The sequence below is a fragment of the Nicotiana tabacum genome, chromosome 8 (assembly GCF_000715075.1).
Source record: "Nicotiana tabacum cultivar K326 chromosome 8, ASM71507v2, whole genome shotgun sequence".
Classification (NCBI taxonomy): Eukaryota; Viridiplantae; Streptophyta; class Magnoliopsida; order Solanales; family Solanaceae; genus Nicotiana; species Nicotiana tabacum.
In genome coordinates this window covers 65112194-65183662 of record NC_134087.1, presented here as the reverse complement: position 1 = coordinate 65183662, position 71469 = coordinate 65112194, and the positions used below count along the sequence as shown (strand labels likewise).

The following is a 71469-nucleotide window of genomic DNA, read 5'->3' as shown; positions in this document are numbered from 1 at the left end:
ACTGTCAAATATAGTGCACGGCATCACTCTTCATACTTTTCCTCACATAACTCTCACATCAAGGCACGGAATAACCCTTCGTGCTCAAATAATTAGAGACATGGCACGGAAAGACCCTTCGTGCATAATTATCAAAACATGGCACGGAAAGACCCTTCATGCATAATTATCAAAACATGGCGCGGAAAGACCCTTCGTGCATAATTATCAAAACATGGCACGGAAAGACCCTTCGTGCATAATCGCTCTTCATCACCCAATCAACAGTCACAACCAATCGAGGAAGGGAATATACAACAAGATTAAACATCCCGGCAAGGGAGAACAAATCAACAATAAGTCCCGGCAAGGAAAAGAAATACCACACTTCCTTCTTTAACTCATCTGCTTATCAACTATCACTTCATAATCATATTAGCAAGTAATTAGCTCAACTGTTTCACATCTTTCGAATTTAAAAGCAACTACGACTCACGGTCATGCTAGACTCCGGTGCATAGATAACCGTCACCATGCCTATACACCGTACTCCACAGTTAACACGTAGCAAATAACATCCAAATCCTAATCCCTCAAGCCAAAGTTAGAACAAACACTTACCTCGAGTGCTCCAAACTCAACTCACGCTTCTAGTATAGCTTTACCTTTTGATTCCACCACCAATCCGCTCAAATCTAGTCATAAGTTACTTAATCACATTAATAATTACTAAATGAATCACTCCCCCTGCATGAAAATAAATTTTACAAGGTTTTTCCCAAAATGGTCAAAAATACCCCCGGACCCACGTGGTCGAAACTCGAGGTTCGGACCAAAACCCGGTTACCCATTCCCCCATGAATCCAAATATATGAGTTGTATTGAAATCAGACCCCAAATTGAGGTCCAACTCCTCAATTTGTAGAAAACCTAGGTTCTACCCAAAACACCCAATTTCACCCATGAAAATCTTTGATTTGACGTTGAAATCATGTTAAAAGATGTTAAGAAATGAAGAAAATGAGTTAGAAATCACTTACCAATCATTTTGAAGAAGAAAGGTTGTTTGGAAAATCGCCTCTTAGGTTTTGGGTTTTTGAAAAGTGAAAAATGACTGAGATTTTCCGGACTTGTATACCTTTCTGAGGACCTGGCGCGGACCGCACAAGAATGTGTTGCGGCCGCGCCGAGTGGGAGAAAAATTGGGGCTTCTCTGAACCCTTCCATCGCGGACCGCACTGTTTTGGTGCGCGGCCGCGCTGGTTAACCTGAACCCTAGCCCTCAGACTCAGCCACGCGGACCGCACAGAAAGGCACCGCAGCCGCGCGGTACCAGCGCGGACCGCACGGAAATGACCACGGCCGCGCTGGTGTCTGCAACACCTGAACCTACATTTTCTTAAGTCCAAGACCTCCCGGGCCCCATTCAAAACTCACCCGAGCCCTCGGGACTCCAAACCAAACATGCACACAACCTTAAAAACATCTTACAGCCTTACTCGTGCGATCAAATCGCCAAAATAACATCATATACATAGGATCAAGCCTCAAACACATGATTTTCTTTCAACTTTCATAAAAACTCAAATTCCCCATTTTAAGTCCGAAACACGTCATATGATGTCCGTTTTTAGCCAAACTTTACAGATAGTGCTTAAAACATATTTAAGACTCGTACCGGGCGTTGGAACCAATACGAGACCGATACTACAGTTTTCTGATCAATTTTCTTCTTCATTTTCATTAATTAATTTCAGAAAATAATTTCACACAAAAATTCATTTCTCGGGCTTGAGACCTCGGAATTTAATTCCGGGTACACGCCCAAGTCCCATATTTTTCTACGGACCCTCCGGGACCGTCGAATCACAGGTCCGGGTCCGTTTACCCAAAATGTTGACCGATGTCAATATTATGCGTATTAAATATCAAAATTCATCAAATTTCTCGCAACATTCGCATATTTCAACATAAAAGCTTTCCGGCTTCGCGCCCGGACTGCGCACGCAATATCGAGGCAACTAAAAGCGAGGTTTTCAAGGCCTCGGAAGCACGGAACAAAGAAGAATTTCGGTGATAACCCTTTGGGTCGTCACAATGAATCTCCTTCTATTATAAAATATCTAGAGCTGATGACTGGAGATTTATTTACATCAGCCAATACTAAAAACACGAATCACCCTCCAATCCAAACTTAATGAACTTGAAACTTCAAATTTCTACAACTGATGCTGAACCCTATCAAACCGCGTCCGATTGACCTCAAATTTTGCACATAAGTCGTATTCAATATTACAGACCTACTCTAACTTCCGAAATTGAAATCTGACCCCGATATAAAAAAGTCCACTACCTGTTAAAATCTCCAAAAATTCAACTTTCGCCATTTCAAGCCTAAATCAACTACAAACCTCCAAAACACAATCCGGACACGCCCCTAAGTCCAAAATCACCCAACAAAGCTAATGGAACCGACAAAAATCCATCCCCAGGTCGACTTCATATAGTTCCAACTACGGTCAAAATCCTAAGGCTTAAGCTTTTGTTTAGAGGCTAAGTGTCCCAAAACACTCCGAAACCAAAAATAAAACCTCCCGGCAAGTCACATAAGCATAAAAAGAAACAGAAAAAGCAGTAAATAGGGGATCGGGTCTATAACTCTCAAAACAACCAGACGGATCATTACAATGGGTGTTCGTATTTTGTGACTTTTACTCGATTTCGAGACATGGGCTCGGGTCGACTTTTTGGGGCGAATTTCTAATTTCTTGATAAAGTCTTCATTAATTTAATTAGATTAGTTTCTTATAGTTGTATTTATGGTATGTAGTTGGTTTTGGATAGATTTGAGCCATTCGGAGACAAAAAATCATGGAAAGGCATTCTTACTAATGGATTGAGCTTGGTTCGAGGTAAGTGGCTTGCCTAACCTTGTATGGGGGAAATCCCCTTAGGATTTGGTATCGTTGTGATACTTCTGTGATATGTGAGCGCCATGTACGCAAGGTGACGAGCGTGTACACAGGCTAATTATTGTAAAATTCATTTTTTTTACTGAGTAGTAACCTGTTACATCTTAATTGAGTTATACCAACATGTGTAGTTATCATGTCTTAGCCTAACATCACATGTCTACGTGTATTAAATACTTATTTGAAATATGTGCAACATGCTTAGTTGATTTCCTATTTTTCCTTGATCTGTATTAGTCTTAACTATAGAATTCTTGTTGTTAATTGTTGTACTCATCGGTTCGAATTGTATGTTTACTTTTGGGACTACAAGGTGGTACCTCGGGAGATCCCCCTACATATTTACTTTTGGGACTACGAGGTGGTACCTTGAGAAATTTCCCTGCACATTTACTTTTGAGACTATGAGGCGGCACCTCGAAAGATCTTCTTGCATATTTACTTTTGGGACTACGAGACGGTATCTCGGGAGATCCCATAGTGTTTAGCCCTATGTGTTGTGCTGCTATTTTTCTGTGGGTTTTCTCTTGTTAATTTCTAGTCTCTTATTACATCGCTATATTCTTTTGCCTTATTTATTATATACCAGTGAGGACTGACCTGACCTCGTCACTACTCGACCGAGGTTAGGCTTGGCACTTGCTAGGTACCGTTGTGGTGTACTAATGCTACTCTTCTGCACATGTTTTGTGTGCAGATCCAGGTACTTCCTATCAGCCTTGATATCAGTAAATAGTGAGATTTCAGAGACTTCAAGGTATATCTGCCCGCGTCCGCAGACCTCGGAGTCCCCCTCCATTCCCTCATATGTTGCTTTCTTTCTCGTACTTTCTTAGACTCTGGTGTATAGAGATTGTTACACCCCGTATTTTAATATTAGGATAAGTCATAGTAATCCATATAAGGTTGAAGGGAATAAGACCTCAAAAGTTTAACAACCTTAAAACCGTTAGATATTATGTTAGTGTGGTATTTTCTTTTAAGTAAAGAATTTTAGTAAAAGTTTTATAAGTATAATTTTGGATAGTTACCATTATTACTATTTTCGGATATGGTAAATTGAGAAAGGCTATGAGATTTTGTTTATTGTAAAGAAAGAAATTATTTTCTCACAAGAAAAGAAGGTTATAATTTTACTATTTTAAGAATTAAGCATACGAAACTTTTTACTCTTTATATGAGCTTAGAAAAATTAAAAGTTGAGAAAATATATGTATTTTTACATGAGTTTTAATAAAATAATAGTGTATATATTTATTTTGTATGGTAATCTATGACCATAAAAGTATGATATATGAAGTGTATTAAAACGTGAGTAATATTTTAAGTAATTTGAGATAATTTTTAATTACGTGGGTAATTGGTTAATTATCGGGTAACGAGACATTACTTAATTAACTAATAAATTGGATAGGGTTAAAATTTCCCTACCCCACGTGGCAACCACAAGCAAATGCCTTAGTCATATACATACACTAGTGACTCGTATGCATTAAATAGTATAACAACACTAAGACAGTGTGTTAAAAATTAAAAATAAAAAGTGTGTAATGCCTCATCCTACTTTAACATGGAATCTACATGGACTTAAAAAGCCACGTTGCACCAAAAACCAAAAAAATAACATAAGTTTTCACTTTTCAGTAGAGTGAGCAGATATGGGTGGAGATACTACAATCCTTGATTCCCCTCTCATCTATTCCACTGAAGAATCATCTCTTGATCGAAATTCCCTAAAAATTCACTAGGCTTGAGTACTTTTCTCAGTGGTGGTGATCATTTTGGCTCAAAGGTGGAGAATGGAAAAGCTGGATTAGATTTTATGGATTTTGAGGAATTCGTTCGAGCTTCTTCAGTTTCCTTGGATGAGGTCATTCGAAAGCGGGAAAGGAATGTGTATATGGATGTTCTCAAAAGCTATGATGAACTGCACCTTCATAAAGACCGTTTGAAGGAAGCCAAAAGTAAAATCTTGAGGAGGCATGCAGCGGTCACTACCTTATGGCACTAAGATGAAATACAGAACTAGTATATCATTTTAATTGTTGAAGAATGACCATCTGATTGGATTCACCAAAGGTTGAGATTTTAATGTGGATACATCTTATTAGTAAGCATAGCTTATTAAGTGAATCGATTCATGTATGTTAAGGCTAAGCCTTTATTTCATTTTGGCATGATCTCGTAATTATGTACGTTTGATAACGAAGCATAAAGAAAAATCCATATCCCATAATTTACGTATATTTTTCTTATTTTGTAAGTTACACTATTCTCCTTATCGGGACTTCATATTTCTTTGAGCATTTCCTTTTTTCTAGTCAAGAAAGCGTAGAGTCTATATAAACAGTATTATAGTATTTTCATTACCATCGAGCTATAATCGATGGGCAGGCCCCTATTGGGCAACCTCTGATCAGATGGTAAGTTATATACCAAACCTACTATGGCCGAGCGCCTATGAGCGAGCCCAGTTGGTCGAGATACAGAGCCTAGTATGGCCGAACACCTATGAGCGAGCCTACTACGGCAGAGCAGTTATATAGCTATATATATATTTACCGAGCCTTATAGGGTCAGACGACTATTTTACTTATTATATTGAGAGAATTGAGTCAGTATCAGCAGGTAAGCATACCATCAGATTATGTTTGACTTCCATCTACCTGCAGTTGCTATATTATCAGTTTAGTTTCAACTTTCAGTATATTGCCTTACATACTCGATACATTATTCGTACTGACGTTCTTTTGTTGTGGATGCTGCATTCATGCCTGCAGGTATAGATAATCAGTTTGACGAGCCCTCATAGGAAACGAGATTGGCATTCAACAAAGGATCGGTAAGACTCCACCTCATTCGAAGTGCAGCCGAGTCTATGAGTCATCGTGTCAGAGTTTTACTACAGACTTATGGGCAGGCTGGTACCCTATCCCATTTGATGTCAAATAATCTTAGAGGCTTTGTAGAAAAAGGTTCATTTTGTACAGTATGTCAGAGGCCTTGATGGCCCATATGTATTCATGTTTTAAGAAAAATGATTCATTAATGCAATATTTTCTCACTTATAGTTATACATTACGAGTTGTGGCTAAGTAGGCCCATGATAGTTGCAGAAGGAAAAATGAGTTATAGAGTGGTTCACTCGGGCCAGTTCAGCACCAGGTGCCAGCCACGCCTCCCTAGGTTTTGGGCGTGACAAAGTGGTATCAGAGCGGGCCGTGCCCTACGGAGTCTACAAAGTCGTGCCCAGTAGAGTCTCACTTATGGGTGTGTTGCGCGCCATATTTATAATTGAGAGGCTATAGGGCATTTAGGAAATGTTACCCTTCTTTTGTTTCCAGTTCGTGCCATAGAGCTGAATCGTAAGAAGTCAGTATGAAGCTTTCGTCAGATTTTATAAGCATCAGAGGTGCAGGTATCACACTAGAGCTTTAAGGCGTAATTTTTGCCTATGTTAATGGAGGTAATGAAAGAAACAGAAGATACGATGCGAGATTGAAGGGTAAGTAAGGTAAAGGTGAAAAAGATACGACATACTCAAGTGCAAGAAGTTGTAAATAGTCCAGAATTCAGATAGAGGTTGGGTTAATTTATAGAAGAGACCCTAGTGAAAATTTGTAAATCTCTAAGAGTTAACATACGAGGACGAATGTTCTAAAGGGAGAAGGATGTTACACCCCATATTTTAATATTAGGATAAGTCATAGTAATCCATATAAGGTTGAAGAGAATAAGACCTCGAAAGTGTAACAACCTTAAAACCGTTAGATATTATGTTAGTGTGGTATTTTCTTTTAAGTAAAGTATTTTAGTAAAAGTTTTATAAGTATAATTTTGGATAGTTACCATTATTACTATTTTCGGATATGGTAAATTGAGAAAGATTATGAGATTTTGTTTATTGTAAAGAAAGAAATTATTTTCTCACAAGAAAAGAAGGTTATATTTTTACTATTTTAAGAATTAAGCATACGAAATTTTTTACTCTTTATATGAGCTTAGGAAAATTAAAAGTTGAGAAAATATATGTATTTTTACATGAGTGTTTTAATGAAATAATAGTGTATATATTTATTTTGTATGGTACCACATGACTATAAAAGTATGATATATGAAGTGTATTAAAAGTGAGTAGTATTTTAAGTAATTTGAGAGAATTTTTGTGGGTAATTGGTTAATTACCGGGTAACGGGACATTACCTAATTAACTAATAAATTGGATAGGGTTAAAATTACCCTACCCCACGTGGCAGCCACAAGCAAATGCCTTAAGTGACTCATATACATACACTAGTGACTTATATACATACACTAGTGACTCATATGCATTAAATAGTATAACAACACTAAGACAGTGTGTTAAAAATAAAAATAAAAAGTGTGCAATGCCTCATCCTACTTTAACATGGAACTTACATGGTTTTAAAAAAAAGCCACGTTGCACCAAAACCAAAAAAAAAATAACTTAAGTTTTCACTTTTCAGTAGAGTGAGCAGTTGTGGGTGGAGATACTATAACCCTTGATTCCCCTCTCATCTATTCCACTGAAGAATCATCTCTTGATCGAAATTTCCCTACAAAATTCACTAGGCTTGCATACTTTTCTCAGTGATGGTGATCATTTTGGCTCAAAGGTGGAGAATGGAAAAGCTGGACTAGGTTTTATGGATTCTGAGGAATTCGTTCGAGCTTCTTCAGTTTCCTTGGATGAGGTCAATCGAAAGAGGGAAAGGAATGTGTATATGGATGTTCTCAAGAGCTATGATGAACTGCACCTTCATAAAGACCGTTTGAAGGAAGCCAAAAGTAAAATCTTGAGGAGGCATGCAACGGTCACTTCCTTATGGCACTAAGATGAAATACGGAACTAGTATATCATTTTAATTGATGAAGAATGACCATCTGATTGGATTCACCAAAAGTTGAGATTTTAATGTGGATGCATCTTATTAGTAAGCATAGCTTATTAAGTGAATTGACTCAGGTATGTTAAGGCTAAGCCTTTATTTTATTTTGGCATGATCTCGTAATTACACGCGTTTGATAACGAAACATAAATAAAAATCCATATCCCATAATTTACGTATACTTTTCTAGTTTTGTAAGTTACACTATTCTCTTTATCGGGACTTCATATTCATTTGAGCATTTCCTTTTTTCCAGTCAAGAGAGCGTAGAGTCTATATATACAGTATTATAGTATTTTCATTACCATCGAGCTATAATCGATGGGCAGGCCCCTATTGGGTAACCTCTGATCAGATGGTAAGTTATATACCGAACCTACTGTGACCGAGCGCCTATGAGCGAGCCCAGTTGGTCGAGATACAGAGCCTAGTATGGCCGAGCGCCTATGAGCGAGCCTACTATGGCAGAGCAGTTAGCTATATTTATATATATACCGAGACTTATAGGGTCGGACAGCTATTTTACTTATTATATTGAGAGAATTGAGTCAGTATCAGCAGATAAGCATACCATCAGATTATCTTTGACTTCCAGCTACCTGCAGTTGCTATATTATTAGTTTAGTTTCAGCTTTCAATATATTGTCTTACATACTCGGTACATTATTCGTACTGATGTTCTTTTGTTGGGGATGCTGCATTCATGCCTGCAGGTATAGATAATCAGTTTGACGAGCCCTCATAGTAGACGGGATTGGCATTCAGTGAAGGATCAGTAAGACTCCACCTTATTCGGAGTGCAGCCGAGTCTATGAGTCATCGTGTCAGAGTTTTGCTACAGACTTATGTCACGGCCCAAATCCCGACCCTGGTCGTGATGGCGCCTCTCGTGAAGACAAGGCCAGCCAGTCTAACCCAACTCGTCCTTTAAAACAGTAATTTAACACAAATATAGTATAAACATGGTTTAATAGTACCAAATAACGGAAAGTATGAATAAGAAATGTAGAAATCCAGCCCGACACAGCCCTAACCGGGGTGTCACAAGTCACGAGCATCTACTAGGGTATAAATACAACTGAAAGCCTGGAGTGTACAAATACAGACTAATGAAATGAGGAGAGAGAAAATCAGTGTTGCGAACGTCGGCAGCTACCTTGCTAAACTCTGATGACTTTGGCTCTGATCAGCCAAAACATACCTGAATCTGCACACAAGGTGCAGGGAGTAATGTGAGTACTCCAACTCAGTGAGTAATAATAATAAATAAAAGACTGAAGGCAAGAAATCACGCAAAAACACAAGGCATTCCATGCTGAAGCAGTAAAATCACTTTAAATAGTAAAGCAGTGAGAAATCAAGTGAAAATCCCTTTTTCCAACAAGTAAGGCAAATAGTTTACAAGTGAGTAACAAAAATGATAGAAATGTAAAATCCCCTCGGGCAAAACATGTATAACAAACCGCCCCTCGGGCATAATATCAATAGAACCAGCCCCTCGGGCTCAATATCAGAACAGTGTCAGCCCCTCGGGCTTAATATCAGAACAGTAACAGCCCCTCGGGCTACCTCACAATCACTCATATCAGCCCCTCGGGCTCAATCACTCAAAACAATGGGTACCCGCGCTCACTGTGGGTGTACAGACTCCGCAGGGGCCCCTTACGGCCCAAGCGCTATATCAAGTCACCTCGTGGCATCATCACTCAGCATATCTTCACATCACTCAAGCCACTGCGTGGCATATAAAGTATCTCAGGCCCTCGGCCTCATATCACTCGGCCTCACATCACTCAAGCCACCTCGTGGCATAAATAGTATCTCAGGCCCTCGGCCTCATATCACTCGGCCTCACATCACTCAAGCCACCTCGTGGCATAAATAGTATCTCAGGCCCTCGGTCTCATATCACTCGGCCTCACATCACTCAATCCACCTTGTGGCATAAATAGTATCTCAGGCCCTCAGACTCATATCACTCAGCATATCCTCACATATGGCCCTCGGCCTCACTCAGTCCAGAAATCATCATAATCCCCTCGGACATTTGTAAAACAGTAGTTCTCAGCCCAAAATACCATTTAGAAATATCATTTAAGTTTTCAAATCTGCATAAAAGCGGTTGAGTTTGTAAAACAATAATTATCAACAAGACTGAGTTTAAATATAAGTCAAAACAGTGAGGAAATAGTGATAAAAATTCCCAAAGGATTCAAATAATTAGCACGAAGCCCAAGTATGGCATTCAGGCCAAATCATGATGATAACAAATAAGTTTCAATCAAATATACGGTAAAATCATCAATCGGGATGGACCAAGTCACAATCCCCGGTAGTAAAAGACCCCGCGCTCATCATCCAGTGCGTGTCTCACCTCAATATAGCACTACGATATGCAAATCCGGGGTTTCAAACCCTCAGGACATCATTTACAATCATTACTCACCTCGAACCGGCTAATCCTCTAGCTCGCGATGCCTTTGTCTCTCAAATCGACCTCCGAATGCCTCGAATCTAGCCACAATAAATCAATTCAGTTAATAAAAATTATAGGAATTAATTCCATATGAAATTCTACATTTTCCATTAAAAAACCGAAATTGCACTCAAAATTCGCTCGTAGGGCTCACGTCTCGGAACCCAACAAAAATTACGGAATATGAAACCCCATCCAACCACGAGTCCAACCATACCAATTTTACTAAAATCCAACATCAACTCGACCCTCAAATCTTCAAATTAAACCAAGAGGTTTTTCAAGATTTTCTCAACTAAAATCACCAATTAAATGCCAAAACTAGCAATAGATTCGGGTAATCTAACCAAAAATAAGTTAAGAACACTTACCCCATTGTTTTCTCTGAAAATCTCCCGAAAATCGCCTCTCCCCGAGCTCCAATTTGGTAAAAATGGCCCATTTTCAAAACTCAACATTCTGTCCAGAATTTCCGTGGTTACTGTTCACACATTTTACGGTTCATGGGTACTGTTCACGGTACTGCATATGAGGGTATTGTTCATATGTATTGCACATGGGTACTATACACAGATACTATTCATGTTTACTGTGCATGGTACTGTACATGGATACTGTTCACGCAGGTGCGGTTACTGTTCACACGTGCGAAAATGCAGAAACTGCCCAGAAAATTGCAACAGCTTTTCTTTTCACTAAAAAGGCTCTAACTTCATCATTCGAACTTGGAATTCAATGATTCTTGTTCCTATGAGTCATAAATAATAATACGAACATAGCCCTTCAGTCGAAACTCAATTCAGAGCTCATTTGCTCAGTTCAATACCCATTTTGCTCGTTAAACAAATAACTCATGTTTCGTGTCAAAAACCCAATCGCGACTTGATGAAATTAGACCAAACTTTCCAGATCAGTCCTATAATTCATTATCAAAATTCTGGAAGTCTCGAAATCAAATTTCGATCTCTAGAACTAAAAATGGACCTTTGGATCATTACATGCTTATGCTCAAAACGGCAAAATCTTCCAAAAACTCTTCCAAAACATATCTGAGCCTCACGGGACCCCGACCAAACATGCCAACACACCCCATAACATAATTCAAACTTGTTCCAACTTTTGAAATGCTCAAAAAAATATCAAAACATCAAATCACCCTCGGATTCAAGCCTAAGAATTTCAAAACTTCCGAAATCCGAATTCGATCAAAAAGTCGACCAAACGACGTCCAAATGACTTGAAATTTTGTACACACATCACAAATGACATAGAGAAGCTACAACAACTCTCGAAATTCCATTCCGACCCTCGGATCAAAATCTCGCCTATCAACCGGAATTCGCCAAAATATTAACTTTGCCAATTCAAGCCAAATCCTTCCACGGACTTCCAAAATGCATTCTGATCTCGCTCCTAAGTCATAAATAACCCAACGAAGCTATCCAAATCATAAAATTTCCGATTCGAGCTCATATATAAATAAGTCAACTCTTAGTCAAACCTTTCAAATTCAAAGCTTTCAATTGAGACTGTTCCTTCAAATTCATTCCGATTTTTCTTGAAAACCAAAACCAACGATCTACATCAGTCATAATACGTTACACAGGGCAAGTCATGCTTGGGAACAGGCGATCAAAGTGCAAAAGTTCAAAACGACTGGTCAAGTCGTTACAACTTATGGGTAGGTCGGTACCCTGTCCCATTTGATGTCAAATCATCTTAGAGGCTTTGTAGATAGAGGTTCATTTTGTACAGTATGCCATAGGCCTTGACGGCCCATATGTATTCATGTTTTAAGAAAAATGATTCATTAATATAACATTTTCCCGCTTATAGTTATACATTACGAGTTGTGGCCAAGTTGGCCCATAATAGTTGTAGAATGAAAAAATGAGTTATAGAGTGGTTCGCTCGGGCCAGTTCGGCACCGGGTGCCAACCACACCTCCCTAGGTTTGGGACGTGACAGAGATACTTAGTTTCTCTTTCTTCTATAGCTTGTGACTTATGACTACCGAATTTTGGGAATATTGTTTAGACCCGAGCGTTGGTTACTGTACATGCCAAGCGACATTTTATCATTATATAGTTATCTGTTGCAGTCTAGTTGTTAAATTCTATTTTCATTTCTGTTATTCTCACAATTGTTAGGCTTACCTAGTCATAGAGACTAGGTGCCGTCACAACATCGTACGGAGGGAGATTTGGCTCGTGACATAAGGAATACAACTATTATGTTAATGAAGACATTACTGCAAAGATTGAGGAAGTAGATGTGCCTTCTAGTATTCCTTTAGAAATGTATGTGCAAGTATTATACTAATATGGAGGCGTTGTGTGATAGAATTAGAGATGAAATAATTTAGAAATATTATCATGTGTGAGTAACTTTGCTTATTATTTCATAGTGTGTATTTATCAATATATAGTAATTTGTAGAATAGACTTCTAATTTATAGTGAATGATAATAAATAAGTGTCACGACCCTGGTTCGCCCTCTGTTAACCATCGTGACGGCATCTAGTCTCTACGACTAGGTAAGACGTGGAAGATAAACCAATTTGCGGAAGAATACAATTTAAAACAGAAATAATGCAATAAAACAGCGTTTCAAAAGTGTCACTTGGAATACAAAATATAACTCTCAAATCCAATATATATATCTCCCCAAACCCGGAAACCCATGAATCACAAGCTAAGGATATTACATAGTGCTCTAACTCCAGAATATTCTAAAACAAGTAAATATAGAAGGGATGTAACTACAAGAGAGAATAGAGAGAGACTCCTCGGTTTGCGGATGCGGCAGATATACCTCGAAGTCTCTGAAGGGTTGCCTCGCCTCAAGGATGGTAAGTATGAGTCAAGGTACCTGGATCTACACATGAAAAACATACGCAGAAAAGGCATGAGTACACCACAGCGGTACTCAGTAAGTGCCAAGCCTAACCTCGTTCGGGTAGTAACGAGGAAGGTCAGAGCCCTACTGAGATAAAATAAAAATATAAGATATGACAGTATACGATAAACAGTACAGTCGAAAACTAACACTAAGAATTTAATACATAAAAATAAGAAATTTAATAACTAGAATAGAGGCAAAAACAATCACAAGGAAATAACTGGGGATCTCTCAGTATCCCGAGGATCTCTTAGTACCCACAATATATGCCAGGGATCTCTTGGTATCCCGAGGATCTCTCGGTATCCTCAATATATGCTAGGGATCTCTTGGTATCACGAGAATCTCTTGGTATCCTCAATATACGTTCCAGGGATCTCTCAATATCCCGCACCTCAGTTCAAATCATAAATACGTACATGGGATCTCCCGGGATGCCGTCCCGTAGTCCCAAAGTAAAACATACATCAGCAACACAAGAATACTCAATTAAGCTCAATTTCATATCAAGTAAACAGGTACTTCTAATCTAACATGCTTCACATGATTCAATTAAGCCAGTGTAAGCAAATAACAGTTAAGTCAATTAGACATGCTTTTTCTAAGTTAACAGCATGTTTAAGTTTCAAGTAAAATGAAACAGGAAAAGGAACACAATTGAAATTACTTAAAGAAAACCTTAATTTCTAACAATTAGCTCAAGTACGCACTCGTCACCTCACGTACAAGGCATTTCAACCATCAAATATACCAAATCCTAAGGGGAAAGTCCCCCACACAAGGTTAGACAAGCCATTTACCTCGAACCGGCTCAATAATCAACCTGAGACCACGTTCTTGCCATGAGTACTCAACTCCAAATGGACCAAATCTATTCAATTTAATTGATAATGTAAACAACACTTCAAGTAACTGATTCTACAATTAAATTTTAAGCTAATACGCGAAATTAAGTAAAATGACAAAAACACCCCTCGGGCTCACATCTCGGAATCAGGTAAAATTTATATTTTCAGAATCCTCATACTCTTACGAGTTCGTGCATACCAAAATTATCCAAATCTAAGGTCAAATTCTCAGTCAAAAGTCGAATTCTAGGTCTAAGAACTTCCTTCCAACTTTTCCCCAATTTTCATCTCCAATCCAAAATTAAATGATGAAACTAACTATACATTGATGGAATATAACTAAAAAGGGTTAAAGAATTGTTACCCACTGATCTCCTCTTCAATTTCCTCCCAATATTGCCCTCTCCCGAGCTCCAAATCGAATTTCCAACTTTTGAAACTAAAGCCTCGAAATTTCATATTTCTACCCAGGTGTTACCGCATCTGCGGTCCCGCTTTTGCGGAACACTGGTCGCATCTGCGACTCCTCACTTAAAACCAGATTCCGCATCTGCGACTCACTATCCGCAGATACGGTATCGCTCTTGCGGAAAGCCTACCGCTTCTGCAGCTCCTACTGAACCTCCCCATTTTCGCTTCTGCGATTGATCCACCGCTTCTGCGGCTCCGCACCTGCGGTCCCACACTCGCAGGTGCAGTTATGATAGTAAAATAGCTGAAGCTGCAACTCCAAATCCCAAAAATCTTTCCGCCAACCATCCGAAATAATCCTAAGGCCCCCGGGATCTCAACCAAACCTACCAACATATCTCATAACTTCATTCAAACTTGTTCCAGCCTTCGGAATGCTCAAAACAACATCAAAACATCTATTTTTCATCGGATTCAAGCCTAAGAATCCCAAAAACTCTAAAAATACGCTTTCGATCAAAAAGTCTATCAAACCTCGTCCGAATGACCTGAAATTTTGCACACACGTCACATTCAACACTACGGAGCTACTCCAACTTCAAAAATTCCATTCCGACCCCCGGATCAGCATCTCACTATCGAACCGAAAACTTCAAAATTCGGCATTTCGGCATTTCAAGCCTAAATTAGCTATGGACCTCCAAAACACAATCTGAACACGCCCCTAAGCCCGAAATCACCCAACGGAGCTAACGGAACCATCAAATTTCCATTCCGAGGCCGTCTTCACAATGTTCCGACTACGGTCAACTTTCCAATACTTAAGCTCTCATTTAGGGACTAAGTGTCCCAAAACTCTCGGAAATTCAAAACCAAACATCCTGGCAAATCAAAATAGCAGAAATAAACTCGGGGAAAACAGTTAATAGGGGATCGGGGCGTAAATTCTTAAGACAACCGGTCGGGTCATCACATCCTCCTACACTTAAACATTCCTTCATCCTCGAACGAGCATAGAGACATACCTGAAGTAGTAAAAAGATGAGGGTAAGGGCTGCGCATATCCTGTTAGGTTTCCCAAGTCGCCTCGTCGACCGGCTGACCCCGCCACTAAATTTTTATCGATGTAATGTTCTTTGACCTCAGCTTTCTAACCTGCCTATCCAATATCGCCACTAGCTCCATAAGATAGATCCTTGTCCAACTGGACCGAACAAAAATCCAACACGTGCGACAGATCGCCGTGATACCTCCGGAGCATCGAGACATGAAATACTAGATGAACTCCTGCCAAGCTGGGAGGTAAGGCAAGCTCATAAACAACCTCCCCACCACGCCTCAATATCTCAAAAGGTCTAATAAACCTCGAACTCAACTTTCCCTTCTTCCCAAATCTCATAACACCCTTCATAGGCGAAACCCGAAGCAGAACCCGCTCTCCAACCATATAGGAAACATCACAAACCTTCTGGTCTGCGTAACTCTTCTATCTGGACTGGGCTGTACGGAGTCTATCCTAAATCACCTTGACCTTCTCCAAAGCATCCTGAACCAAGTCTGTGCCCAATAATCTGGCCTCACCCGGCTCAACCAACCTACCAGGGATCTACACCGTCTACCATATAAAGCCTCATACAGTGCCATCTGAATGCTGGACTGATAGCTGTTGTTGTAAGCAAACTTCGCCAATGGTAAGAACTAATCCCAATACCCTCCAAACTCGATCACACATGCATGGAGCATATCCTAAAGAATCTGAATAGTGCACTCAGACTGTCCGTCCATCTGAGAGTGAAATGTTATACTCAACTCTACCCAAGTACCCAACTCATGTTGAACGGCTCTCCAGAACTGTGATGTGAATTGAGTACCCCTATCTGAAATGATGGACACCGGAATACCATGCAGACGTACAATCTCCCGGATGTAAATCTCCGTCAATCGCTTCAAAGAATAAGTAGTACACACATGAATAAAGTGAGTAGATTTGGTCAGTCAATCCACAATCACCCAAATAGCGTCAAACTTTCTCAAAGTCCGTGGGAGCCCAATTACAAAGTCCATGGTGATCCGCTCCCATTTCCACTCCGAAATCTCTATCTGCTAAAGCAATCCACCCGATCTCTAGTGCTCATACTTCACCTGCTGACAGCTGAGGCACCGAGCTACAAATCTAACTATGTCCTTCATCCACCTCCACCAATAGTGCTGCCTCAAATCCTAATACATCTTCGCGGCACCTGGATAAATGGAATACCGCGAGCTATGCGCCTCCTCCAGAATCAACTCCCGAAGCCCATCAACATTGGGTACACAAATCTGACCATACATCCTCAATACACCGTCATCGCCAATAGTCACATCTCTAGCATCATTGTGCTGAACCTTGTCCTTGAGGACAAGCAAATGAGGGTCATCATACTGACGCTCCCTAATATGATCAAATAAGGAAGACCGAGAAACCACGTAAGCTAGAACCCAAATGGGCTCCGAAAGATCCAATCTCACAAATTGACTGGCTAAGGCCTGAACATCCATCGCCATAGGTCTCTCCGATGCTGGTAAATAAGCCAAACTCCCAAACTCTCTACCCGGTGACTCAAAGCATCGGCCACCATATTGGCCTTGCCCGGGTGATACAAAATAGTGATATCATAGTCCTTCAGCAACTCTAACCACCTCCTCTGGCGCAAATTTAGATCCTTTTGCTTGAATAGGTGTTGCAAGCTCCGATGGTCAGTATAAATCTCACAAGGAACCCCATATAAGTAATGGCGCCAGATCTTCAGGGCGTGAACAATGGCAGCTAACTCAAGGTCATAGACAGGGTAATTCTTCTCATGTACCTTCAACTATTTGGATGTGTAGGAAATCACCCTACCGTCCTGCATCAACACCACTCCGAGGCTAATCCTTGAGGCATCACAGTAGACCATATAAGACCCCGAACCTGTAGGCAGTATCAAAATTGGGACTATAGTCAAAACTGTCTTTAGCTTCTGAAAGCTTGCCTCACACTCCTCCGTCTACTAGAACGGAGCACCCTTCTAGGTCAGTCTGGTCATAGGGGCTGCAATCGATGAAAAGCCCTCAACAAAACGGTAGTAGTAACCCACCAAGCTAAGGAAATTGCAGATCTCTATAGCTAAGAATGGTCTGGGCCAACTCTGCACGACCTCTATTTTCTTCGGATCCAACTGAATACCCTCACTCGACACTACGTGGCCTAGGAATGCCACTGAATCTAACCAAAACTCACATTTCGAGAACTTAGCATATAACTTCTTCTCTCTCAAAGTCTGAAGCACAGTCCTCAGGTGCTGCTCATGATCTTCTCGACTCCGGGAATACACCAGAATATCATCAACAAAGACAATGATGAAGGAGTCAATATATGGCTGGAACACACCGTGCATCATATGCATAAAGGTTGCTGGGGCATTGGTCAGCCCAAATGACATAACAAGAAACTCGTAATGACCATACCGAGTCCTGAAAGTAATCTTCGAGATATCTGGCTCCCGAATCTTCAACTGATGGTAACCTGAGCGCAAGTCAATCTTAGAAAACACCAGTGCACCCTGAAGCTGGTCAAATAAATCATCAATACAAGGCAAAGGATAACGGTTCTTAACTGTAACTTTGTTCAACTGGCGATAATTAATACACATACACATGAACCATCCTTTTTCTTCACAAACAAGATATGAGCACCCCAAGGTGATATACTGGGCCGAATAAAACCCTTATCAAGCAATTCCTGTAACTGATCTTTCAACTCCTTCAACTCAGGAGGAGCCATACGATACGGAGGAATAGAAATGGGCTGAGTGCCCGGCAACAGATCAATGCTAAAATTAATATCTCTATCAGGCGACATGCTTGGAAGATCAACTGGAAACACATCAGGAAAATCCCGTACTACTAGAACTGAATCAACCAAAGGGGTATCAATACTAACATCTCTCACATAGGCTAAATACGTGTCACACCCCTTCTCAACCATACGATGAGCTTTAAGAAAAGAAATAACTCTATTGGGAGTGTGATCTAAAGTACCCCTCCACTCAACACGCGGTACACCTAGCGTAGCCAACATCACGGTTTTGGCGTGACAGTTAAGAATAGCATAATGAGGCGACAACCAGTCCATGCCCAAGATAATATCAAAATCTACCATGCTAAGCAACAATAAATCGGCTCTGGTCTCAAAACCACTAAGAGCAACCAAACACGACCGATAAATGCAGTCCACAATAAGAGAATCTCCCACAGGAGTAGAAACATAAATAGGGGAACTCAAAGAATCCCGAGATACACCCAAATGCAGAGCAAAATAAGAAGACACATAATAGTAAGTGGAGCATGGATCAAATAGAACCGATGCATCTCTGTGACAGACCATTTTAATACATGTGATGATAGAATCGGAGGCAACAACCTCGGTACGGGCAGGAAGGGCATAGTATCTGGTCTGGCCTCCCCCTATAGGGAGACCTCTACCTCCCTAACATCCACCTCTGGCTGGATGAGCATGTGGGGTAGCAACTAGAGATGTAACTATAGCCTAAGAACTCTGCGGGGTGCGCTGTGGCTGAGAAGTCTGTGGAGGCGCACTCCTCCCAAGTCTAGGGCAATCCCTCACCACATGGCGTATGCCACCACACTCAAAGCAAGCTCTGGGAGGACGTGGTGGTTGTGACTGGCTCAGGCCAGGTCTGCTGGACTGACCTCTGAAAGCACCCCGCGCAGGAGGCACGCTAGATACCGGAGGTGCATAATAACCCCTACCATGATGACCTGCTGCTGGGGCACGGGCACCAGAGAAATGGCCCGACTCTCGAGACCTCTTGGCCTCCCTATCCTCTCTCTCTCTAGCATGCATACCCTCAATCCTCCTAGCAATGCTCACCACCTGCTGATAAGAAATATCCATCTCCAACTCACGAGCCATGCTAGACCCGATGTTGGGAATAAAGCCCTCAATAAACCGGCGAACCCTCTCGCGAACAGTAGAAACCAACGCTGGGGCATGTCTAGCCAAACTAGTGTAACAGACAGCATACTTTGAGACAGTCATAGCACCCTAGCGCAAATGCTCAAACTCTGCGCGTCATGCGTCCCTGAGGCTCTAAGGAACATACTCTTTCAGGAACAGATTTGAAAACTAAGTCCAAGTCAGTGAAGCAACCTCATACGGACTGTCTAACTCATAGGTGCGCCACCACTCATAGGCAGCCCCTCGAAGCTGGAAAGTAGTGAAGGAAACCCCGCTCGATATATACCCATGGTACGGAGAATGCGGTAACACTCATCTAGAAATCCCAGAGCATCATCCGATGCTAGACCACTGAATATAGGAGGTTTGTACTTCTTGAACCTCTCAAGCCTCAGCTGCTCATCCTCGGAAGCCGCTGCCCTGTACTCGGGCTGATATCGGACTGCAAGCTGTACAAGAATAATCTCAAGAAACTGCTCAACATGCACTCACTGCTCAGGAGTGCAGGCAGCGGGAGTCTGTGCTCCTCCCCCGGCCTGAGACGTAGCTGCAGCAAGGGAAAGCAACCCTGCCTGAGCCAAAGTGGTATACATGCTCATGAACTGTGCTAGTATCTCCTGAAGAGCTGGTGTAATGGTAGCAGTAGGCGTATCAGGTGCCTGGACTCCGGCTAGAACTGCTGGTGGTACCTCGACGGCAGCTCGCGCATGTGCTCTAGCTGCACCATGTACGCGTCCTCGGCCTCTGACGATTGCAGAAGGGGGCGCGGGTGCCTGATCATCTCGGGTAGCGCGTGTCCTCACCATCTATGAGAGAATAGAAGATAGAAGTTTAGAATTATGATATCAAAATCTCACACGACAAAGAAATCAAATGAAGTGGAATTTTCCTAACGGTTACATAGCCTCTCATAGATAAGTACAGACATCTCCGTACAGATCAACAAGACTCTAATAAACCGGCTTGTGATCCATGACTCCAATGAACCTAGAGCTTTGATACCAACTTGTCACGACTCCTGTTCGTCCTCCGTAAACCATCGTGACGACACCTAGTCTCTACGACTAGGTAAGCCTAAACGCGGAAGATAAACCAATTTGCACAAGAATACAATTTAAAACAGAAATAATGTAATAAAACAACATTTTAAAAGTGTCGCTCGACATACAAAATATAACTCTCAAATCCAATATATATATCTCCCAAACCCGAAAACCCATAAATCACAAGCTAAGGATATTACATAGTGCTCTAACTCCAGAATAGTCTAAAACAAGTAAATACAGAAGGGTTTTAAATACAAGAAAGAATAGAAAGAGACTCCCCGGTCTGCGTACGCGGCAGATATACCTCGAAGTCTCAGAAAGGTCGCCTCGCCTCAAGGATGGTAAGTCTGAGTTAAGGTACCTAGATCTGCACATAAAAAACATGCGCAGAAAGGGCATGAGTACACCACAACGGTACTCAGTAAGTGCCAAGCCTAACCTCGGTCGGGTAGTGACGAGGAAGGTCAGGCCCCTACTGAGATAAAATAAAAATATAAGATATGACAATATACGATAAGCAGTACAGTCGGAAACTAACACTAAGAATTTAATACAGGAAAATAGGAAATTCAATAACTGGAACAGAGGCAAAAACAATCACAAGGAAATAAACGGGGATCTCTCCGTATCCCGGGGATCTCTTAATACCCTCAATATATGCCAGGGATCTCTTGGTATCCCGAGGATCTCTCGGTATCCTCAATATATGTTAGGGATCTCTTGGTATCCCGAGGATCTCTTGGTATTCTTAATATACGTGCCAGGGATCTCTCGATATCCCGCACCTCAGTTCAAATCATAAATACGTACAGGAGATCTCTCGGGATGCCGTCCCGTAGTTCCAAAGTAAAACACACAGCAGCAACACAAGAATACTCAATTAAGCTCAATTTCGTATCAAGTAAACAGGTACTTCCAATCTAACATGCTTCACATAATTAAATTAAGCCAGTTTAAGTAAATAACAGTTAAGTCAATTAGACATGCTTTTTCTAAGTTAACAACAAGTTTAAATTTCAAGTAAAATGAAACAGGAAAAGGAACACAATTGAAATTACTTAAAGAAAATCGGATTTCCAACAATTAGCTCAAGTACGCACTCGTCACCTCACGTACAAGGCATTTCAAACATTAAATATACCAAATCCTAAGGGGAAGGTCCTCACACAAGGTTAGACAAGCCACTTACCTCGAACCGGCTCAATAATCAACCCGAGACCACGTTCTTGCCACGAGTGCTCGACTCCAAATGACCCAAATCTATTCAATTCAATTGCATAGTGTAAATAACACTTCAAGTAACTGATTCTACAATTAAATTCTAAGCTAATATGCGAAATTAGGTAAAATGACCAAAACACCCTTCGGACTCACATCTCGGAATCGGGTAAAATTTATATTTTCAGAATCCTCATACTCTCACGAGTTCGTGCATACCAAAGTTATCCAAATCTAAGGTCAAATTCCCAATCAAAAGTTGAATTTTAGGTCTAAGAACTTCCTTCCAACTTTTCCCCAATTTTCATCTCCAATCCGAAATTAAATGATGAAACTAACTATAGATTAATGGAATATAACTAGAAAGTATTAAAGAATTGTTACCCACTGATCTCCTCTTCAATTTTCTCCCAAGATCGCCCTCTCCCGAGCTCCAAATCGAATTTCCAACTTTTGAAACTAAACCCTCAAAATTTCATATTTCTGCCCAGCTGTTACCGCATCTAAGATCCTAGGATAGCTTTTGCAGTCTCGCTTTTGCGGAACACTGGTCGCATCTGCGACTCCTCACTTAAAACCAGATTCCGCATCTGCGACTCACCATCCGCAGATGCGGTACCGCTTCTGCGGAAAGCCTACAGCTTCTGCAGCTCCTGCTGAACCTCCCTATTTTCGCTTCTGCGATTGATCCGCCGTTTCTGCGGCTCCGCACCTGCGGTCCCACACTCGCAGGTGCAGTTATGACAGTAAAACAGCTGAAGCTGCAACTCCAAATCCCAAAAATCTTTCCGTCAATCATCCGAAATGATCCCGAGGCCCCCGGGACCTCAACCAAACCTACCAACATATCCCATAACTTCATTCAAATTTGTTTCAACCTTCAGAACGCTCAAAACAACATCAAAACATCTATTTTTAATCGGATTCAAGCCTAAGAATCCAAAAAACTCTAAAAATACACTTTCGATAAAAAAGGCTATCAAACCTTGTCCGAATGACCTGAAATTTTGCACACACGTCACATTCAACACTACGGAGCTACTCCAACTTCCGAAATTTCATTCCGACCCTCGGATCAGCATGTCACTATCGAACTGAAAACTTCAAAATTCGACCTTTCGTCATTTCAAGCCTAAATTAGCTATAGATCTCCAAAACACAATCCGAACACGCCCCTAATCCCGAAATCACTCAATGGAGCTAACGAAACCATCAGATTTTCATTCTGAGGCCGTCTTCACACTGTTCCGACTACGGTCAACTTTCCAACACTTAAGCTCTCATTTAGGGACTAAGTATCCCAAAACTCTCTGAAATTCAAAACCGAACATCCCGACAAATCAAAATAGCAGAAATAAACTCAGGGATAGCAGTTAATAGGGGGCGTAAATTTTTAAGACGACTGGCCGAGTCGTCACAATAAGTAACTATACTATAGACTACTATATGCTTTGGTATAACTATATATGTTATATTGATTTAAATCATTAATATATATATTTGCTTTATGTTTTATATTTTAATTAAATAAAATAAAAAATAATAAAAGTGTCTTATGATAAATTTTTAAATTCATTTTTCTCTTTAAAATAATTATAAGACTTTGGACTATCCTTTTTGGTAATTTGATACTCAAAAGTACTTTTTAGAAAAATTGGCCAAACACAATTTGTTTATCAAATGTTACAAAAAGTTTTTCTTAAATGAATTGGCCAAACACAAATTTTTAATTTTTTGCAGCTTGGCCAAACACAAATTTTTATTTTTTTGCAGCTTGGCCAAACGGGCTCTATGTATTGTCGTACCGTGCATTTTCTCTTAATTTTTTTGTTTCTCAATTGGACTAAAGCCCATTCTAAGTTGGCACACGTGGCTCAGCCCATAAACCTATCGGCTTTCGTCCAAGACCCAACGGCGCTAAATTGCAGATCCCCCACAAGTGGCGGGAAGTTTCATTTCCTAATGTAATGTGCTCAACAGTCAGCAACATTACATCAAATTATCAAAAAGGAAAAAATCTGCTGATTTGGTTCCTTCACCAAGCCGCTACTTATATATTCCGAACCTAGAAAACTCTCTAGTTAGACGGCGAGTTCCCTTTTAGATTCAGGTTAGAAACCCTCGAATTGGAGCCATGGGTAAACACTCGAGATCCAAATCCTCGTCGTCGGAGCCTCCATCGGATAGTTCGGAGGAGGAACAAGTCCAGGATCAGGTCAATGAAGAAGAAGATGAAGAGGAGCTTGAGGCCGTCGCGAGGACCGCTGAGGACTCCGACGAGGAGGACAATGACGCCGCCACCGACGTGGCAGACCAAGACGATGAGGATAATGAGGTATGTTAATTAATTGTTGTGTTAGGGTTTTTTTTCTTAGGTTTTGGTCGGTCTGCCGAATTAATGCCTGATAACATGTCTCATTCCACTAATGAGTGGGCATGCTAGGGTTTTTAGACTGAAGTTGTTTTTTCAAGCATAAATGCACATTCTTCAAATGATGTATAAGTTTGAGCAGCTTTCATGTTTTGATAAGCTTTAAGGCTATTTATTTTTTAAGTCACCCGGTTATGCTATGCTACCTGTAGGAAGAGGTTGCAGCCAATGAAATCTCCAAGCGCGAAAAGGCCAGGTTGAAAGAGATGGAGAGGATCAAGAAGAAGAAAATACAAGAAATGTTGGATTCACAGAATGCTGCCATTGATGCTGACATGGTATCTCATTCAGAATATTTGTTGCTGGACCTTTTTGTGTTCTGTTTTAGTTAAGAGTGTGCTCAATGCTGACATATCTGTGGCAGGACAACAAGGGAAAGGGGCGACTGAAGTATCTCTTGCAGCAAACTGAGCTATTTGCACATTTTGCCAAAAGCGAGCAGTCCACCTCTCAAAAGAAGACCAAAGGAAGGTATGGGTAACTTCCTATGAGTAACTTAGTTTGATCCTTTCTTTGTTGTTAGCTTTGCTGAGTTTGCAGCTGATCCCAGAGACTTATAGAGCTTGATTGCTCCGAGCAATGCATTTTGGCTAATCCGCTAGAATTTCTTTGTTATTTGATGGTTTATGTTAAGGTGCATGGAGTGAGCAATATGGAACTGAGGTTCAAGCAAGAAGAAAAAGATATTACTAATTCTTTTATGTTTAGCTATTTGATACTTATTTACAACAGAATGATATCTTCGTTGCCTATTAGTGGGAGTTAATGTGCAAGTGTTTTCGCAGCATGAAATCAACATTGCATACATAGACATAGCTATTTTGGTGTCTTCCTAAGGACTTTCATTTTGTTTGCTTGTTTGTTAAGTTGCTTGCTTTATGTTACCTTTTCAAAAAAAAAAAGTTGCTTGCTTTTCTTGATGTAAAACGATGCTGATACATTGACGGACTTCATTGACTCCTTATGTAAATAAACAGGCTTGATTCCTTTTCTGCATGTTCTGCACCTTCCTGGTGTTTTATGTCGAAAAATACAGCTTGGTTTTAGATTTGGCTGCTACCATGTGGTTTCAGATGGTTATTTGTGTGGATGTGATTCACGCAATATGCATTATGTTGTGTCAAATAAAGGGGAAAGTTTATGCATTAAACGGAGGTACTTCTGCATGTGGATTCTTTATGAGCCAATTTGATGATCTTTTCTTTCTCCAGGGGCCGTCATGCATCAAAAGTAACTGAAGAGGAAGAAGATGAAGAGTATCTCAAAGATGAAGAAGACGGACTTTCTGGGAATACACGATTGGTGGCACAACCCTCCTGTAAGATATAGGGGTGCTTGGATGGGCTTTTAAGCTCGTCAAACCAGCTTTTAAGTTATTTTTAGCTTGTTTTAGTGTTTGGCAAACTTAAAAAGTGCTTAAAAGGACTTGGCTTTTAGGCTAAAACAAGCTAAAAACAAGTTGGGTTTTGCTCAACTCATCACTTTTTAGCTTTACAACTATCTATGTTTGACCAAGTGTTTTACTGTTCTGTCCCTTATAATGTTCTATAATTCCTAAAATAAACTTCAGAACAAAAGGCCTAATTTAGACATTTCTTTTCCCTTGTTTCTTTCGTCCACCTTTCTTCCATCTCCGCGCTCTTCCATCTCTACCATTTCGCCAATCTTGAGGTTTGGTATGTAGGAAAATACTTTTTTTTGTGTGTTGGATTTTGCGCGGTTTCTTTGATTTTATATTGTTCCTTAGGATTTAGGATTAAAAAATCAAATACCAAAAAGGTCCAAAAGCTCTAACCCACTTTTGTGCCAACTCGAACAATATGGTTCTGCTCTTCATATCTCCGAACTTTGCTGTGTAATTTTTCACTTTTGCGGCTCTATATGAAGCCGGCAGATACCTTGCAGGCCTCGAAATGTTTTCATTCCTAAAGCTTTAATTATTTAGTAAATTTCCTTAATATTAGCATCTATTGAAGAACCACATGAATTGAAACTATTGGAGTTTATATTGTTTGATTACCATTATGTATTGCTAGTAAGTTAACTTGAGCATGAGGAAAATGATATATTTTTTAATGAGCTTGCTTTTCTCTAGTTAATTAGACATAAATTAAACGTAAAAAAGAAGAAAAAAGAATGTATAGAGATTAAATATATACATGCCAACAACAACAACAACAAACCCAGTATATTCTCACATGTGGGGTTTGGGGAGGATAGTGTGTATGCTGACCTAGAAAAGCCGTTTCCAATAGACCCTTGGCTCAGAAAAGGTGAGAAGAAGAAAAAGAAGAAAAGGCCAATCTTAACAAACATGTCATGTAAAATAGGGACATTCAATTTAAAAAGAAGGGTGAGGCCAATAGTTGTTTCTTTAATCAGCCATCAGGAAAATCTGGAAGATGATCCCTCCTTGCATCTTTTGGGTTCTTTGGACAGAGAGGAATCGCACATGTTTTGATGGAGTTTCAACTCCTCATTTTTTGAAAGTGAAAGGTCTAGTGTACCTTTTTAGTTGAAGCAACCTAACCCCTATAAATAATGTTGCCTCCTATTTAGATTTTATCGGTTCACTTACTTTGACTTAGGCCATACTTTTGCTCTTTTGTTAGCTCTTTGGCGGGAAGCACATTGTAATGGAGCTAACAATGGCATATTTTGTATTTCTGTATCTTCTGGATGCCATCGGTGAATCATCTTACTTCATCAAAAAAAAGTTACTCCCCTACCCCCCCCCCCCCCAAAAAAAAAAACACTTACCATTTAGTTCTTTGTATCTTTCTTTGAAAACTTTCGCATATCTTTCAACCTCCTCCTCAATTCTCCCTTCCATTTCAGCAGCAATACTTTTTAAGTCACTGCGACCATACTTCTCACAAGCCCTGATAAAGGTATTGAAGTCTCTTCTACTCCATGTTGAAAACACTTGTCAACCTCCAACAACAATAAAGTTAATTATAATCCTAGGATGAGTTAGTAGAAACACTTACCTCTTCCAATAGTCGCTCCTTCTCCTCCTGCTCTACAGCCGTTAAAGGCTCTCCTGCATCTTCAGGTTCTTCCACCTCTATAGTGTCTTTAACCTGATTCTTCTGGTGTGTTTGCTGGAATAAGTAACAAATATATACATGAAATTACACAAATTATACTAGTGCATAAACTATAAAAATATTTTATTTGAACAATTTAGAATTAAAAATATGTAGTATCAGCTCCTTGTGTTAACAGATTTAAGGACATTCACTAATTTTAATGGAAAAAGCTGCTTATCAGCACTTTTTTATCACAACTTATTTTCAACTACATCACTTCTATCCAGATACATAACTGCATATTCATAAAACCAGCTCCAACACTTAAAAAGTGCTTTTAAGCACATAAAGCTTAAAAGTTGATGCACATGTATTTGTCATATGATGTTGTTACTAAACCGTGTAAAATGAAGCTGTTACGAAATTGGGAGATCCATCTTGAGAAAGCTCAGATCAGATACACGAGCCTAGGTCCTACTTATAAAAAGTTCAATTTATCATCCTATAAGGTGTATAGTTTGTGTAGCTCCGTTCAAGGCTCTTTAGTCGCGTTGTCATTACAAGTAATAGTGCTTCTTTAGTCAAGTTGTCATTACAAGTAATAGTGCTTTGTTATACATGTGAGTAACTGATGCATGGCTGCACAGAAACTGTAGTCATCATTGCAAGTGCTACCTAGGAAGAATTCATGATGTTTTTATTCTATATAAGGTGGCTAAGGAAATAAGCAGGGTTCAGAAGGGTGGAGGTTTATCAATACCTCTGATCACCTTAGGGTTATTGAGCATCATTATGGACAAATGTGAATTTTAAAGAAAACCAAACTAGTGAGGTTTCACGTATTGAATTCTCCCGTACTTTCTTCATATTAAGCCTGCTCAAAGCTCTAAACTTAAGTGCATTTGGGAAGAAACGTCATATTAAACAGTTGAAGCTGTAAATGCATTGGATAAATGCTTCTATCTCAGACAAATTTTCTCTGTTAATGCTTTCATTTCTTTCTTCTTTAAGCGTCCAAAGATCACATCCATAAATATTTTGTCAGGTATTCAAGGGAAGATGAGGGATTATCAACTCGCTGGTTTGAACTGGCTGATACGACTGTATGAGAATGGGATAAATGGAATACTTGCTGATGAAATGGTTAGTATGGTCATATGCAACTGTATTGAGATGCTCCTTTCTCCCTACATTTTGTAATTATTACTTCTAGGAGAAGCATCATCATTTAATCCTCTTATTATTGCATAGGGTCTTGGTAAGACATTGCAAACCATCTCCTTGCTGGGATATCTACGTGAATTTAGAGGAATAACTGGTCCTCATATGGTTGTTGCTCCAAAATCGACTCTTGGCAATTGGATGAATGAAATCAAACGTTTCTGTCCTGTTTTACGTGCTGTTAAGTTCCTTGGAGATCCTGATGAAAGGGTAAGCAACAACTTATATTGGTTCTTTTGCTTTCCTCTGATGAAAGGGTAAGCAACAGCTTATATTGGTTCTTTTGCTTTCCTCTTTTGCACATTGCATTGCTTGTTCAGACTAGTCTTTTATATTTTATTTACAGAGATACATACGTGAGGAGTTACTTGTTGCGGGGAAGTTTGATGTGTGTGTCACAAGCTTTGAGATGGTTATCAAAGAGAAGTCTGCTTTACGACGCTTTACTTGGCGTTACATCATAATTGATGAGGCACATAGGATCAAGAATGAAAATTCTCTTCTTTCAAAAACAATGAGGCTCTACAACACTAATTATAGACTACTTATCACGGGGACACCACTTCAGGTGATGCTTATTTTATTATTTTCCTTGCATGTAGGCTGTAATTCCTGATTTACTTGACCTTTTTATTTCTGCATCATTTTTTTCAATCTCCTTAAATGCAAATTACTTATCTGAAATTTCAAACTAATATGATATATTGATACTCCAACCTTTCATGTTCCAAATACTGCTCCAACCAAAGAATTACTTAAAACTATTTTCCAACTAATAATGATAAATAACCTGAGTAATACCTTTGATTTTTAATTTTTAGCTAGTCAAGCGTTATTTCCTATTTTTATAAATCAGTTTCCAATCTATTTGTTGTATCTTTGCTGCGATGCCGATGAGCATGTTATCTTAATAGTCCTCGGTGTGCATACATATGTCTGCATTCCAGCCTAATTGATGTGCGAATTTTGTGATATTACACAGAATAATCTTCACGAACTCTGGGCGCTTCTGAACTTTCTGTTGCCTGAGATATTTAGCTCAGCTGAGACTTTTGATGAGTGGTTCCAGATTTCTGGTGAAAATGACCAGCAGGAGGTGGTCCAACAGCTACATAAGGTGTGTTGATTTCTAGTACGTAGTAGTTTCTATAATAGAGACCAAGCAGTATTGCCAATTTCTTGAATCATCCCCCCCCCCCCCTGCTCACCAAAAAAAGGTATAGAACAAGGTTATGGTTGAAGGGGTGAAGACAGAACAACAGTTACCCTATGACCTTGCTGCAGATGTAATTTCTTTATTTTGAGACATCAATGTCCCACTCGCAAATATCTTGCTTTGAACTTTGAGGGAGAAGCCTTGTAAACCTAACCTGAGTTTTCAACTTTGGCTACTTGGTCAGGTCCTCCGTCCATTTCTTCTTAGGAGGCTGAAGTCTGATGTGGAGAAAGGCCTGCCTCCCAAAAAAGAAACAATTCTTAAGGTTGGTATGTCCCAGATGCAGAAGCAGTACTACAAGGCTCTGCTGCAGAAAGATCTTGAGGTTGTCAATTCTGGAGGAGAGCGCAAGCGTCTTCTCAATATAGCAATGCAGCTACGTAAATGCTGTAATCATCCATATCTTTTCCAAGGTGCTGAGCCAGGACCTCCATATACAACAGGAGAGCATCTCGTAGAAAATGCTGGTAATATTTTGATTCCTTTGGATGCAGTGTTGGCGTCTATTTGCCGTTTCTGCAGCAGCTTTTTACTTAACTTATATTCATGTGCTTGATGCAGGGAAAATGGTTCTTCTAGATAAGTTGCTTCCTAAATTGAAGGAACGTGGCTCAAGGGTCTTAATATTTTCACAGGTTTCCCCCTCGAATTTTCTTTGGTTTTGTTGTGCCTATCCGAAGTTTCAACAGCTTTCTGGATGCTCAGCTTTCGGACTTACCCTTTCTTTTGATTTTCTAATTCAGATGACAAGGCTATTGGACATCCTTGAAGACTACTTGATGTACAAAGGTCACCAATATTGTCGGATTGATGGAAATACTGGTGGTGAGGATCGTGATGCTTCTATTGAGGCTTTTAACAAACCAGGGAGTGAAAAATTTGCATTCTTATTGTCAACCAGAGCTGGTGGTCTTGGTATCAATCTTGCTACAGCAGATGTTGTTATTCTTTATGATAGTGATTGGTGAGGATCTCCTATATTGTAGGTTTTGTCAACCCAGGAGAGAGGACGGTATCTGAATCTTGTCTTTACATTATTGAAATTGCAGGAATCCACAGGCTGATTTGCAGGCTCAGGACCGAGCCCATAGGATTGGTCAGAAGAAGGAAGTCCAAGTATTCCGCTTCTGCACTGAGGTTCGAATTCTTTCCCTGATGTGTTAATGCACTGAAAAGATGCTGCTTTGGGATCTTCTGGTGATGTAGTGAGACATGCTTTTCAATTATTCATTCAGTATACCATTGAGGAAAAGGTGATTGAAAGGGCTTACAAGAAGCTAGCACTTGATGCATTGGTTATCCAGCAGGGGCGGCTAGCAGAGCAGAAAGGTGAGGTTATCTTTGCATACAATTTCCTTCTCTTTATACTGTTTGATATGCATATGAAATCACTGACTGTTTGTATCATGTGATGCATAACACAGCTGTTAATAAGGATGAGCTGCTGCAAATGGTGCGATTCGGTGCTGAAATGGTTTTCAGTTCCAAAGATAGCACCATTACTGACGAGGATATAGATAGAATAATTGCTAAAGGAGAAGAGGCAAAAGCTGAACTTGATGCCAAGATGAAGAAGTTTACAGAAGATGCTATCAAGTTTAAGATGGATGACAGTATGCACTTTGCTTCCTGATTTTTTCTGTTTGCCTCCTGCAATTTGTTGTGCTGCTTTAGTTATAAGATTGCTGACTTTATGCAGCTGCTGATTTGTATGACTTTGGTGATGAGGAGGTAACAACGCTTGTTCAGTTTTCTGGTGACTCCTTGCTTGGTTAGCTACTTTTCTGTGTGTTTCACTTGCCTTTCTGCCTTTGTTTGGGTCAATAAAGGATAAAAACAAGGTGGATTTCAAGAAAATTATCAGCGACAATTGGGTAGAACCTTCAAAAAGAGAAAGAAAGCGCAAGTATGCTTCTTATGTTGCTGAATTTTACCTTTTATGTACTGAAGCTTAGTTTATCATCAGTTAAAACATGACTCTCCTTTGCTGTTAGCTACTCAGAGTCTGAATACTTCAAGCAGACCATGCGTCAGAGCGCCCCTGCAAGACCTAAAGAGCCTCGAATTCCTCGGATGCCTCAGCTGTAAGTCTGTGTTTGCACATTTTTCTACTTTTCTGTACTACTTTTGTTCTCTCCTGATTCTGTTGGGCCATACATAGTAGCGTTTTGAAATGAAGGTTCCGTGACTCTCTGTCTCTGGCAACCTCATTTCTTTTTCTCCTAACGACAGTTCTGGTTATCCTTATCATTTGTAGGCACGATTTTCAGTTCTTCAATACACAGAGACTGAGTGAGTTGTATGAGAAGGAAGTGCGCTATCTTATGGTTGGTTAAGCTTTGTATTTCTCAAGTTTTTCCATTGCCACCCTTTCGTGTGTTTTTTTGTGGATTATATATTTGTTACTTATTCCAGCAAACACACCAGAAGAATCAGGTTAAAGACACTATAGAGGTGGAAGAACCTGAAGGTTTGAGACTTTTATTTCCATTTAAAAGAACTTCAGTTTTTTTTTCATTTCTGTATGGGGAAAATTTTGGGCCTGCTTCTTCTGAATATGTCTTCAAAATGTTTCATGTATATAGATGCTGGAGATCCTTTAACAGCTGTAGAGCAGGAGGAGAAGGAGCGACTATTGGAAGAGGTAAGTGTTTCTACTAACTCATCCTGGGATTATAATTACCTTTATTGTTGTCGGAGGTTGACAAGTGTGATATCTAGGGATTTTCAACATGGAGTAGAAGAGACTTCAATACCTTTATCAGGGCTTGTGAGAAGTATGGTCGCAATGACTTAAAAAGTATTGCTGCTGAAATGGAAGGGAAAACTGAGGAGGAGGTTGAAAGATATGCGAAAGTTTTCAAAGAAAGATACAAAGAACTAAATGGTAAGTGTTTTTTTTTCTGGGGGGGGGGGGAGTTTAAATTGTGATTAAAAAAGAAACAACTATGCTTCACCCTTCTTTTTTAATTGAATGTCCCTGTTTTACATGACATATTTGTTAAGATTGGCCTTTTCTTTCTTGTTGTTCTTCTCCTCCACACCTTTTCTGAGCCGAAGGTATATTCGAAACAACCTCTCTACCTTCACTAGGTAGGGGTAAGGTATGCGTACACACTACCCTCCCAGATCCCACCTATGGGAATATACTGGATTTGTTGTTGTTGTTAAGATTGGACAATGATTAGTGTTACAAGTATTTGGAACATGTGAGAGAACATTCAACTCTTTTGACACAGTTTTTGGTTTATGTTCTTGGAAAAGAGTTTCTGAAGTAGTCTGGAAATCTTCTTTGAATATTGATGTGTGTGAATGCATTTTTCCTGGAAACAGAATGAAGTTTGGATTGGAATCTTGTTGAACTAGAAAGTTAAAATTGCAGCATATCATTTTATAAAGCTATAACTACAAGCCATTTTTCAAAAAAAAAAAACAAACTATAACTACAAGTCTGCCACATAATTAATTCCATCTCCATTGTGAATATTGTAGCAATTCATTAGAACTACATGCATTAGACTAACAATACATTGTACAATAGCAATATAAAAACTGGAACTAACAAAAAGGTAAATAAAATTTTAGTCCTTGAAAGAATAGAATAAGATGAATGAAAAAAAAGCATTTTGGTCATAATAAAAAAGGAGGAAAACTAGATGAAATTTTATTTTAAAAAAAGGAGGGGTCAAAGTGATAATGTTGACAAGTTTATGCGCAACTGGGGAAGAAAAGGGTTATTTCTTGGTTTTGGTTCAGAGTAGAACAGATTTTTTAGGTATCTTCGTGTTTCCAAAACCCAAAAATTGATTTTGAAACCAAATAACTTTGTTCGGGTTTGATTTTTGAAAATGTCTTCCAATCCAAACACAATTGAAAAGAAAACTTGTACTGCGTAGAGTAAGTGGGTCGCATGCAACTGTTTTGTACTATCATTTTCTTGAGTAGGAACTTTTTTTTAAAAGAAAGTGCACTGTTTAGGACAAGTAAGATTACCAATAGTAATTTGGGATGGGGGCATATTTAAAGGTTTGTAATATTTATTTTCTTCAGTTTATGTGCTCTGCTAATTTATGTCACAAAAGTAGGATAGAAAATTCACTAGGAAGATCTTGATAGTTGGGAGAAATATAATTATTTATGTCGAGCATGTAGGTTTTGGAGAACTGTAGTTTAGTTTAATGGATGTGATGCTTGCAGATTATGACAGGATTATTAAGAACATTGAAAGAGGAGAGGCTAGAATTTCACGGAGAGATGAGATTATGAAAGCAATTGGTAAGAAGCTGGATCGATACAAAAATCCATGGTTGGAATTGAAGATCCAGTATGGTCAGAACAAAGGGAAGCTGTATAACGAGGAATGTGATCGTTTCATGGTGAGTGGACTGAAATTCAGGGGTGCACTTTTAGGATTTAATCCACTATCAGGAAAATGATTATATAGGTTATTTCTATAGATATGTATGGTTCACAAGCTCGGCTATGGAAATTGGGATGAGCTGAAGGCTGCATTTCGCTCATCACCCTTATTCCGGTTTGATTGGTTTGTGAAGTCTCGTACCACTCAAGAACTTGCCAGAAGATGCGATGCACTTATTCGGTTGATTGAGAGGGAAAATCAAGAATTTGATGAGAGGGAGAGGCAGGCACGCAAAGAAAAGAAGCTTGCAAAGGTTAAACTATCAACCTCTTAACTCATTCTTGGAGGTAAATATGTCTGATACTAAAAAAGAATTTATATCAACAGAACATGACTCCATCAAAGCGCACCTTGGCAAGACAGGCAGCTGAAAGCCCTCCTACTTCGAAGAAGCGGAAGTAATTTTCAATGGATGGCTATGTCATCTGGGTAGGTATTTCTTCTTTGAACTTCTTGTTGCGCCATTTACCAATACTTTAAAAGAGTATCATTTTTGTCTAACCATGGTTGTTCCTCTTTGCAGGGAAGTAGGAAATGAGAGTAAAAATGAGCACTAAATTCATTTCGTGATCTAATCATCTGGTACTTAATTAAGAACGTCATCTAATGGATGCTTTCTGTTTTTGTCATTAGATACCTCTGGCATTTTTGGAAAAAAAAAGATCTGGTATTTTATGCAGAACGTCATCTGATGTTCTATCCTTTTGGTATGACAATCATCAACTCAGGGGCATTGAGATTCTGTCCAGGACAATATCAGACCGGCGGAAGAAAGAAAGATCGCAATTTGTTAGTCCACTGATAAATGCAAGTCCATTAAGATAGTCCCGTAGCTAATTCTACATTCCGACGGAGGCACCTTAATAATTTGTTGTTTTTAACTGGTTGAGGTACGGTAGCACTTATGAAGTGACGAATCTACAAGGGTTCTGAATGATGGCAAGTAATGATATCTTTTTATTTCCATAACCGTCTATCCTCAAGTAGCAAATGATATGATTGCGTAGTGTGTGTTGGTGTGATGCCAAGAACAGCCTTCGTTCTCCCTTCCCTATCTTTATATCCATCATATTGTGCTTTTTTTTATTTAGCATATCATATTGTCACCTATATTTGTCTATAAAATTGACAATTTTTCTTTATTTAGCATGCCATATTGTCACATACGTTTGTCTAAGAAGTTGACATTATTTTTTCAAGACAAATAATCTATATTATTTCTTATTATTTTATGAATATAATTCGTAATATGAGTGGAACAAAATTTTCTAAAAGATTCTCCTTCCTTTTCTCTTTCTAGCTGTGTGATGCATGTTTGCCAATGCAAACTATTGCTGCATCAATGTCTTCTTTATTCCCTTAACTTCCTCGGTTATCTATATTAGGTGCACGTGTATTCATCGCTTCTGTTATTTACTTTTTCTTGGTGGATGTGTTTATTTAATCTTTCGATTATTGTTTGACTCAAAAGATATTGAAACTTTTTTGAATAAATCAATCAAAGAAAGTGAAGGGGTAAATTTTAGTTAGACATAATAAATTTCAGATCAATGAGCTAATTGAAGTAATAGTATATGAGATACAAATGGAGTAATCGATCTCATTGAAATTCTTTATTAGGGCTCCCATTAATTAATGGGAGAGGCAGTTCTACATGTTTTTCAGGATATTATGTCTTTCTTCTTTTATTATGAAGATTCCAAGGAGAGAACTAGGGAGAGAGGACCTTTGATATTCACTCGGTCTGACACTCTCACACTATGTCTGTCTTTGGTCGTCTTTTACACGTTATTTCTTCTGACTCGACGAGTGTCGAGAGTGCTGATTGTGGAACAGACCATGTCATCTTTCGTTGCCTTGCCGCCTGGGCGGGGTGTTGATCAGCTTGACCACAACGGTCAGATTTTGACCAATACAGTTAGTCCCTCCGTCTGTCGGGGTCGCCCCCTATCGGGCCAGGCAGACGGATCATGATTGTTACAAATTCCAGAGAAATCTGACTGCTTGATCCTTGGTTGTACCTTTTAGGTTGCAAGTGAGATGATGGCGCTCTTCCGATATCCTTGGACCGTTGCGACCGTTTCGGAACCGAAACGTCGTTTGGTATTGAAGCGTTGTTTCGTGGTTGTCGCCATTATGACACACGTTCCTGGGGAACCGAAACGATTCGTGCCCTATCAGATTCGATTGACGACTCTTGGGTTTCGTGCTTGGTGGATTTATGTCTTTTATAAATTGAAGGAACATATCCTTTGATTGACATACTTTTTTGCCCTTTGCTTGAAAGAATTTTGCTGAAATGATTTTCTTCCTGATACTTCGAATTTTCATTCGCCTCCAATTGGTTGAAAACTTTCGTCCTTCTTTTCTATTGTCTTTTTGCCACTCCCCCTTGACAAAATGGCTGGTGATTCTTCTCGCACTGATCTCCCTATCGCAATTATAGCGCCAGAGAATGTTGCTCAGGCCACTAAAGGAGTAGAAGTGGTGGAGGATGAGGAGGTCCCGTCAGTAACCGAGATCTTGCCTCGTCCTGGAAGAGAATGGAATGACTTCTGCAGCCGTGCCGGGGTGGAACCGGAACCAGTCCCCTCTGTTTTAAAAGAAGAAGACCTTGCAGAGTTGAAAGCTAGGTGGGGAATTCCCAATTACGTTGATATGCGGTCGACCGTAGGGGATGACATAGTACATTTTGACCGTCCCGGGTACTACGTGTTCTACGCCTACCCCTTTCTTATTGGATACACACTTCCTCTCCCTCTCCTGGTGGTGGATTTCTGCCATTTTTACGAGGTATACCCTGCTCAACTTTCGCCGTACCTGTACAAGCTATTCCTTATGTTGCTCAAGTTTGCGGAGCTCGCCGGTCGTGAGATCACTTTGGATCACATGCTCGGTATCTTCGCCCCTCAACTCATTCGCGGCACGATGCTTCACATGCGTCCGCGAGGGTTGAAGAGTCTGGTGGTGAAAATGGACGACAGGGCCAATCGTCGTTTCTACGAGATTTATTTCTATGTGTGGACTGAGCACTTTGTGGCGGATCCAACGGGGTTCTCTAAGAAGTGGAACTTTGCACGTAAGTTTCTTGTATTTTCAGTCGGCGAGAAATCCGACCGCTTTCCGTTACGGTACTTAAACTTTTATTATGTTTCTGCATTCGAGAAATTGCCTCCTCCATCTGTCGATGGTATCCGCGAGTGGGTGAGCGCCATCCTTCCCCATACGGCGGGGGTTCGCACCTGGTCGACCTTTTATGAAAAATTTGGACGCAGGCCCCTTACAGGTGATATGTCGTTTCTGTATGCTATTTTTCCTCTCTTTTTACTTAGTTTCTTATATGCTGTTTGTCGATGCCAGGGAGAGTGCGAAGAGCGAGGGCTCTTCCATTGGGTTTTCGTCAGCCGACATTGTCTGCTCGCCTTGTTGCAGCACCTGCCGCTCGACCTTTGTCGAGGGCTGCTACAGTCGAGTCGGCAACTGTGATTATACCTGAGGAGGCCACTTCTCAAACTGAGGTTCCAACTCGTGTTGCTTGTCCAACGAGTGAGTCTCCCTGTGCTGAGGAAGAAGAAGGGTCGTCCAAAAGGCGACGAGTTGAATTCGAGGCAGCCCGTCTGACTGTAATTCACCTGGACGACTCATCCTCGACAAGATCTGGGGCGGGGGTTGACACCGCCCCACCCGCAGCGATGGAGATAGCCGTCGTATCTGCCCCGTCGACGGAGATTCCTGCTACTGTCATTGATCAACAACCTGTCGCGACGAGGGGCTAGATTCCCGAGGCTGCTGTTGTGGTTTCGGAAGTACCCTCGTCCTCCGTACCTGGTCGTGCCTCCTCCTCAGCTGCTGAAAGAGGAAAGGGCGTTGTGGTCGACGATTATGAGTCCGAGTCGGACCTCGATCCTAATGATGTTAGGATGTTTGAGGAAGGTGTTACCCACTCGGTGTTTCGTGCGGGAGTCCCGACCCGTATTCTTGAGATTTCTTCGGATGTTAACCTGCTGGGGGACACGGAAGATCTGGTGACACAGTTCGACATTTTGTGCTCCGCCGCCGAGAACGAGGCTCTCCAGAATGTTCCTGATGTCGATTTGATGAATGAGGTGGCCGCTATGGGCTTGAGAGTATGTCGCACTTTTCTTTTATACTTCTCTCATTTTTCTTGTTGATATGGCTTTAACTCGTCTTCTCGTTTTTCAGACGTACATGGAGGAAGTGGAGAGTATGCGCAGGGCCGACATTCGGGCCAAGCTTTTCTTGAAGATGTTGGAAAAGTATCGACGCTATCGCAACAAGTGTCATGAGATGCACGAGCGACTGAGGGAGAATCCTTGTGCTCGATCCCTGGCGAGGAATTGGAGAAGAGAGACTAGCAGTTGATGGAGGCCATTCGCAGGAACAGTATGCTCGAAGAGCAACTTCACGCGAAGGATGAAAAGCTCGAGGTGGGAAAAGGGGTGGCCGCAGAGTGTGACTATCTGCAGGGGAGACTGAGGACAATGCAAGCCGAGATGGACCAGAATCTTATCAAGGTCGAGGCGATGAGTGCAAAGTGTATGGGAAAGATGGCCGAGTTGGAGAGAAAGGTCGCCGGGTTGGAAAGTATCGAGAGTGCCTGGTCTGCGGCTTCAACAAGGGCGGCGGCCCTGGAGAACACTATCCGCGTCCTCCAGTCCGAGCAGGAGTCGGAGAGAGCGAAACGCTAATGGAGGTGAGGCTTAAGGAGCACATTGGGGAGATCGACCGGGAAGCTTCGACCTTAGGTGATTGGGTCGCCGCTCTTGAGGCAGAAAATGAGCGATTGTTGGCTCAGATTGAGTCTTCCTCCGCCACTGTTCCCCGCCGCTTACACGAGTTTTGGGTTCATGCTGAAGCTCAGCGAGATATATACAAGAGCCTGTGGGAGGCGGGCAATGTTACTGAGGCCGAATACGAAGGAGCACGAGCAAAGGCACGAGAGGCTCGCATCAACTGTGGTTATGACTCTGTGACTCCGGAGGCCGACGAGGGCGCGGATGATGAGGGAGAGCTTCTTGGAAATGATGGCGATGAGGACGCCGAGTGAAAGAATGTTGTCTTAGTCTGTTTTTTTATTCATCGTGTGTTGTCGTTGTTCCTTTCTTTTTTTTTATTGTTGGCTTGGGCCATATGTAATATGCGACCGTTGGCGCGACGACTTTGTATAAAGAGGAATTTTCTCGTTATTATCTGCTTTGTGCTTTATCTTTGTTTTCGCTTTTCGCGATTTTGGTACGGGATAGATTCCTGTATGACGAGTCCCGGCTTTTCCTTCCCTTTTTGTTTTGTGACGGCACTTGGCCTTGGATATATTTCGAACTTTTCTCTTTGGCGATGGCTTGTGGCCTTAAAGGGTGTTATTTTGAGCTTATCGAAATAGTAACCCGTCATCATTCGATCGAGGTCGAGCTCTTCTTTTTAGGGAAGTCCCTTGGCCTTAAAGGGTGCTATTTCGAACTTATCAAAATAGTAACCCGTCATCGTTCGATCGAGGTCAAACTCTTTTTGTTTTTTGGCGAAGGCCCTTAGCCTTTAAGGGTGTTACTTCGAACTTATCAAAATAGTAACCTGTCCTCATTCGATCAAGGTCGAACTTTATTTTTTTGCGAAGGCCCTTAGCCTTTAAGGGTGTTATTTCGAACTTATCGAAATAGTTCGCCGTTCGATCGAGGTCGAACTCTTTTTTTTTTGCGAAGGCCCTTGGCCTTAAAGGGTGTTATTTCGAACTTATCGAAATAGTAACCCGTCATCGTTCGATCGAGGTCGAACTCTTCTTTTTGGCGAAGGCCCTTGGCCTTAAAGGGTGTTATTTCGAACTTATCAAAATAGTAACCCGTCGTCGTTCGATCGAGGTCGAACTCTTCTTTTTGGCGAAGACCCTTAGCCTTTAAGGGTGTTATTTCGAACTTATCGAAATAGTAACCCGTCATCGTTCGATCGAGGTCGAAGTCTTCTTTTTGGCGAAGGCCCTTAGCCTTTAAGGGTGTTATTTTGAACTTATCGAAATAGTAACCCGTCGTCGTTCGATCGAGGTCAGACTCTTCTTTTTGGCGAAGGCCCTAGCCTTTAAGGGTGTTATTTCAAACTTATCGAAATAGTAACCCGTCGTCTCGATCGAACTCTTCTTTTTGGCGAAGGCCCTTAGCCTTTAAGGGTGTTATTTCGAACTTATTGAAATAGTAACCCGTCGTCGTTCGATCGAGGTCGAACTCTTCTTTTTGGTGAAGGCCCTTAGCCTTTAAGGGTGTTATTTCGAACTTATCGAAATAGTAACCCGTCGTCGTTTATCGAGGTCGAACTCTTTTTTTTTGCGAAGGCCCTTAGCCTTTAAGGGTGTTATTTTGAACTTATCGAAATAGTATCCCGTCGTCGTTCGATCAAGGTCAAACTCTTCTTTTTGGCGAAGGCCCTTAGCCTTTATGGGTGTTATTTCGAACTTATCGAAATAGTAACCCGTCGTCAGTCCCAGTTTTTGGAGAGTCAGGCATCTTTCGAGGGAGTCCCGGTTTGCTTGATATTGTTTGCATTGGAGGGCGTAATGTCGGAGAGGATGAAACTTTGTTGTTTCTCTTATGTTCATTTTGTGCCCATATTGGAGTTTCTTTGCCTGATTCCGGCCTTCCGCCCTGAAGATGTTATCGTCGGGCGATTTTTCGGTTATCTTGTAGTAGTTTCTCATTCTTTAATTAAGATGTTTCTTTGCGCGTTCGCCCGCGCGACATTTGTATTCCTGCTTGAGCAAAGGGCAGAATGTGAGTCAAAATTATATTTTCCTTACCCCCATCCGATGGACCGGTGAACGAGAGCAGGTTTGTAACGTTGCTCATTTTGTTTGGCATTTCGACGGTTGATGGGGCGAGGATTTTCAAATCCGGTTACTCTATTCAGCTCTCTTTCCCCTTCTATGCTGCAACTTTGTCCTGCGTGGGTCGGGTCTTGCCTTAGCGCTCTTTCTGGTGGGTAATCGTGTTTCTTGTCTTTGATCTGGAAGAGACTAGGAAACTTCACCAAGAAATCCCCACAGACGGCGCCAAATTGTTTGACTCAAAAGATATTGAAACCTTTTTGAACAAATCAATCAAAGAAAGTGAAGAGGTAAATCTTAGTTAGACATAATAAATTCCAGATCAATGAGCTAATTGAAAGAATAGTATATGAGATACAAATGGAGTAATCGTTCTCGTTGAAATTCTTTATTGGGGCTCCCATTAATTAATGTGAGAGGCAGTTCTACATGTTTTTCAAGAGATTATCTCTTTCTTCTTTATTATGAAGATTCCAAGGAGAGAACTAGGGAGAGAGGATGGAAAAAAAGCCCCCCCCCTCCCCATCGAAGGTTCTTCCGTATTATATATAGTCATGTGACCTTTGATATTCACTCGGTCCGACACTCTCACACTATGTGTGTCTTTGATCGTCTTTTACACGTTATTTCTTCTGACTCGACAGATGTCGAGAGTGCTGATTGTGGAACATATTATGTCGTCTTTCGCTGCCTTGCCGCCTGGGCGGGGTGTTGGTCAGCTTGACCACAATGGTCATATTTTGACCAATACATTTATATTATCGGATCAAGTTTCCTATTATTCGAGCATTTAAAACAATTCAATGTGGCACATTTTAATCTAACCTACTGTTGGCTTAATTTTCTCACCAATATAAAAAAGGCGAGCCTTCTAAGATTGTTTATTTATAATCTACTCGCTTCTTCAATTTTAACCGGATAAGTTGATAAATATATTTCAAATTAGCGGAAGTTAATTGTTTTTGCCTTGACTACTTTTTAAATTCAGGGAATGTTTCGATGGATTGGTACGACACTTTAGTGCGAGCAAAAAATCAGTAAATGAAATCCGACCTTTGGGATCTACTAGGGACATTCATCCCAAATTTTAGAAAAGGGCAATGACTAGTACTAGAATTGTGTGAAATGTTCTGTTATTCCATTTTGATGAAGTGGTCTCAAAAGGTTTTGAAATTCCACTGGAAATCTGTAAGCATAAAATTGAGTATGAACATAACATCATAAAATGGAAAGTAAAATAAAAATCTGTGGAAAAAGTCGGACAAAGATAATACTACTGGACATCATGAGTCATGGCTTGTCCCTTCTGATGTACTGTACTGTCCTGTCTTTTTGCAAGTACATGTTCTCAAACAATAAGTGTTCGCGCTATTAGCAATATATAATCTTAAATTCATCGTTGAGTTAGTCTTTTACACATGTTATCAGTACTGCTCTTAAAATTTTTGGTTGAGCTTTTGCATTTGAGTTTTAATTAACATCAAAAAATTGAAGCCAAGTGCATGGTTAGCGTTGTCATCAACAGTTTAAGTTTGTGCTAACAAAAGTCATTGCAAAAATTCTATATCCTCATTCTCTTCGCATTTTGCCTTTCTGCTTTGTCGAGTGAATATATCTTTGTTTATTGGACCACAGAAAGTTCCCAATTGGATAAATCCAACCTCCTTCTCCAACTAATCAGACGCTTAATTCCTTCTGGATTCAATCATCAATAGAAGAAAGTCACTTTCTACCTGGGAACTTAATCAAGATTTTCCTTATCCCACCTCCACACATATTTCTTTAATTGCATATCCATAATCACAAGCCAGAATTTGAACCTTATGGATTCGGGATTTTAATTAGTTCTTTTAAATTATTGGATTCTAAATTAACAATTTGTATATATTCAATGAATATTTTAAGACAATTCAAAATTTGGATCAAAGTTACTACATTCCGCCCTATACCTACAAACTAGCTCCATCTAACAATGATAAATAAGAAATGGTACCCTTATACCATTGCTTATCGTATCATGAAGCATAAAATCCCTACGTACAATGACACGTTTCTTTTTTCTTTTTTCCGTATGAGATAAGAATCATTATCATGAAACTTCTTTAGTATACACGTACACGTAGCGGGAATATATATGCATCAGTTGTCAAACCAATACTCTCATGAAATTCTGCAACAAATCCAAATATCTTTTTACAATGTTAATTTACTTGGCTAATAATGAAAATATTGCGACGTTAAAGAAATTGTTCATAATTAGGCACCATCATCAGAACATATAGAGTAGAATACTTGTGAAGTATATGTCTCTAATGAAATGAAACGACCACATTGAACACATACAGTAACATTTATACTCACTTGGATTTAAATTTGTTTAATATTGCCAAAAAGAAAAATAATGTCTGAAATGGATTATCTGCATTTGCGCTAGTAAATTGTACTATTAATTACTTACGCACTGACAATCCTAAGAAGTAGAATAAAAAAATAAGAGCAGTAAATCTAATACATTAATTATTCTTAAATGGAACTTCCAGTTCTTTTCCTTTTCTAGGATTATATTCGTTCTGCAACCTTAGCGAATCTGGACCGACGTCAAGGAAGTTTATATATATATATATATATATATATATATATATATATATATATATATATATATATATATATATATATATATATATATATATATATATATGTCTCGTTGGACCTTCATTTCTCCTCACCTTAAAACTCAAAGTCTAATACAAATTAATCAACTCGTATATATATATTTACAGGAGCTGGCATCTATATATATACTTAGCTTATATATTGAACTTGCGAATGGAGAGAGTGAGCAGAATAGTAACTGAAAAGCCAGTGGTGATATTCAGCAAGACTATTAAGTCTCTCTTCTCCGACCTCGGTGTTAACACAGCGATTTACGAGCTGGACGAGATGCAGAGAGGCCATGAGATAGAGGCGGTGCTTTCAAATCTCGGCTGCAATCCAACGGTGTTCATCGGCGGCGAAATGGTGGGTGGAGAAAATGAGGTGATGAGTCTTCATCTCCAAGGGTCCTTAAAGCCAAAACTCAAAAGCGCAGGAGCTTTGTGGGTTTAGACGTTTAGTAACGTACGCCTAAACCTCTACGTATCCAACGCAAGCCAATAATAACAATAACAATGATCATATATGGTGTTGCTTTGCGTTTTTTTTTTTAAATTTTTTTAAATAATACTCTTAGTTAGAGTTTGGCTACTAATTAATTACTTTTAGTATGAAAAAGGAAAAAAAGTTAAAGTGCGTGTATGTATAAGGATTAATCTTATATATACAATGACAGATGTAAAGATTTCTAACACTATTTGTATATTAACTTCTTGTAGTCTGCTTTATTTTTAACACTTATTATGAACACTTATTTGTAACTATTTTTTTGACGATGCCCGAGTACTGTATAATTTATTTTACACTATTAAGAGCCTCTTTGAATTGGCTTATTTCAAGTGCTTCTAATCCATTTTGTAGTATTTTAATAAAGTAAAAAAAAGTATTTTTAAACATTTGTTTTAAAGTTAAAATGACAAAAATAAGCCATAACTCAAAAACTAGAATTTCTAACTTATGATTTTTGACTTAAAATTCACTTACAAGTTATAACAAGTCACATCCAAACAAGTCCGGATTTAGTCGGGCCCCAATATAAGTACCGGAAACCGAGCGAGAAACCAAAAAAAAAGTCACGTCCAAACGGGCTCGAATATAGAGTTAAACTCTATGTAAAAAAGGAGAGCGCGAGAGTATATTCCAATGACCCTATTTTTACTAAAGTAAAACACATGACTGAAATTGAAAGATACAAATGATGATGGAATTATAATCCTTGAATCTAATTCAACACGACATTTGGAGACTCCAACAAAGCTATGAGTGTTTTATCAAAATCATGACCTTAGTTTGGAGTCAATTCTAGGTTTTTTTGAATTGGAGAATTTTAATTTTATTTTGACTTGGACGAGCTTTCCAAATTAGGAAACAAGAATCGGGCCGGTGATATAACCGCCAAAGAAATCCAATAAAATCTGCTGGATTTAACAATTGGCCCGATTTGAAATCGTCTCTTCCCCTATGGACTCGAGATTTAAGCGAATTGTCAATGCTGTAGTCGGGAAATCATGTCCAATATGCCTGAGCCGGTTACACCATCGGAAAGCAGCGGTTATTATCCCATGTATGCACGCCTACTGCATCGACTGCATCCGCAGATGGAGCCATATGAAGCGAAAATGCCCTCTCTGTATCTCCGACTTTGATTCATGGTTCTCTAGAATCAGTTTCTCCTCCGGGACCTTTAAGAAAGAGAAATTATCAGCTCCTAACGAGACTAAGAAATTACGCTTAGGGTTTGCATCATCTAGGTCGAGAGATCGTTTGGTGGACCAAAGGTTAGTTTTTATCCTTAATTGTCCATCAGGTTTAGCCATAACCAAAAAATTAACTTTAGTGTTAAAAGTACAATTAATTTGAAGTGCCCGGAAGTTGGCTCGGATTATCCCCCAAAAATAGTACAATTAATTTGTGAGTTTTTTCTTGTACAGAGCGATTAGGAGAAGGAGAGACGAGCTGAATGGTTTTGGCTCCAGAACGAGGCCGTTCCCAAGGCGGCGATCCTTTGATCAGATTGGAGCTTCAAATTCATATGATATTAACAGGAGAATAATTCACTGGCGTGCTAGGTATTTTGTCTAAATTAACATGGAAAATCCTAAATACATGGCTAGTTGTTTGACCTATCGTGATATATTTTGGTTGCAGTATATATGAAGAGAGATTGCAGGCTGTTCGGTTTTCATCCAAATATTGTCTTGTGCAGGTAATGCTCACCCCAATAAATTGACGCTCTTCACTAAATAAATTAAAGAAATTGTGGTTATTATGTCTGCTATCTTAGCTATTATTATGTCTACTATCTTGATGATAAACCTGATGGCTAGAAGTTGTTTGTCTTAACTGATTCTGCTTGAGACGTCTAAATTTGATTCTGATCTTTACTCGGTGTTTAAATTTATAGCGCATGGATAATAGGAGTGCCAAAGAAAAGATGTTACAGAGAATAGAACCTTGGATAAGAAGGGAGCTGCAGGCTATACTGGGGGATCCAGATCCGTCCATTATCGTCCATGTTGTTACCTCACTTTTTATCTCCGAAAATACACATTCAACACAACAGTATGCCGGAGATGATTTTCTTGCGCCGTTGCGACCCTTCTTGCATGAACATGCTGAAATGTTTTGGCACGAACTGAGGTATCTTTCATTATACTTCTATGCTTCTTTACTTTAACCTAGCTATTGTATACATTAGTCAAACCTTTATGTTGCATGACTCTAACAGCAATCAAATTTTCATCAAAGAAGTGTTTTCTTTTCTATTTGAGGCCAAGTATTCAAGTTGAACACTCCGTAGTCGATATTTTATGACATTTCTCAAAAACTAACAAAAAATTGCTATGTTCTAATAGCAATCAATCTTTTTGCTCGTACAAATACTTCTCCATTCAGGACCAAGTATCAGAATTGAACACACTGCAGTCAATATTGGGACTTTGGGAGGGGAAATTCATAGGGATATTTGCACAAATATGGCCGCATTCACTGTTTAGTTTTCCTATATATACATAGATTTTACACTGATTATACATATATTATACATCCACCATTTATTTCTGGTTTAAGCTGTTGGGTTGTTGACTATTTAGGTCAATTCCTCAAATATCCAAGCAAATTGATTTGGATGTAGGGCAGGAGAATCACCTTCCCGCCCCCCCCCCCCCCCCCAAAAAAAAAAAAAAAAAAAAACCGCCTTGGGACCTATTTTGTAAGTTTCACTCAGAAGAGCTCACATTGAGATAAAGGAATATGCCAAGTATTTTCTCTGCTTAATTTAATCTCTTATCGGCATCCATGAGATGCCTCGCTTTCCTAACTGAAGCTGAGAATAGGGTCGCCCAAAGCTCTGGTTCGGTATTGTGGGTAATGTAAACAATTCCTTAGGTTTGATGTTGTTTGGCAAAAAAACTTCTGATTAACATCAGACATTTTTTTGAAAATAGATTAACATCAGACGTTAAATCGTTGTTTTTCTTCTTGCTCCAGTGTTTGGCTGTGAGAGTCGATTCCTGTCAACCATCTTAACAATCATTTGTGAACATTGCTGACCATCGGTGTTAAACTCATTGCATTGGATTCATCTCTTAGACAAAAAGGGAGAACTTCATCAAGGTTTATCTGTCAAACATTTATTCACTATTGCTTTTATAGGCAAATAAGCTCTAAATAAATAGCCCTTCCAGGCAGCGCTATATTTACTAGTGATCTGTTTAGAATTAGAAACTGCTATCCTAACTAACTACCTGAGCTACAATTATAACATAGTAAAACAGAGAATATAACTTCTTTTGAGAAAATATTCCCTATGTTATATAATTGCTCTTTTGTTGACTATTTTCAGGTAATGTCATTCCTTTTTCCTGTCGTTTTAATGTGTTTTTTGCTTTTTGGCTTCGTTCGTTTTAATTAGAAATTTTATCTGAAAAAAAATTGAGGCTCTCGATCTCTCTCTTTCTTTAGGGTGGGGATGTAATGGGGACTTGCTCTCTGTCTCTCTCTCTCTCTCTCTCAAGCGCTGTTGTTCGTACCGCATTCTGTGACTTAGATAATAATGTTCACTGTAGGTGCTTTGCCGAAAGCCCTTTGTCTATGCAAACATATGATACTGTGGTGGAGTACAAGTCCTTGGACTAATTCAGTAGTACCAGTCATTGATACATTGGCTACAATCCTAGTGTAACAATGGATTGAGATGGATAAAGGTTGAGCTGCAGCATAGTCATCTGACAATGGCTATAATGATGTTGTTGGAATCTAAATTCTTGTGGCTAATGGAAGAGCAAGCCATCAGTTTTTCTTCCTCAAGAGCCAGCTAGATTTGTTGAAGAGCCCATTATGCACTGTTCCTTGGTGGTTAGCATGGTATCTTGCAGCTTTGGCTTTGTGTAGGCAGGGATAGCATTTCTGTTCTGCATATTCATGTGATTTGTGAAGTCCAAGACATGAAGAAAAACATCACACCTGTGTGATTAGCAATCCTGCCCATTAATATGAGAGGCTGTAGAAATTTGAAATGCCAAAATTAGATTTCTGCATTGTTTAATCCAAGTGTCATTGGAATTCATCTCTTTGGAGCTTAATTAGGCTTTCGTCTGTTGCTGTTACCTGGGGCTCAGTCTGAAGAGATATTGGCAATATTTTGATTGTGCCCCCAAATGAGTAGTCTTCAATGTCTTATTTGTTTAACTGCCACAAGGCTATCGCATTCTGCATCTGCCTTTGGTGCACTCAAGTTTCAGAAGTAAGGGTAGACAGCAGGAATAATTAACTGACTATGGCGTTTCTCATTTTATCACCTTTATTCCTTGGAACTCAGAAGCATTGTTTGAGAGTTTTTAGGTTCTCTCAAAGAGACTTACCCCCTATGTTTGAGTTCCTATTTTGTAGTTTTGTCATATTCTTTCAAGAATTTTACCGTGCACAGTCTGATGTTGATGGTCGTAAGAAATGTCATAACGTGCAAAACTCGAAAGTGGAGTAGTGCAGTCTACTCCTACATTACTTTTGAGTTACATTGAAGATTGATTTTCTTGAATTAATGTACTACTGCTATTTTTCTGTATATGTCACTATTATCAGAGTTTGGCTAATTAATTTCAACAAAAGAAGAAAGAGAATGCTAATAGTAGTTTTCAATGTTTTTAGCGATTATGTTGTAGAAAGTTAATGTGTGAAATGCACATTATATTAGATTGCTACTAGTTGAAACATAAATAACAGTAATGCAAAGCTAAAAAGAAAGTTTGAGTTTGTTATTTCGACTCTAAAAAAACTCCTACTGCCATCAGATATTGATATTCCTGGTTATAATTCGAAATTGCCCTAATATATGACACTTGCTGAGACGAAAGCTCAACTAAGCCAAAACAAAATTGAAATCCAGCAAACCAGAAAGCGGAAAATAGAGAAATTTCGTTAAAGGGTAAGTCTCAAACATTATCAACCAAAAAAACATGCTTAAATCTATAGCATTTTACTAAGCTGCTAATAAGATTCCAGTTTCTTTGGGCAGAAAAGGACATGCCACAATCGTGCAGAGAACAGATTACAAGTCGATCAGTCACTTAGATTGGAAAGATCTAGATTTCAGGAGAAATATTCAATCTCACGACTCTAGCTTACAACTACACTCTTGACCTCAGACCCGATGTCATTTAGTTCATTTTATTGAGCTATGACTTGTTTTCCTCCTTGGTTTTGTTAGCTTTAACCACTTTAGAACCTCAACTTTGTAACTTAGGTAATCAATGGAACCTCATATTTATTTCTAAGGGCACTCTAGACAGTAATCGTTGGCAGCACACTCACGGGGAAAATCATAACCGATAAATAGCATCAAAATGACAGTGGTGAGTCTGAATTTGATACAAACAGAAATTGAATTCTTACAAAGTCAAGGTTTCCCCTTGGTAATTTTGCTGTATTTGGTGTTAAATATTATAATAAAAGAAAAAAAGTTGGGTGATTTCCCATATCACAACATAAAGTATCAGGTAGATCCCATAAAGGCAGCAATACATTTGTCTTGCTCGGAATCTGTGAATCAGCTGTTTTCTTCACAAGAAAGTCCCACACCAAAACAACAAGACCAGGATATTCATTCCTATAGTCAAGTTGGAGCTTGTCCCTAGTTTTAAAAGGGACCAAATAGGACAGGAGTGAAGACAGTCCAATTGGAAGGAGAATGACACGGCAGGATTTTTTTTGGTTCCCTAAAAGACTACAACATAAATAGCCACAACAAGGTCCAAATATGACATCTAAAAGGAAGGTGGTTTTTGTTACTAGATATTCACCTCCACTGAGGGTTGTTGGACCTCTGAAGGATGGAATACACTTATTCAAAATGGGCAAAAATGGAGAAGGAGAGCCATGTGGTGATTTAATGAACACAAAATGACAGAACTAGTGTGTGCTAGATGGAAAAGGTGAGCCATGTGGTGATTATATGAACACAGAAAGACAGAACTAGAGTGTGTGCTAGATGTGAATGGGAGGAACCAAGATGACTAAGATAAAAGCCTCCTAAGAAAGGCTAGCACCAAAAACGGAATCCTTGATCATGATCATTCAGCAGGAGAAAAATGTGATTTCTCAATCTTTTCTCTCAACTTGATGTTTGAGCCTCACCATCGCAACCTGTACTGCTGCTGCCACTGGAAGAGGTAGAACTCTGTATAGACTGTTGAGCACCAGAATGAGAAACAGGACCACCCTTTGAGAACATTGAACCAACTGAACCGCTTGAAGTGCTCATAGAAGACGTTTGGGTAGAGAAGGCATCCTTGGTGGATCCAGATACAAGTTCGGGCTTCAAATCTGAGGACGAGGAGGATGGAGCCAAAGTACCAACAGAAGATCCCACAGGGTAAGGCGCAACTGGCATATCAACGAGAGAAGATGCCGAGGGACTATAGCTTATTCCCATTGGATGGTCAAACTTGCAAGAAGGTCCAAATTTGCACACTCCATTTTGTGAATAGTGAGAGCAAATTGGTGCACCCTAAGAACAATTAAGAGAACCCAAAAAGAATGATCTTCCAGTCTGAGCACAGCACAGTTAATATTAAAGCATACAATTCACTCTGTTAAAATATTAATACACCTCGGTAAGAAACAAAAGTGTTTAAGATATACTATATAGAAGTAAATCAAAAAACAAATCAATTCCTGGCTCATGCAGTAAGCTTAAAAACTAGTCAAACTACTATATTAGCACGGTCATTCATGGAACTGATCACCAGATAGCTGATGATTAACTACTGGATGAATCTTGCCAAAAGATCAATGGACTACTAGGAATCACTTCACACAAATAGAACCAGAATGCAACATCAACTTGGCAATGCAGATCTCAACGGATGCGTGAATAACATAAAAAGGATGATGATATGGCATCACAAAGTCAAGAAATATGTTCTTTAATCGCCGATAAGCAAGGCATTCAAATATAGTCCATAATCCAAGTTGACATGTGGAAAAAGCTAAAATTTTGACTTTCCAACACAACGAACAAAAATAAGCATAAGAATAGAGCAGGAACCAAGCATTTCTCACCATCCGCAGTAAAGCATACTGTTTATAGCAAAGGTGCCAGTCGGGCGGATTTAGGGGGGCGCAAGGGGGTTCACCCGAACCCCCTTCGCCGAAAAAATACACTGTATATATAAGGCAAAATCTATTACCTTTATATATTAAGTTTTGAACCCCCTTAACACAATCCAAAAGTGTAGTTTAGTGGTCAAGGGGGTTCAAAATCTACATAAAGTCATGAGTTCAATTCCCACTAAATACAATTTTTTTTTTTAAACCCCCTTCGTGGAGATCCTGCCTCCGCCACTGGTGCCAGTAAATGTGCCACAACAATTTTTAAGTGTACAATAGTAACTAACAACTCAAACTTCAGATAATATCAGTGTATCACATATTTACAAGGCCCCAGTTGAGGTGAAAAACCCTGGTGAATAAGGATGAATTTTTGCAGCTTGCACTGTATTCTGGTTGCTTATGAACAATACAAAGTTTAACCACTTTTTGCTGCACTTGAACAAGTAATTGTATAGATAAACACCATGAGACCACGGCAATATAGAGACTATTTTAAGTCTCTTCCACGTTTTCTGTAATTTTTAAGCATTCAAAAGATACAAAAGTTTCTGACTGAAAATGTAGTATAAGTTATTAGACAGCTGTGTCATTAACTAGGAAGTGGATGACTTTGACTTGGAAGAACATTTAAAATACTCCAACTCAACTTCAGAATCCTAAGATTAATTTGTCAAAGAAAATCTGCGAAGTTCCGTGCAACCTAGGAGATGGCACTTAGAGGCTGCAAATGGTGACAAAAGCCATGCAGCTGTGTGTGAAACAGACCACTGCAAAGATAGCATTCCTAATAGCTAATTGACAAAGGTTTCTTAAATTTCAAGAAAGATGTATTGAAAATAAAAATTACTTTTTTCACTTGAATTTACTATCATAACAGCTAGGACACTACTTCATGCTAAATAACACTGACAACATATTAAATTGATTTTAATGTTAATCAATTAAAAAATGGAGTTCACTGTCCTTTTTTCAATATTCCACTGCTATGGAGAAAAAGGTGGTAGAGACAAAAGTACTCCCATCATAGAGAATGCTTTAGTACAAAAATTAGATGGAAAACACACCTAAGTTCAGTTGGATTCCTAAGCATATAGCTACAGTTCCAAGAGAATGATTATTAAAGAACCATGGATGTTAAGATGAAAGTGCAATCATATAAATTAGACAATATCAGAATGATCACCTCTGACAGAACGTGCAAGCAACACACATAGAGAAAAAGACGAGTGAAGGCCGCTTGAGATGATTTGGTTATATCCTATGCAGACCTACAAATGGATGTGCACCATACAAGATCCGAATGATCACCTCCAATAGAAGGTGCAAGCAACACACATAGGGGATAAAATGAAAGAAAGAGATTATCTGGTTAAGTCCTATGTAGACCTACAAATGTACCCACCTCTAGAGTGAAGCCATGATGATTGAAAGTGTAACGAACCAGCTAGACCTAAGATCTCAAGGGAGAAATTGTCTCAAAAGACCTGTAATCTCTCGAATCCATACTTCGCAAAAAAATAGAATACAATGAGAGCAGATGATCAATACAGGCAATAGCAACCTGTTGGAATTAATGCTTAAGATGTTTGGTATGCTTATGTTAGGTCCAATATTTGCTGGAAGTCTTTTTACTTAGTGTAACATAACCCTAAATTATTAAATATTGGAATGAAATGGTCCAACAGAACCAAAATGAATGGTGAGGATTCACATAGTTGCCTAACTAGCTTGCAATTGAGGCATAGCTGTTTTTGCTGTTGTTTCATAGCTTCTCGAATAGATTCTTTTTACCAAGTACTCACAAAGTTTATAAGTACTTACACTAAGCCAGTGCGACAAGGTGTAATTACAGATTATGCAGAACCCTTATGTATCAAAAATTGTATCTACATCATGTACAATAGCCAAATCTCGAATAGATTTAGCTTCTCTAAAAATTTAGTATTACCATTAGTCTAGGTTTGTTTTCTCTGGGGGGGGGGGGGGACACAACACTAGTTTAAAAAATTCAAATGAAACAGGTGCTTATTGGAACATCAGCATTACTCAGGAAACATGAATCAAGAAAAGTGTTAAACATAACACCAATAAAAATGCTAGGAGAGATCGACAGAGCACTCTTGCTATCATCTCATTGTCAATATTTTTTCCGATAGAACATGAAATTGAAAATTTGCACTTAGAAAGGCTGAGGAAATGTTGGTTGATGACCTGTTATAATCTAATTAACTTGCAAGCAAGACCAAAAGAATGAAACATAAACGTGCAAAGAAGAATCTCAATCTAAAGATTGAAAGCCAAGTTGCTTACAGGACGAAGAGGAAGACCCATCGCACTAAGGATAAAACCTGATTTTGGTCCACTCCACTCAGGTGGATGATGGTATCTACATGAAGATCCAAATTTGCAATCCCCATACTTCATGTAATACTGACATTCAGGTTGCCCAGGCCTTTCTGGGAACGCATGTTCCTTCTGGATGCTGCCTGAAGGACCTATAGAAGCAGTAAGAGACGTGTGCGGTCCCATGTAGGAAGGTGCTGATGCAGAGAGTTGCGTAAGCCCATAAACTGGACCTGCTCCAGCAGCAGGCTGAGTAGTTAGGGAGGGCAATTGACTAGCAGATGCCTGCACCATATAATTTAATACTCAGGAAATAAACAGTGCCTTTCAGGAAAGGTCTACATCAGCAGCTGCAAAAAACACTCATAATATACCTACCGGATAAGGAGTCCAACCTGGCACAGGAACCATCCCAGGGGGGAAAAGCATAGGGCCGTATGTGCCAGGAAGATAGGAACCTGGAAGCAGAGTAGGCCTCACAACCGGCCAGTTGCCAGCAATCACTCCATATTGTTGAGCTGATTGAACAGAAGGAGATTGCACTGTTGGATAAGTGGCTGGTGGGGGAACAGCCGCTGGCAAAGGAAAAGCTCCAGGTCTAGCTGCTGATGCTGGCACTTGCACACCAGCTGGCTGTGGATGGTGAAATTTACAGGTGATGCCAAATTTACACTGCCCTGTTTTCATATAGAACAAACATTCCTTTTCACCCTGTGCCAGGAACTCAAAGAGCCAAATCAGAAAGATACGTCAATGGTCAAACTTTTCAAAGGAGACAAGGAAAAAGAACGTAAACATAAAGGAACGGAAGATAACAAAACAAGGAAACAAAAGGAACGAAATGAACATGAAAAGAAGGCAGACCGGTCGCAGTGGGTATCCATAAATGTTATGTGTCATCAGGGCTGGAGATCCACCTCCCTGTCTTGGATGGTGATATTTGCAGGAAGCACCAAATTTACACATCCCCGTCCTCATATAGTACTGTAAATCATAATCAGCAAAAACTAGCATTATAACAGTGAACAGTAAAAGTCTTATATACAAAGGTTTTGAAAAGTTTCCAAAAAAGGACAAAAAACTATCTAGCTTTGCTGACCGACAGTTTCCATATTCAACAATCACTTAGGTGAATTAGCAGCAGATCAAAATTTTAAACAACCTTTTAATGTGAGTCATAGTTTGGAATAGAATAGGTACACTTGATGGATCAAATAATACGAAGATAAGTGAGGGAATATTGTAGCAGACAAAACCATTTTCATTTTTTCCTTTGATTATTTAATCCTAAAAGTACAACAACAAAATTTTTCCAACAGATAACATTCTAAACAGCCAAGTGAACAGATGAATCATGGTGAGATAGAAAGTCTCTGAAGCATTTCCTCCAACAGAAGCTCGAAACTAGCACCCAATGGTAGAAAGTAGAAACTAAATCTGGTTATTCAAACTAAAATAGTTATCAGTATCCCAATTCAACAGTATATTTCCAAAGACCAAAAGCAACAAGAACATAAGCACTTATCAGCATGATCAACATCTAAATAGCATAGTAGATGGTAGGACAACTTTTTTTTTTCTGTGGATAAGTTACTAGATGCTAGGACAACATAAGCTGCCTATTAGACCTACTAGAGATCCAATAAGTAGGAAAAGCACAAATCTTGGTTAACGAACTGGGAGCACAAATAGGACAAGTTACTAGATGCTAGGACAACATAAGCTACCATTCAGCATAATAAAGATCCAATAAGAAGTAAAAGCATAAATCTTGGTTAAAAAAACAGGAGTCCAAATAGTACAGGATCAACAAAAAGTAAACCAAGTTATTGCACTAAGAGAGTCAAATCCAGAAAACATATATTCACTCTCGAATTTGATCATTAAATGAACACCAAATTCCGAAACTGATGCATCACATTTAAGGAAACTACCTGGCAAACAGGTTGACCCACTCTTTCGGGGTATTCTCCTTCTCCTCCTCCTCCTCCGATAGCTCTCGCAGCTCCCATAACCTGTCATTAACTTACATACATGAAATTTGGAATATTTTCTGCTGACTAAACTAAAGATCAAAAGTACAAAATGTACAAAAAAGGAAAGATCTTTCAGATATAACTTTCAAGGATATATAATAGACATCACTAATGAAGATTTTAAAAACCTGATATATTAAGAAGATCAAGCTGAATTGGACAGTGAGAAAATAAATCAAGTTGATCAGGTACATAAAGCATAAACACCTAGAAATAAACCCTAATTAATTGGAAGTAAAGAAGAGAAAATACCAAATTACGATCGGGAGGATGATTGAACCGACAGCGAGAGCCATAGCCACAGAAACCCGTCCTCAAATAATAAATACAATCGGCCTCGTTGGGCCGTTCAGGGTACGATTCTGGGCCACTTCCCACCGACAACTGCCACATAGCCTCTGCATTACCCATAAATAATATATGACACAAATACAGTCCACATTATACGAACTGATACTAATTGGTCCGAAATTGAAATGCAGGTAAGAGTATACTCGCCTTCGAGCCCAGTATCGCCGCCGGGAGAAGTCCATTCCGACACCGGAGCACCCTCCATTGCCTGGGTCCCACTGTACCTCTCCATTGCCCTTTAAATTAATTTATAAATACAAATAACTATACAAATATTTCGTATATGTTTATAATCTATGTACGGCTGGCTATACGTATATGTAATCTATGAACACGAGTGAGTGAGAAAGAAGAGAGTGTTTGTTGTGTGCCTCGTGGGAATGGTTTTGATCGAGTTCGAGTGGGGGTTTTAGAGAGAGAAAAGAGGGGTTTTTAGTGGTTTTTATTGTCACGCGCGCGCACACTATTCTCTCTCACTCAGTAATGGCTTTTGTGTGAGAGAGAGAGAGAGAGAGGGAGAGCGTTATTTTTCTCGCGGGAGTCGGGGTGCGCGGGCGGTTGGAGGAAGGGGCCTGTCAAAGTCGTTGTAATCTCTCATCTTTATTGGGCAAAATAAAATAGCCTTTTTATTTTCTTTATTTTTTCCATTTCATAAAATATTTAGGAGAGATTTTTTTGGAGGTTGAAAATAAAATTTAGGAGAAAAAACCGGTGAAACGAAATGCGACAGCCTTTGGCTGATTTGGTTTCATGTACAAGGCATGATTAGTTTGTGCAATGTTTGTTTATCTTTTTTTATAATTGCATAAATTTAGGATTGTTTGTACATTGTCTGATTATCATTTTAAGTAATACATGGATTAAAGTACTGAAATGATCATTATAACCCTCATGTATTAAACTATTATTTCAAACAATAAACAAAACTCATTTTTAGGTTATATCTTGCACAAAAATAATACTCTTTATAATAAATATAATTCTTGCATCATTCATATCTTTTTATCCCTCGTCTAAAGTTGACACACAATTAAAAAAGCATCAAGTATGTAAAAATAGCACGGGCTAGCCAGTTTTCAGATTGGTCATTCAAAAATAGCCAGTGTTTGCAAAGTCATTGAAAAATAGTCACTATTTTGCTGCGACACGAAAAGTTTCAGCATAATATACTGGAGACCGGTGCACATGTGTATGAACTTCCAGCATATTGTGCTGGAACTCCAATACGCGAAAAGTTCCAGCATAATATACTTGAGATTGGAGCACTGGACTGGTATACTGAACCAATCTCTAGTATATTATACTGGACCGGTATATTATGAACTTCAATATATTATCTGGAATTCCAGTATAATATACTGGAGTATTTTTCCGCATTTTAAATAGTGTTTTTGTTCAGATTTATCTTTACATGAAAAATGGCTAAATTTCGATTACTTTTGAAACTGTGACTATTTTTGAATAACTACTTGTAAATCTGGCTATTTTTGAATTTCATAAGGAGTGTTTAACTAATTACACTTATCTTTCTTAGAAGACTACTTAATAACTATACGCTTTCTTGAAAGTAAGAGTAAAATATAAAAAAGAAATATCTTTATAATTTTAAAAAGTAACAAATATTTGAGACCTTTTTCTCCCTACACCGACATACAAAACGGACTGAAGGGAGTACTATTTAATTTTTTGTCTTTTTCCCCCTTGTCCAATTTTTAAGGTTTTACTTATTCATGACTATTTTGTTCTTTTTATCAATCCGGGTTGTGGTGGAATGTGTATTTCTTTATTTTTAAGCAGAAATTTCGGGTTCGAGTAGTGGCACATGCAAAATTTCTATTAAGGGGATTCAAAAAAAGAAAAAATTAAAAAATCAGAAGAGATTGTAGCTAGTAGGAAATGAACCAATAACCTCATAAATATTTTGAATTCCCTTGACCACTAAGCTATGCTTTTAGGTTATGATCAAGGGAATTCAAAACATAATATATAAAGATAAAAAATAGATTTTACCTTATATACAATGTAATTTTTCGGCGAACGGGATTCAGGTGAATCTAAATCTACCCCTGGGTTCGAGCCCTGGATATAAAAGCGCTTTTGTAACGGAACCATTTACCTTCCAATGTGAAATTTTTCGGTACAAATTCAAATTTAATCGAGTTTTAATACGGGTGCATAACATCAGATGAGAAACAAGAAAATAAAACTTTCTATTCTTGTCCCTTCTATGTGTACTAGTATATGTACTCGCGCGATGCGCGAATTAGTTCAAGAGAAAAAGGAACGGAGAGAGATAATAGAAAAAGATGTATATTGCAGACAAAATTTAACGACAACATTCAAAAGAATTAAACCAAAAAATAAATAGATACATTTCTTTGAGTTGTTTCTAAAAATTTGTTGGCAGGCTTAGATCGATTACATGCCATTTCTTTGTATTCATCAATCAAATTGCTGCTTGAAATGATAAACCCTCCATGATTGCATTGAATTTAATTTTTTATTTTTGGTTTCTCTGTTTGTTGTTTGCATAGCAAAGTTGCTTGATTAGGGTAGCTTCCACAAGTATCATCTGACTTGGAAGTGGCTGAAGTAATTCAAAAATTATCGTGGCGGTAGAGATTTGATCAATTGTGATCATGTGGCTGGTGTTGCAACTGCTTTCCGAGCCTCAACTGCTCTCATTTCACTGCCGCCTCATATCTTTAGCCAATCAGTGGTTCAAATAAACTTTAAAATAAAATTTCCAATAACTACTTCAAAATTGCTATGTAAAAATTATTTCATAGTTTTGGTCTGGAGTACTTATTGTTTCTTATGTACTTTTGACTTTGATGGTATTTATCGTGCACTTCATCGGCCATCACAGTTTTCTTGGCGGTGAAGCATGTTATGGTTTAATATTCCAAGCCATAGGTCTATGTAATTTGAGAAAGAATTATTCATAAAAGGAATTCCCAAGTAGCAATAGCTAAATCAAAGCATGCCCATTGAATATGCACTTGTATTAGTGCCACCAACCATCTTGACATATGTTCGAGCAAGATTAGCCTTCGATAAGGCAGAGACGAAACCTGAATTTAAACTTTATGAGTGCACATTTTTAGCTTGAAACCTATTATATTTTAAAATTAGCGGTTCAGATTCATTACTCGATTATATAAGGTTGCATCCGCCTTTGAAGCAAGGAGTATAATGGGCCTGACGAATCTATAAATGAACAATTAAAGCAAGAAGAGTGACAGTTTTTGAGTTTTGATACACAAAAAATAAAATGTATTTGGACCTCCTAAAGAAGCAGTAGTGTATCAGCAACTTGCACAAAACCCCTATCAAAGCAGTAAAAAGAATAATTAGTAGAAAGACAAGTTTGATGGTTTTATAAAATATTTAATACACAAACCTAATAGTACTTAATTGACCAACCACTTGAATTGGCACCTAAACTCTTTCTCCATAATTCATATTGAGGCATGGTATTAACTGACAATATCTTCGTATTTATGAATAACATGCACAAAAAAAATACAGAATAATGTTTACTACTTGTGAACCAGATTGAGGTACTTTGGCTATTTAAGAAAAAGGTACAAAATTCACCTTCATAATTGTTGCGTTGGACTCAACCAAGAAAAATGGTACTTCAGCAAGGATGGCCAAAAGTGTTGATGAAAGTAACTAAAAGACCCTGATATGTGAACTATAGCGATAACAACTAAAGTATAAAATATAGTTCAATCACAGTGAATACAGAACAACAACAACAACAACAATATCCCAGTATAATCCCACAAGTGGGGTCTGGGGAGGGTAATATGTACGCAAACCTTACCCCTACCCCGAGGGGCAGAGAGGCTGTTTTCAGGAGACCCTCGGCTCAAGAGAGAAACAAGAGCCAATATATTAGTACTATAAATAGGATCATAGTAAATAACATAAAATACATAACATAAAATAACAAAATAACAACAATATATAGAAAATACGAAAAGGATGTAAGGTATACTAATATCCAACAGATATAGCACTGCATCAGTAGCTGATCAGTAGCATCCTAAGTCTAACTTCTAAATGGCTAGTCTCCCTCTAGTGTGCTGTAGTAATATTCACAAACTTCCCCCTAAGCTACAACCTTAATGCTCGACCTCCACAATTCCATGTCAAGGGCCATGTCCTCAGAAATCCTAAGTCGTGACATGTCCTGCCTGATCACCTCCCCCAATACTTCTTAGGTCTCCCTCTACCTCTCCTCGTGCCCACCACAGCCAGTCGCTCACACCTCCTCACTGGTGCATCAGTGCTCATCCTCTAAATGTGCCCGAACCATCTGAGTCTTTCTTCTCGCATCTTGTCCTCCATGGGGGCCACACCCACCTTCTCTAGAATATCTTCATTCCTAATCTTTTCCATCCTTGTATTCCCGCATATCCACCTCAGCATCCTCATCTCTGCTACTTTCATCTTCTGGATGTGTGAATTTTTAACTGGCCAACACTCGATCTCATACAACATAGCAGGCCTAACCACTGCTCTATAAAACTTACCTTTTAGTAACGGTGACACTTTCTTGTCACAGAAGACTCCCGTTGCTAACCTCCACTTCATCCACCCCACCCCTATACGATGTGTGACATTCTCATCGATCTCCCCGGTCCCCTGAATAACTGACCCAAGGTACTTGAAACTACCCCTCTTAGGGATGACTTGAGAGTCGAGCCTCACTTCCACTCCTGCTTCTGTTGACTCGGCCCCAAATTTGCACTCGAGGTATTCCATCTTCGTCCTGCTCAGCCTGAAACTTTTAGACTCAAGGGCATATCTCCAAACCTCTAGCCTCTCGTTGACGCCGCGTCATGTCTCATCAATGAGGACTATGTCATCAACAATTAGCATGCACCATGACACCTCCCCTTGAATATGATGTGTTATGGCATCCATCACCAGGGCAAATAGGAAAGGGCTGAACGCAGACCCTTGGTGCAACCCCGTAACAACCGGAAAATGGTCGGAGTTGCCTCCTACTGTCCTAACCCGAGTCTTAGCTCCATCATACATGTCTTTAATCACCCTAATGTAGTCAACCAGGACCCCTTTAACCTCTAGGCATCTCCATAGGACCTCCCTAGGAACCCTGTCGTACGCTTTCTCTAGATCGATAAACACCATGTGGAGATCCTTCTTCTTATCCATGTATTGTTCCATCATCCTCCTAATAAGGTGGATAGCTTTTGTGGTAGATCGCCCCGACATGAATCCGAACTGGTTATCTGAAATAGACACCGTCCTTCGCACTCTCATTTCTACCACTCTCCCAGATTTTCATGGTATGACTCAATAATTTGATACCCCTATAATTGTTACAACTCTGAACATCGCCTTTGTTCTTATACATCGGAACCATTGTACTCCACCTCCACTCTTCAGGCATCTTATTGGTCTTGAATATAACATTAAACAACCCAGTAAGCCATTCCAAGCATGCTCTACCCACACACCTCCAAAGTTCAACCGGAATTTCGTCTGGCCCGGTAGCTCTGCCCCCCCTCATCTTATGCATTGCTTCCTTGACCTCATCGACCTCAATGTCCCTACAATAACTTAATTCATGGGGGCTATTGGCATTCCTCAATTCACCTAGCATAATATCCTGATCCCCTTCCTCAATACAGAACAACCACAAGATAATTCACATAAAGAAAGATGGATATTACCGAAGAAAAAAGATAAATTTACAAAAGATCTGGACCTAATTTTTGTATATATTATAGTTCCAGAAATTTCTTTCCAATGGAATAAGCGGATTATGATTTTGATATGCCTGCAGAGAGATATAATTATTTAGTCACCGCACACAAAACTATGAAAAGCATAATAATAGAAATTTCTAATTGAGTTAAAAAGAATATGTTTATAAATATACAAATAATTTGGACTTGATTATTTTATATCATTCGTTTTGAAAGTAAATTCCGTATTTCGAGGTCTTAAAAATCTCTTTTTTTTCTTACCTCGTTTTGCGTGCACAATCCGGGTGCATTTTCGGAAAGTTTTTATGTGAAAACTAAGTAAAATAAGGAAATTGGCTTTTAAAATTGAATAAAATTGACTTTGGTCAACATTCTTGGTAAACGGACCCGAACCCGTGATCCGACGGTCTCGTAGGGTCCATAGTAAATTTGGGACTTGGGCATATGCCCGAAATCGAATTCCGAGGTCCCAAGCCCGAGAAATGAATTTTTGAAAGAAATTGTTTAACTATAAGAGCTTTTGGAAATGAAAAAAGATTTGAAATGGATGGTATCGGGCCCGTATTTTAGTTTCGAAATGCGGTACGGGTCTTATATAATAATTAAGTTGAATCTGTGAAGTTTGGTAAGAATCGGAGTTCGTTTAGTATAAATCGGACCCTTATTTGAGAAATTGGAAATTTGATGTTCTTGAGTGATTTCATGAATTTGAGGTTTAATTCATAGTTATTGATGTTATTTTGATGATTTGATCGTACAAGCAAGTCCGTACGGTATTTTTGGACTTGCGTGCATGTTTAGTTTGGAGCCATGAGGGCTCGGGTGAGTTTTGGGTAGGCCATGGAGTGAAATTGGACTTAGGAAAACTACTAGTGTGTTGCAGGTCTGTTGAAAGCCTGGCTCGCAATTGCGAGATCATATTTGTGACTAACCATCGCATTTGCGATGAGGGGGGGGGGGGCGGGTGACCTTCGCATTTGCGAAGCTCCAGTCGCAAAAGCGACTCCAACAGTGTTCGCATTTGCGAGGTTAACAAGGTAGGCCTTCCTTCGCAATTGCGAAGCCTTGGCCGCATTTGTGAACATATCATCGCAAATGCGATGCCTGCGCCTGTGCAAATTATAACTTAACCGAAAATTCTTCATTTTTCAAACTCCCTCAAATCCTAAGCTCTCTTGGGCAATTTTCTAAAGAAACGTTATTCTCCAAATCAATTGTAAGTCATTTCTAACTCACTTTCTTCAATCTATAACATCTTTTCACATGATTTCAACTCAAAATTAAGGGTTTTCATGGGGGAAATTGGGCGTTTTGGGTAGAACTTAGGATTTTCAAATTTTGGGGATTTGTACCTCGATTGGAGGTTCGATTTCAAAACAAATTATATATTTGAGTTCTTGGGTGAATGGGCAATCGGGTTTTGGTTCGAACCTCGAGTTTTGACCACGTGGGTTCGAGGTCGATTTTTGACTTTTTGGGAAAATCTTTAGAAAACCTATTTTCATGCATTATAATTGATTCATTTAGCATTTATTGATATCGTTAAGTAAATAGTGGCTAGATACAAGCGAATTGGTGGTGGAAATAAGAGGTAAAACGGTAGCTGAGGCTTGAATTGCGTTCGTGGCATTAAGGTAAGTGTTTGGTCTAACCTTAAATTGAGGGATTGGGAGTTGTGTCTTATTTTCTATGTGTTAAATGTTGAGTACGACGTATAGGCATGGTGACAAGTATCTATACGTCGGTGTCACGCATGCCCGTGAATCTTATACTATGATTAATGTGACTCCATTTTGTATTGTTCATGCTTTATATGATGATTTCTATTGTTAAACAACGCTTGTGGAAGTATTATTGGTAATTGAACATTGTAGAGCGTTGGCTCAAGTTGGGAATTGAGTTGTAAAGTAATTGTGGAAAGGAGAAGAGGTTTATGATATTGTCTCCCTTTCTAGGATGTTATTGCTTTTGATATTATCTCCCCTGTCGGGATGTTATTACTCATGATATTATTTCCCTTGCCAGGATACTGTTGTTAGGCTATTGTTCCCTTGCCGGGATTTTATTGTGATGTTATTGATTCCCTTGCCCAAATTGCTTTGTGATTGTTGCTTGGGTGAGGAAGAGTGTAAAGTACGAAGGGCTTCGTGATGCCGTGCATGATTTTGAGAGTGTAAAGCACGAAGGGTGATGCTGTGCATGATTTTGAGAGTGTTAATGCACGAAGGGTGATGTCGTGCCGATATTGTGAGGTAAAAGCACGAAGAGTGATGCCATGCCGCACGATGTAAAATGTTGTGCCATGATATGAGTGATAATGCACGAAGGATAATTCTGTGTCATGATTATGTGAGGTAAAAGCACAAAGGGTGATGCCGTGTCGATTATATTGATTCTTATGGTGAGGACGAGAGTAAAAACATGAAGGGTGATGTCGTGCACTTGTCTTTGATTTCCTTATTCTTGCTTACAATTGAATTTTCGTGTTCCTTTCACTTCTTTACTGAGATTTGTTTGTACATGATATTTCCCGCAACATGTTTCCCCTTCCCATCTTTAACTGCTAGTTTCTGTCATTATTACCTGCTATGTATGATATAACTGCACAGATTTATTTGGTAGTCTTGTCCTAGCCTTGTTACTACTTTGCCGAGGTTAGGCTAGACATTTACCAGCACATGGGGTTGATTATGCTGATATTACACTCTACACTGTGTGCAGATCCCGGTGTTGCAGCTTTTGGACCACAGTTAGGTTACTGCCTTCAATCCATCAGGCGACCTGAGGTAGTCCTACAGGCATCTGCAGGCCTTGGCGTCTCCTTCTATCTTTCCATACTGTTTCTTTTATGTATTTCAGAAACAACTTTGTATTTATCTTTCAAACCCCTATTTATAGTATTCCTAGACAGTCTGTGAGATTATGACACCAGTTCTAAATAGCTTTTGTTTATGAATTGGTATTGGTATTATTTTAAATTGTTACATTTCATTCTTTCGCTTTATTATTTCCGTTGTTTATAAAATGTTAACTCACAATTATTGAGGGATTAAAAATGAAAAGGGTTAAATAATTGTAATGATTGGCTTGCCTAACTTACACTAGTAGGCGCCATCACGACTCCCGAGGGTGGGAAATCCGGGTCGTGACAAGTTGGTATTAGAGCTCTAGGTTGCTTAGGTATCATAATCACGGACAAGCTTAGTAGAGTTTGAGGGATCGGTACAAAGATGTCTGTATTTATTCCCAGAGGTTACAGAGTTATGAAAAACTTCACATCTATTCTTTCATGTCGTGCGACTTGATTTCTCAATGCTAATTGAACTTCCATTCTATTCTTTCGTAGATGGTGAGAACATGTACCACTTCATTAGCTGACTAACAACTCGAGCCCTCAGTAGCAGCTCCTACAAGGGGCAGAGGTCGAGGCCGTGCTAGGGCCCGAGGTAGAGGTAGGGCTCAACCTAGAGCTCGAGTAGCAGCACCCTCATCCTAGAGCTCGAGTAGCAGCATCAGCGGCAGAGCCTCAGGTTGAGTTTGATGATGAGGTTCCAGCCCAGACAGTTCCAGCAGGACCAGCTCGGGTCCCAGAGGGGTTCATCGCCACCCCGGTACTTCAGGATGCTTTGGTCCGTTTAGTGGGCCTTATGGAGAGTGTCGCCCAGGCAGGCTTGCTTTTTGTAGCACCAACCATCTCTCAGGCTAGATGAGGAGCCCATGCTCCTTCTACTCGCACTCCGGAGCAGATGGCTCCCCAGTTTCAGACTCCAGCAGCTCATCCAGTTGGGGTAGTTCAGCTTGGTATTGTGGCACAGACCAGTAAGGGGCCAGCTATGTCTACTGATGTCTTGTGGAGATTGAACAGGTTCACCAAGCTCTTCACTACTACTTTTGGTGGTACATCTTCTGAAGATCCCCAGGATTATTTGCATAGCTGTCATGAGGTTTTTCGGAACATGGGGATAGTGGAGACCAATGGGGTCAACTTTGCTGCTTTTCGTTTGTCTGGATCCGCCAAGACTTGGTGGAGAGATTATTGTTTGGCTAGACTAACTGGGTCACCAGCTTTGACTTGGGATTAGTTCTCTTAGTTATTTTTGGAGAAGTTTCTTCCTATCACTCAGAGGGAGAACTATCGGAGGCAGTTTGAGCGTCTCCAACAGGGTTCTATGACTGTCACTCAGTATGAGACTAGATTTATTAACTTGGCCCGTCATGCTCTTCTTATACTTCCCACTGAGAGAGAGAGAGAGAGTAAGGAGGTTTATTGAGGGACTCGTTCAACCTATTCAATTGCAGATGGCTAAGAAGACGGAGAGTGAGATTTCTTTTCAGGATGCGGCCAATGTGGCCAGGAGAGTTGAGATAGTTCTATCGCAGGGGGTGGTCAGGGGTCTGACAAGAGGCCTCGTCATTCGGGAAAGTTCAGTGGTGCCTCATCTGGAGGCAAGGATTCTTTTGGTAGGGGCCATCCTTCCAGTCCGTTTCATTCAGCACTTTAGGCTTCTCATGGTGCTCCGGGTGGCCGTGGTTCTCATATGCAGTATTCAGATCAGTTGCCCTGCAGTGCATCTCCAGCTCAAATCAGTGCACCTACGCTCTAGAGTTTTCAGATTGGTTATTCAGGCCGTCAAGGTCAGTAGTCTCAGCATCTGAGGGCTTGTTATACTTGTGGCGATACGAGACATATTGCTAGATTTTGCCTTTAAGCACCGAGCAGCTCTTAGCATCAGGGTTCCCGTGCCATAGTTCAGGCACCGAGTGTTCCATCGCCCTTTCAGCCAGCTAGAGGTGGAGGTAGAGGTGCTAGAGGTGGAGGTAGAGGTATTAGAGGTAGAGGTTAGGCCGCTAGAGGTCGAGGCCAGCCAGCAGAAGGCCGTCCCAGAGATGTAGTTTAGAGTGGTAGGGCCCAGCCCCGATGTTATGCTCTTCCAGCTAGGCTTGAGTCTGAGGCTTCCGACGCAGTTATCATAGGTACTGTTTTGGTTTGTAGTAGAGATGCTTCAGTTCTATTTGTTCCAGGGTCTACATACTCCTATGTGTCATCTTATTTTGCACCGTATCTGGTCATGCCTAGTGATTCTTTGAGTGATCCTGTATATGTGTCTACACAGGTGGGTGATTATATTATGGTAGATCATGTCCATCGTTCATGTATAGTTGTGATTGGGGGTTTTGAGACTCGAGTAGATTTGTTACTTTTGGATATGGTTGATTTTGATGTCATATTGGGGATGGACTGGTTATCACCTTACTACGCTATCTTGGATTGTCATGCCAAGACTGTGACCTTAGCCTTACCGAGTTTACCTCGTTTAGAGTGGAGAGGGACTCTTGGTCATTCTACCTGTAGGGTTATTTCATATATGAAGGCTCGGCGTACGTCGAGAAGGGGTGTTTGGCCTATTTGACATATGTTTGTGATTCTAGTGTTGAGGTTCCTTCTATGGATTCTGTGCCTGTTGTTCGTGAGTTTTCTGAGGTATTTACTTCAGACCTGCTGGGTACGCCACCCGATAGGGATATTGACTTCTGCAATGATTTGGCTCCGGGCACTCAACTCATTTTTATTCCGCCGTATCGTATGGCCCTTCCAGAGTTGAAAGAATTGAAGGAGTAGTTGCAAAACTTGCTTGATAAAGGCTTTATTAGACCTAGTGTCTCACCTTGGGGTACGCCGGTGTTGTTTGTCAAGAAGAAGGATGGATCGATGAGGATGTGTATAGATTATGGACAGTTAAACAAAGTCACAATCAAGAATAAGTATCCATTGCCGAGAATTGATAATTTGTTTGATCAGCTTCAGGGTGCCAAGGTATTTCGAAGATTTATTTGAGATTTGGCTACCATCAGTTGATGATTAGGGCATCTGATGTCCCTAAGACAGCTTTCCTCAATCGGTATGGGCATTATGAGTTCTTGGTAATGTTATTTGGGTTGACAAATGCCCCAGAGCTTTTATGAATTTGATGAACCGAGTGTTCAAGCCTTACTTGGATTCGTTCGTGATAGTCTTCATTGATGATATTTTGATCTATTCCCACAGCCGGGAGGAGCATGAGCAATATCTAAGAGTTTTTCTTCCGACTTTGAGAGATAGACAGTTGTATGCTAAATTTTCAAAGTGTGAGTTCTGGTTGAGTTTAGTTCCATTCTTGGGTCACGTAGTTTTAACAAAGGGTATTCAGGTGTATCTGAAGAAGATAAAGGCAATCAAGAATTGTCCTAGACCCGCATCAGCTATAGAGATCCGGAGTTTCTTTGGTTTGGCAGGCTATTAACGTCGGTTTGTGGAGGGGTTTTCATCTGTTGTAGCCCCGATGACCAGGTTGACCCAGAAGGGGCCCCAGTTCAGGTGGTCGAGTGAGTGTGAGGTGAGCTTTCAGAAGCTCAAGACAGCTTTGACTACGGCGCCGATGTTTGTTTTGCCCACAGGTTCAGAGCCATATATAGTTTATTGTGACACATCTCGTATTGGACTTGGTGCGGTGTTGATGCAAAATGGCAAGGTCATTGCTTATGCTTTCCGACAGTTGAAGATTCATGAGAAGAATTATCCAGTTCATGACTTGGAGTTAGCAGCCATTGTTCACGCATTGAAGATTTGGAGGGATTATCTATATGGCGTGTCATGTGAAGTGTTCACGGATCACAAGAGTCTACAGTATTTGTTCAAGCAGAAGGAGCTAAATTTGAGGCAGAGAATGTGATTGGAGCTATTGAAAGACTATGATATCACTATCTTGTATATCCAGGGAAGGCCAATATGGTGGTCGATGCTTTGAGTAGAAGTCAGCCAGTATGGGCAGTTTTGTGTATATTCCGGTCGGTAAGAGACCACTTGCTTTGGATGTTCAGGCTTTGGCCAATCAGTTCATAAGGTTGGATGTTTCTGAGCCCAGCCGTGTGTTAGCTAGCATAGTCGCTCGTTCTTCATTATTTGAGAGTATCCGAGATCAATAGTATGATGATCCTCATTTGTGTGTCCTTAGAGATACAGTGTAGCATAGAGGTGCCAAGCAGGTTACATTGGGAGATGATGAGATTTTGAGGATGCATGGTCATATTTGTGTGCCTAATGTGGATGGACTTTGAGAGTTGATTCTAGAGGAGTACCATAGTTCCCGGTATCCCATTCATTCGGGCGCCGCCAAGATGTATCAGGACTTGCGGCAACATTATTGGTGGAGGAGGATGAAGAAGGATATTGTTGCATATGTGGCTCGGTGTTTGAATTGTCAGCAGGTGAAGTACGAGCATCAGAGACCCGGTGGTTTGTTCCAAAAGATTGAGATTCCTGAATGGAAGTGGGAGTGTATCACTATGTACTTTGTTGTTGGACTCCCACGGATTCGAAGTAAGTTTGATGCAATATGGGTTATTGTTGATAGGCTGACCAAGTCAGCACATTTCATTCCTGTGGTAGTTTCCTATTCTTCTGAGAGGTTAGCCGAGATCTATATCCAGGAGATTGTTCGTCTTCATGGTATGCCCGTGTCTATTATTTCAGATCTAGGTACGTAGTTTACTTCACATTTCTGGAGGGCAGTTCAGCGTGAGTTGGTCACACTGATCGAGTTGAGCACAATATTTCATCCTCAGACAGACGGGCAGTCCGAGCGTACTATTCAGATTTTGGAAGATATGCTCCGAGCTTGTGTCATTGACTTTGGAGGCTCGTGGGATCAGTTTTTGCCTTTAGCGGAGTTTGCCTACAACAACAACTACCAATCGAGCATCCAAATGTCTCCTTATGAGGCTTTATATAGTAGGCAGTGTCGGTCGCCGGTTGGATGGTTTGAGCCGGGAGACAATCGGTTGTTGGGTACAGTTCTAGAACAGGATGCCTTTGACAAGGTTAAGATCATTCAGGATAGGCTTCATACAGCTCAGTCAAGGCAAAAGAGTTCTGCCGACCGTAAGGTTCGTGATGTGGCATTCATGGTCGGTGAGCGGGTATTGCTTTGGGTGTCGCCTATGAAGGGCGTAATGAGATTTGAGAAGAGGGGCAAGCTTAGACCTAGATTCATTAGCCCGTTTGAGATTCTTGATCGAGTGGGAGAGGTGGCTTACAAACTTGCATTGCCGCCGAGTTTATCAACCATGCATCCAGTGTTTCATGTGTCCATGGTTTGAAAGTATCACAGAAATCCATCCCATGTGTTAGACTTCAACATTGTCTAGTTGGACAAGGACTTGTCCTATGAGTAGGAACCGATAGCTAATCTAGACCGGCAGGTTCGTCAGTTTATATCGAAGAGTTTCCCTTCTGTTCGTGTTCAGTGGAGAGGTCAGCCTGTTGAGGCAACAACCTGGGATTCCGAGTCCAATATGCATATCCGATATCCCTATCTTTTCTCCGACTCAAGTACTTCTTTTCTATGTCCGTTCGAGGACGAACGATTGTTTTAGAGGTAGAGAATGTGATGACCTCTTTTTGTCTCACCTCGTTTTACGTGCATAGTTCGAACGCATTTCCGAAAAGCTTTTATGTGAAAACTGAGTAAAATAAGGAAATTGGTTTTTAACATTGAATAAAATTGACTTTGGTCAACATTCTTGGTAAATGGACCCGGACTCGTGATCCGACGGTCTCGTAGGGTCAGTAGTAAAATTTAGGACTTGGGCATATGCCCGGAATCGAATTTCGAGGTCCCAAGCCCGAGAAATGAATTTTTGAAAGAAATTGTTTAATGGAAATTATAAGAGTTTTTGGAAATAAAAAGAGGTTTGAAATTGATAGTATCGGGCCCGTATTTTGGTTCCGAAACCTGGGATAAATCTTATATAATAATTAAGTTGAATCTGTGAAGTTTGGTAAGAATCGGAGTTTGTTTAGTATAAATCGGACCCTTATTTGAGAAATCGGAAATTTCGATGTTCTTGAGTGATTTCATGAATTTGAGGTTTCATTCATAGTTATTGATGTTATTTTGATGATTTGATCGTACGAGCAAGTCCGTATGATGTTTTTAGACTTGCGTGCATGTTTGGTTTGGAGCCCCGAGGGCTCGGGTGGGTTTTGGGTAGGCCACTAAGTGAAATTGGACTTAGGAAAACTGCTGGTGTGTTGCAGGTTTGCAGGCTTCGCAATTGCGATGCCTAGCTCGCAATTGCGAGCTCGCATTTGTAATGACTGGGCAGGGGGGTGACCTTTGCATTTGCAAAGATCCAGTCGCAAAAGTGACTCCAACAGTGTTCAAATTTGCGAACGGTTATTCGCATTTGCGAGGTTAACAGGGCAGGCCTTCATTCTCAATTGCAAGCCTTGGCCGCAATTGCGAGTTCGCATTTATGAACATATCATCGCAAATGCGATATCTGCGCCTGTGCAAATTATAACTTAGCCGAAAATTCTTTATTTTTCAAACTTCCTCAAACCCTAAGCTCTCTTGGGCGATTTTCTAAAGAAAAGTTCTTCTCCAAATCAATTGTAAGTCGTTTCTAACTCACTTTCTTCAATCTATAACATCTTTTCATATGATTTCAACTCAAAATCAAGGGTTTTCATGGGGGAAATTGGGTGTTTTGGGTAGAACTTAGGATTTTTAAATTTTGGGGATTTGGAGCTCGATTTGAGGTCCGGTTTCAAAACAAATTATATATTTGAGTTCGTGGGTGAATGGGCAATCGGGTTTTGGTTCGAACCGCGGGTTTTTACCATGTGGACCCGGGGTCGATTTTTGACTTTTTGGAGAAATCTTTAGAAAACCTATTTTCATGCATTAGAATTGATTCATTTAGCATTTATTGATATTGTTAAGTAAATTATAGCTAGATACAAGCAAATTGGTGGCGGAAACAAGAGGTAAAGCGGTAGTT

At 39.8% G+C, this 71469-nt stretch overlaps 4 protein-coding genes across 9 annotated transcripts; 3 read left to right on the top strand and 1 right to left on the bottom strand.

Annotated features, from left to right (window-relative positions):
* The first annotated feature begins 23701 nt into the window (after positions 1-23701).
* On the top strand, positions 23702-35050 carry LOC107792820 (ISWI chromatin-remodeling complex ATPase CHR11-like). Of its 3 annotated transcripts, XR_012694012.1 has the most exons (26): positions 23702-24096; positions 24345-24470; positions 24557-24663; positions 25404-25510; positions 28270-28367; positions 28476-28655; positions 28792-29013; positions 29428-29562; positions 29846-30128; positions 30223-30296; positions 30405-30625; positions 30711-30798; positions 30897-30990; positions 31086-31274; positions 31361-31392; positions 31491-31567; positions 31656-31745; positions 31919-31988; positions 32077-32131; positions 32247-32305; positions 32383-32548; positions 33859-34037; positions 34119-34334; positions 34409-34510; positions 34605-34663; positions 34810-35050. XR_012694012.1 is itself a non-coding variant. In XM_075219317.1 (25 exons), the coding sequence occupies exons 1-24, from the start codon at positions 23896-23898 to the stop codon at positions 34481-34483; spliced, it is 3144 nt and encodes a 1047-aa protein (XP_075075418.1). In that variant the 5' UTR covers positions 23702-23895; the 3' UTR covers positions 34484-34510; positions 34715-35050. The 3 variants fall into 3 exon arrangements, 2 of the variants coding, with proteins under 2 accessions (XP_075075418.1, XP_075075417.1); XM_075219317.1 differs by lacking the exon at positions 34605-34663 and having other exon boundaries at positions 34715-35050; XM_075219316.1 differs by having other exon boundaries at positions 34605-35050.
* Positions 35051-43733: 8683 nt separating this feature from the next.
* On the top strand, positions 43734-44012 carry LOC107792819 (monothiol glutaredoxin-S3-like). The gene has a single exon (XM_016615059.2). The coding sequence runs from the start codon at positions 43734-43736 to the stop codon at positions 44010-44012; it is 279 nt and encodes a 92-aa protein (XP_016470545.2).
* On the top strand, positions 43734-48468 carry LOC107792818 (uncharacterized). 3 transcript variants are annotated; one of them, XR_001649613.2, is made up of 6 exons: positions 43739-45337; positions 45491-45628; positions 45708-45765; positions 45964-46199; positions 47049-47174; positions 47627-48468. XR_001649613.2 is itself a non-coding variant. In XM_016615056.2 (5 exons), exons 1-5 carry the CDS (start codon positions 45021-45023, stop codon positions 47694-47696), a joined length of 819 nt encoding a protein of 272 aa, XP_016470542.1. In that variant the 5' UTR covers positions 43734-45020; the 3' UTR covers positions 47697-48468. The 3 variants fall into 3 exon arrangements, 2 of the variants coding, with proteins under 2 accessions (XP_016470542.1, XP_016470544.1); XM_016615056.2 differs by lacking the exon at positions 47049-47174 and having other exon boundaries at positions 43734-45337; XM_016615058.2 differs by lacking the exon at positions 47049-47174 and having other exon boundaries at positions 47523-47660.
* A 924-nt stretch (positions 48469-49392) lies between these two features.
* LOC107792817 (zinc finger CCCH domain-containing protein 32) lies at positions 49393-56495 on the bottom strand. Of its 2 annotated transcripts, none has more exons than XM_016615055.2 (7): positions 56048-56495; positions 55802-55947; positions 55448-55528; positions 54378-54497; positions 53892-54224; positions 53481-53798; positions 49393-50565 (listed from the first exon to the last, which is right to left on the bottom strand). In XM_016615055.2, exons 1-7 carry the CDS (start codon positions 56130-56132, stop codon positions 50170-50172), a joined length of 1479 nt encoding a protein of 492 aa, XP_016470541.1. In that variant the 5' UTR covers positions 56133-56495; the 3' UTR covers positions 49393-50169. The 2 variants fall into 2 exon arrangements, with proteins under 2 accessions (XP_016470541.1, XP_016470540.1); XM_016615054.2 differs by having other exon boundaries at positions 53892-54236; positions 56048-56494.
* Positions 56496-71469: the final 14974 nt, after the last annotated feature.

Bases quoted from the DNA above. Each gene is read 5' to 3' on its own strand.
- LOC107792820 (XM_075219317.1), top strand. From the start codon at position 23,896: ATGGGTAAACACTCGAGATCCAAATCCTCGTCGTCGGAGCCTCCATCG. The intron at 29,014-29,427 runs GTGATGCTTATT...GATATTACACAG, and splicing joins TCACGGGGACACCACTTCAG to AATAATCTTCACGAACTCTG. The intron at 31,275-31,360 runs GTATGCACTTTG...GACTTTATGCAG, and splicing joins CAAGTTTAAGATGGATGACA to CTGCTGATTTGTATGACTTT.
- LOC107792819 (XM_016615059.2), top strand. From the start codon at position 43,734: ATGGAGAGAGTGAGCAGAATAGTAACTGAAAAGCCAGTGGTGATATTC.
- LOC107792818 (XM_016615056.2), top strand. From the start codon at position 45,021: ATGGACTCGAGATTTAAGCGAATTGTCAATGCTGTAGTCGGGAAATCA. The intron at 45,338-45,490 runs GTTAGTTTTTAT...TTTCTTGTACAG, and splicing joins GATCGTTTGGTGGACCAAAG to AGCGATTAGGAGAAGGAGAG. The intron at 45,629-45,707 runs GTATTTTGTCTA...TTTTGGTTGCAG, and splicing joins ATAATTCACTGGCGTGCTAG to TATATATGAAGAGAGATTGC.
- LOC107792817 (XM_016615054.2), bottom strand. From the start codon at position 56,132: ATGGAGAGGTACAGTGGGACCCAGGCAATGGAGGGTGCTCCGGTGTCG. The intron at 55,948-56,047 runs GCGAGTATACTC...TGGGTAATGCAG, and splicing joins CGGCGATACTGGGCTCGAAG to AGGCTATGTGGCAGTTGTCG. The intron at 53,799-53,891 runs GTAGGTATATTA...TATATGGTGCAG, and splicing joins CAGGTTGGACTCCTTATCCG to GCATCTGCTAGTCAATTGCC.